Source organism: Melanotaenia boesemani, chromosome 4 (assembly GCF_017639745.1).
Source record: "Melanotaenia boesemani isolate fMelBoe1 chromosome 4, fMelBoe1.pri, whole genome shotgun sequence".
NCBI classification, from domain to species: domain Eukaryota; kingdom Metazoa; phylum Chordata; class Actinopteri; order Atheriniformes; family Melanotaeniidae; genus Melanotaenia; species Melanotaenia boesemani.
In genome coordinates this window covers 5,853,883-5,925,971 of record NC_055685.1, presented here as the reverse complement: position 1 = coordinate 5,925,971, position 72,089 = coordinate 5,853,883, and the positions used below count along the sequence as shown (strand labels likewise).

At 38.5% G+C, this 72,089-nt stretch overlaps 1 long non-coding RNA gene across 1 annotated transcript; it reads left to right on the top strand.

Annotated features, from left to right (window-relative positions):
* The first annotated feature begins 31,192 nt into the window (after positions 1–31,192).
* LOC121639037 lies at positions 31,193–55,752 on the top strand. Its single transcript, XR_006010121.1, has 3 exons — positions 31,193–31,206; positions 33,625–33,629; positions 55,680–55,752. It is a non-coding gene; the product is annotated as an uncharacterized LOC121639037 (long non-coding RNA).
* Positions 55,753–72,089: the final 16,337 nt, after the last annotated feature.

The following is a 72,089-nucleotide window of genomic DNA, read 5'->3' as shown; positions in this document are numbered from 1 at the left end:
GAGCCAATGTCAAGGAGGTGAAAGTGATAGTCACACCCTTACAATGTGTGCATGTGCGCATTTCCTGGATTACTGGAGTGTTACTGTGGCCAGTGACAACACGCTCTACTGAACCCTGTCACCAAGAGAGGGAAAACTCACCGAGGGAGACAAACTCAAGAGAAAGATGAGGGACATTGACAGAGAGTCGACAAAAGAAAGCACAAAAGAGAAAGAGAGCTCCACAGGGAACAAATGAAAGATGGGACAAAAAAGGATAAAAGTTGAGGGGAGGAGAAAAAAGGCAGCAGAGGCTCCACAGTAGCCTTTGTCTGCATTTCTGTGTGTGTGAGGACGTTTTTTATGTTTATCAAGGGAAAAAGAGCTCACATATCCATGCACAGAAGTACTGCTTACACACAACACGTTGTCATTCATTCATAGCGCGCAGAGACCACTAGAACCGCTGTGTTCTGCTGCTGCTACGGGCCAATAAGCAGACCTCTGGGCTACCAGGTAGCCGGCTCAGTGTTTCCACAGTTTCTCCAAGAATGCTGACAATAAATTAGAACAATAAATACAATTCTTAAACCACCACAAACACAACTACCAGCCAGCACCAAATAATGAACTTGTGAATCTGAATATAGTCAGTAGTTAGTAGATTTAACCAAACTTTATATATGAAATCAAACCAAAAGCCCCTAAACCCAGTTCTATTTTACTACTGTAAATAGAAACTAGAATCAATTTATTTCTCTTTTGATCACCAGCATAGCATTTTATTTACAAGTGAATAAAATGGTGTCAGATCTAGAGGAAATCTAAAAGGAATACTGAAGTCTGAACAGACTTGTTTAAAAATGACCCAGAAGGTTCAAATAATTCACTGCTAAAACTCTCACGGCATGCAGCACAAACAGATTTCCCACATAGTTTCTAATAACAGGACTATTATAAGGTAAGATCACTTGTAAGAGGGTTACAGTATTTAAAGAAAAAAGTACAGACATGGACAAAAACTAGAGTGAACTCCTTGTGCTCTACTTTCAGTTATAATCTCATTATTGGGATGGTTCTACTCAGGAACCGGTTGTAAATTTTCCAAAGCACTGGAATCGAGCACCACTGGGTTTATCAAAGCTCTCTATCAGTGACGACAGGTGCTGGCCAGCTCACTGACTACAAACACACAGACATGTTAGCGTGTGAGGTGATCCAGGTCATGGCTACATTTCATTGACAAACATGACAAAGCACCGTGTTTTCTCTGTGTGCATCAGGTCAAGTGCAGATCATGTATAGAGGGCAGAAGAGAAAGTAGAAATAAACATGTTTAAAGCCTGGTACAAAAAACCATTTCAAGATTAAAAGGTCAAGTTTACCTTCATGACATCTGTGATGGGGGAGAATTTTTTTTCTAACTCATCCATTTGGATGTTATTTAATCTTGAAATTTGGCATAATTAGGGGCGTGTCCTTTTGATTGACAGGTATCCAATATCCTCGGCAAAAATGGAGAGTGTAGCACAACTGCGGATTTTAGCCGGTAGCTGGTTAACTACCATTAGCTCCAGGTTAGCTCGTTTAGCTCTTAGCTACAGGCAGCTCGGAGTTTGATGGGTGTCAATCATCCACCCCCACCTTCACAGTCCCCCTCTCAGCTCCATCTCTTTGCCCATTTTTGGATTTTGTGGGAATGATGACATGCGTGACGCTGCCAAGATGGTGATGGTGGGAACCACACAATAAGCTTCAGTTCAGCTCTTCAGAAACCTACTGGTGACATCACAGAGACTCCATCCATCTTTTATATACAGTCTATGAGTGGTCATTTAGCAGATGTGGGATTCGAACTTCATTGTGTTTACGGTGGGTCTGGTCCCAGTTTAATGTGATCATGTTTTTTACGGCGGGTCCGGTCCCAGTTTAACATCACCATGTTATCTATGGCGGGTCTGGTCCCATTTTAACCTCATCATGGTGTTTACAGCAGGTCTAGTCCTAATTAAACGTGAGGCCTGTACTAAGAAGCTGGATTTTCTCTTATCTGGGTAACTTCAGGGTTAACTCTGGGCTTTTTGTACTAACCTGGTCCAAAGCAGGTCATGTTTCGGATAAGAGATCAACGAGTATAAAAGCGCCACCTCCTGACCAATCAGATCTCATGAAAAATGGCCTGCCCATTTTTAGAAGATCCCATTGACGTTGGTGCACGGATAGTGAGAAAAGCGCTTAGGAGAGAAAGAGTCTTTAGGAACAGATCCAACCCGTTGGACTTTCCTAATGACATACTGTACCAAAGGTACAGATTTTCAACAAATGACATGAGTACAGAACCATTGAGTTATGGAATGTACAACTATCCGTGCATTCATGGTGGAGGAATTGATATTCCGACAAATAGCGTGCTCACATGGGAGCGGATCCTTTAAAGAACTGGGAAATATAACATAAATAAAGCATTCCCAGAAATGTTTGTGCTGTAATACAGTGATCTGAGTGCTGTCAGTTTATATTGTCCCATCAATTAATATTGGATAATCTGACGAACATACACATTAATCAAGTCGTCAATTTTCTGCCAGCATTCCTTCCTGGCTTTTGCTGCAGCAACAGTGTTGTTTTTAGCTTGAATTATATTTTTAAATTCTTTGTATTTGTGAAGAATAATAGTCTGCTCCTCCGTGGTAAAATACACTGCTCTGCAGGGTTTGTCCATGTTTGCGATTGGTCAGAACCTCCAAACACCACCCCTTTTGTGTGAACGCGCACAAATCTTAATTGTAAAACCCTGGGTTAAGTTACCAAGTTGATAACCAGCTTCGTAGTACAACTTATCCAGATCCTGAATGTCTGGGTAAGTCAACCCATGTAACATAGAGAAATCTGGGGAATGCTAATCACGCTTCGTAGTACAGGCCTCAGGTCCCAGTTTAATGTGATCATGTTGTTTACAGTGGGTCTGCTCCCAGTTTAACAACATCATGTTGTTTACAGCGGGTCTTGTCCAGTTTAATGTGAATATGTTTTCTTACAACTTATCCAGATCCTGAATGTCTGGGTAAGTCAACCCAGGTAACGGAAAGAAATTTGGGGTATGTTAATCCTGCTTCGTAGTGCAGGTCTCAGTTCCCAGTTTAACGTGATTACGTTTCTTACGGCGGGTCTTGTCCCAGTTTAACATGATCATGTTGTTTACGGTGGGTCTTGTCCCATTTTAACGTGATTATGTTTTTTACAGCGGGTCTGGTCCCAGTTTAACGTCATCTGTGCTTTACAGTTGGTCTAGTCCCAATTTATTGTCATCTGTTGTATTCAATGGGTCTGGTCCCAGTTTAACTTGATTGTGTTGTTTATGGTGGGTCTGGTCGTAGTTTAACATTATTGTGTTGATTACGACGAGTCTGGTCCCAATGGTAGTATTCACTACTGGGGAGAGTGGTTATTTCCCTTCATGAGTTAAGATCTCAGACCCATTTGAGCACACATTTGCTAAAATGTGGAGCAATCCAGTGAGAGAGGCGACAGAATCTTTTTCATTTCTGGGCTTCATACACAGACCATGAGGCCCATTTCTAACATATGACTGTTAGAAAACCTTTGGAACTTGAATTTTGCATAATATGGGACCTTTAAGGTGAATGATGGTGGATGTGGTGGATTCAGCCAGAATTGTGCTGTCTTTAGGAACATTGAATGACAGTTTGTTTGTTTATTTTGTTCAAACCCAAAATCAACATTCTATATATTGTACGACCACACTCTGCTTTGCTCTCCCATGTTTTCTTGTTCATTTGATCAGCTGAGCTCCACAGAAACACTGTGCTGTGTTAAATGATGTCATTGGCATGAAAACGAGTGATCATGTGAGATTACGATTACATTTTCTACTGGTGTCAAAAACAATACCAGTATCACTGTAAACGATATGATATTGCCCACCCCTAGCGAACTGCTCCTTCAAGAGGCAAGGTTTAGAGCTTCAGAGAGCAGTCGCTGTGCCGCTTCCTGCAGAGAACCAAGGGCTAGTGTCATTCACCACACTCATCATGCAAAGTCTGCTAGAAAAGCTAATGTTTTCCTCCAAATACTCCAAACTCTGTAAAACTGACCCATTTCCAGTTTGGAAGGAAAGGCCAGCTCCTCTGTTGGTCAACATGAATTCATAGCCGTCCTTAAAAGACCTTTAATCATTCTTCTGCTCATTGCTTCCTTGTTTGCAGTTCACATTATTATACATATCTCCACTGCCTTTAAAACTTATATTAATGTTCAAATATAAATTTGAAATGAAGATGGAGCCAGAAATCTTTTCAGCCCCTGCGTGATTGGTTGATTGATGGGCAGATTGATGATGTTTACAAGTGATCAGCTTGATTTGCTCCACACACTCTCCAACAGTCCTGGTATTTTTCTGAGCATTTGTAATAAAGTGTCTTGTGATATTTGTGATATTTTTTCCAAGATCCAGAGCATCTTGTTTTCTTTGTTCTGATCTTTAGGGCAAATCCCAATATTTCCTTCTCTTTCCCACTTTTTTCTTTACATCGTGTCACTTCCTTTTAATTCTTCCAAACCCACTAATATATTTTTAAAAATAACTTATTAGTAATACGCTGAGGTAAATATTTTAATAATTTTCATTTCTGCCCTTTTTACATCCACCTTCTTATTACCTGCACTATGTACTGTCTCATCTGGAGACAGCATGATTCTTTAGGCCATATTGATCCCTCACTTCCTGGGGACTTTCTGATTTCTTTCTCCCAGTTAGGTTCCCTTTTGATCTGTATACCAGTTGTGTTTGCAAGAAACCCTGGACCATATGAATTTTACTGCAAGAGTCTGGAGTCACCTCCTAAACTGCTGTTATAACGACATCAAAGCACCTCTTAAGTGGTCCACTCACCAGTGGGTTAATATCCTCTGGAAAGCAGACTCGTAGTTTATCGGCTGGAATTTAAGACTCTGACAATCCTGAAGGCAAGGGTAAAGAATAAAATATTTAAGTGTTTAAATGTTTTTGACAGATGTAAGCGTGAGTTTGAGGTTTTCTGTGTTCCAGTTCCTGATCAGTCTCTTAAAGATACAGATGGTCTGTGGCCACATGGGACAGATCCTGAGGGTGGTAGGTTCAGCCAGCTTTTCCTCTTAATGTTAAAATTCAAGGCTTAATAATAATCTCACATTTACAAGCATTTGTTTGAAGTTTAGTTCATGCACATAAAAACCAAAAGAAAAAGAGGAAAAAAGAACATTGCAATTATAACATTTTGCAGACTTCCCCTGTTATTGTGATAGGAGACAGCAGTCAACCACCAAGGCCAGATCCCTGTCTTACAACTTCACAGCAACTGAGGAGGATCCACCACATTTTCATGGGTTCCTCTTTTTACAATGTTTCACTGAAAAGACAGAAAAAGAAAATGGCGATCTTGATGATGGACAGAAAAAGAAATACAAACAGCTCCTGTGAAAACAGGACGGTGATAACAAACCGTTACAGTCACAGATAAAGACACAACACTGGAGTCATTTTTCTGAGTCTGACTCATTTTTATATGCCGGGGGAAAAACACGGAGAAACTCAGGTAAGAGATGATGAAGGAAACTGAGCATCCATTAATAAGCTGCCACATAGGAAACGATATACTGATTTGATATTTATATTTAAAACAACAGGCAAATTTTATCATTTCATTCTGTATGTGTGTCCTGTCCTAAATGCCTGGGACAGTTTATAGCTTTAACATGTACCATAACATTGTTTTTTTTCTGAAAGGTAGGGACTGATTCAGTTTTACTGCCTTCATTTGTAATACATAGAGTAAAGCTGTCCTCATTTGGTCCAAAGAAACTGAAACCTAGGTGAAGTTAAGATGAGACTAGCAAGCACCACCATCTAACGTTGGAGAGACATGTTTCATATACAATCTAAGTGTTGTACATCACTGAACTTGAAGCCTTAGAAAGCCTTTGGCTTATTTTTGGAACATAAGTGACAGCGGTCCTGCAATGACAAACAAATGGCAAATATGAAAGGAAAAGAAATCTATACATTCACACAAAGTCTTTATAAGACTGGCAAAGGTCAGAATTCCCCCATTATCGCCATTTTCCTCCTACATGGAGCTCTGACTACGTGCTGTCTGCATAGTCTGCCGTCTGCTGGCTCCTGAACTCCTCACATTTATCATGGCACAAATATCAGCCAAAGACCCTTCATAAGTTCATTCTGAGGCTGGAAGAGCCGTCTGTGTGAGTCATATTACAAACCAGTCCAGGAATACCTCCACTTGGGCTCTGAAATCGCTGTAGACTTTTGTCATGACTGTGCTCCTAGTATCTCAGAAAAAGATGCATTTCTGCTTCTGTACTTGAGCATCACACAGTTGAAGCAGTGTTTTGATAAATTTGTCACCTTTTCCTGTTCTTTTATCATTCATAATTTCCTCAAGGACCCTAAAATCAATTTCTTTATAATTTGTATCCTTCCGCTCTTTATTTGTTTTTCCTCATGTCTTCGTTTTGTTGGACACGTTCCTGTAGCTTCACTCACGTCATGCAACCTATTTATTTATTTATTTTTATCTTTGCCCAATCTACTCGGTGATCTTTCACCAAACCATTTAATCTTCTTTGCAGTACCCTTTCTTTAAGACTTTATTCTCCTCTCTCTACATCCCTTAGCCTCTGCTCCTTCCTGTAATTCTTTTGTGTCTGCCTTTCATGTTCAGTTTTTTCCATTATTCTCTTCTTTTATCTTCCACCCTTTCACCTCTTTTTCAGTTCCCTCACACTCATTGTCTTTACTTTCCTTGACTTTTCTTTCAACATTTGTCTTTACAATATTTTTGTTTTAAAAACAAGAACAACAACAACAACAAAAAACACTAAGACAAATCTGCACGAGGAGACCACTTTCTGTAAGTGCTACCTCCTGCTGTTGAGTTTCAAATATAGAAATGATCTGCAATCGCTATGCATGACCCAGTGCTTTAAATAGTTTCTTGATTTTAATAATTTGTTATGAAACTGAATATAGACATCAATGATGCTGTAATAAGAAAACTGTCAAATTAGTTTGAACTACTGATGTATGCCTACCCTCTTTCAGAAACCTTTTGCAAAGGCTTTCCACAGGGCTTTGAAGGGGCCCATGGTGTCCCATCTTTTCTGGCTTATCTTCAGTATTAAAACAGTGTACAATGATCTTAAACATCACATAAAGCTGTGTTTCTCTAATTCTTTCCCAAAAGACTTTTCTCAGCAACTTTCAGAGCCACTATGGAAGTTCCTTTGCAAGTATAGTCAAGTTCCTCAGGCTGTGCACCCTAGTCATAGTAACTTTATCCACTGTGACCATTTTAAAGTAGAAGTTTTTGCACAGAGAAGAGCAACTCCTGACTATTGCATAACTGTGCAGCTATTCAACATGCACTGTGGGAAATTGATGAAAGAGAAACTAGCCAAAGCTGAGGGACGGCAGTGGTTGGGGCTGCTTTTCTGCTTCCCTGGCTGAAAGAGTAGCCACTACTTGTTGTCACCAGGTCTGGATCATGCAGCATTATACAGTGCTATCCAGAATCCACCTGAGCTAGACCAAGTGTTAGAACCAGTGTTGACTTATATCCACTTATCTCAGTCTATTGGAGGTCAGATCCAAGTAAGCAAACTATAAGCAAAAATCAGGCAGCAGCCATTAGCCACAGTTTCCACAGACAGGGAAGAGCAGCAAACAACCGGCCTGAACGCCATGATCCCCCAGCCTAACAGGGAGAGCTCCATCTAACGTCGTTAAGCCTGAACCAGCTTCTCAGTCTGTGCTGAGGAGTTTAGAGGCAACCATGGGAGTTAACAGCACTTTTTCTTGATACAATGCTTCACTGGATACCCAAATGTGTGTATTTACTGTTTCTGCAACAGCTCAGAAACATGGAGTCACTAAAACAAACAACAACCATTTACATTTAAACCCAGAACTGTTGTACAAACAGAAACAACTGGCAGCTTAGCCTCATGGAACAATGGAGAAGTGTTAGCAACATTACCTCAATAGAACTTGAAAGCAGATGTTTTTAAGATAACATATGATAGATGATTTTATTTCTCCCACATACAGAAAATTCCAGAATTCTAGCCTCAGCTGGTATTTTTCCACATTTCCCACATCTGCACATGCATATTAAGGGAGACTTAGAAGAGAGAAGAATGTTGACAATTGTTCTGAAATAATTACAACCTATTAGGAGTACTGATGGGTGAAAAGTTGATCGATAGGTACCCTAGATTAGCAGTTTCATTGAGTGGAAATGATCATGCCAGACCCACTTTAAATGGCTGCTGTTTGATGAAAGTCTCCAGGTTATGTAGGTTAAAAAGCCTCCATTCTAGTTAAGATCATTTTGGTTTTACATATAGCACTAATTCACATGAATTATTCCAAGGGCAGAGAAAAATCAAACCAGTCTGACTTCAAGCCATTTTAAATAAACTGAATTCCGTTTGCTACAATGACACTTATATGACCCTGCCACTCCTGCAGAACTAAACATCATTTGTTTCATTAGCAGCGGCACACCAACAACATGGACTCCTGTAACTCACATTTCCCCCCTCTGAGCTCCCACCCTTGATTAACAGCTGCTAAACCATCATCCAGGCTCATAGGCAGGGTGTTTAAAAAATGCTCCACCCAACTAGGTGAGATGTTCACCAGGCTGTTTCAGCACCTGAATAAGATAGGGAAATCGCCTCTAACAACGGCTAATCCAGCATCATCTCCGTCCCGGCTCTTCTCTGAGCTCTCTCCAGCTAGTATAAGTCAGTATGATATTGACACGTCTTCTTCTCGCTTGCTCTGTCCCTTTCTGTCTTTCTCTTCCACTTTTCTTCCAGTATTTTTCTCTTGATGATGAATGGTGCACATGTAAAATGAGCAGTGGGTTGATGAGTTGAGTTGTATGAGTTAAATAATTTGTATCTGAGTGCCAACTCACTGACCAAAATTGGCAGTGACTTCAAGTAGCATCATGATGACTGGCAGTTCCTGCAGACCACTTTCCATCAGGATACCTGGCTGGTCGTGGACTGTTTTGGCTGCAGTGTTCAAGAAGGTGTTTTGCCAGTAGGACATTTTTCTTGCTCATCAGTATAATCATTTCGGATTTCTTTCTGCTCCAGACCACATTTGCACAATTTCTGCAATGCACTACTTTCTTTCAACATGGGGGCACAGATAGTAATGGTGTTCCAGGACATGCTCATCTTTATATGTGTTTACACAAATGAGTGGGTTTGCAGTTATGCCTTGATGTCACGGATCTCAAGACACTTCTTGCATGCCCCCAGCTTCCTAACTGCAGTCGCATTGTCTGCTAGCTTTAAGGCTTTAAACTGCTTGCAGAAGAACATCTTTCTGTGTTTTCCATCACCTCAGACTATGCAGCCTGTCTGGTCATTTTTCAGCTTGGTGACTTTGGTTCTGGCGTACTTTGGTTCAGGCATTATTTCTTTCCTGCTCACATCATCCCCCAGTGCTCAAGCAGTTCATATATGCTCTCTTGCTCTTTGCAGAAATTCAGTAGGCTATTAAGTCTTGATCTCGAAGCGCCATCTCAGCAGACTAAACAAGCTCCACTATTCTCTGTGGCTGATGACTTTTCACAGCCACCATTTTCTGTAAATCCTCTGTAATTTGGCTTTGGTGGGTAATTTGGTGTTGGAGGCTTGGTTCCCATAGCTATTCTCTAGGACATATTGTAAGGAGTGAGTCGAAGTTCTCTGGTGATTGTCTGTCCAACAGCTAAATTTCCTTTACCTCTTTTGAGCCGGTTTGCTCACCTTGCCTCTTCAATGCCTCCCAATCCTCCTTTCATCTATGGAAATCCTGTTTAAGGCCAGTAAACATTAACAAGGCTGTCGGCTTCAATATGATTGCTGGCAGAGAATAATCTAGGTCAGTTGTTGTTGATGTTGGTCTGTTAGCTCTCCTTCTGTTGCTCATAGCGCAGTTGACAGTTCAACGGCTCCGATGTTAGTCCAGAGTGTCTTCTGAATTAGTCTCTTTACCTCCTTTAGCCTTGACTCACACTAACTTGCAGTTTTGCTCAGGTCAGCTTTCTGTTGCTTGGGTACAGCTACGTAATCTGCATCCAGCTCTGTCTCTTGATCTGCAGTGAGTACAACTTCCAATTCATCATTCATTTCCATGACTCTGTTGGTTGCCTTTGTGAGCCTTTAAAACTGTCCCTAAGGTCATCCTCAGACATGTCTTTGTGTGTCTGAAGAATGCGTCTTGCCAGACATGAAAATGTTCTTTTGGTTCCTCTCCATTTGAAGGTGCATAAACGACTTCAGGTCAGGCTGCTCTGCCATTCTGTCAAGTTTTTATTATTATTATTATTATTATTATTATTATTATTATTATTATTATTATTATTATGCAAGTTTCCCCAACTTGAAAGGGAGAATGAGATCTATTTAGAGCTCTGAACTAAACTTCAAGTGACCAGGCAGTAAAAAATTATGTCTTTTTTCTCTGTCTTTTTACTCTTTATTTAGACTTCAGCGGGTAGAATAGATTGTGGAATAAGCATTTCTTTGCGATCTTTCAGTCAATTATCAGGTGAAAAAAAAAATAGAAAAAAAACAACACAAACTACTGTTAACATAATAAGATAAATAGTATAAATGTATAAATCTGATAAGTGAATATTTATACATAGCACCTTTAACATGTATTAATTTATGTTAGCATAACTGTTCACCCAACTATCAATCCGAGGAGCAAACAATTTCTCTACACACATTAACAGGATGCTCGACTGCCATTATGAGTCCAGCAAAGAAAGTTCTGCACACAGTGATGGAAAGCAATCATCACCATCGTTGCCAAAATCACCATCAAAACTATTATTGCCATCATCATCAATCTTACCATCATCACAATCATCACCACTATCACCAACATCACCATCATCGCCAACATCACCATCATTGCCAATATCACCATCATCACCATCATTGCCATCATCGCCAGTATCACCATCATCACCAGTTTCACCATCTTCACCATCATCGCCAGTATCACCATCATCACCAATATCACCATCATTACTATCATTGCCATTATTGCCAGTATCACCATCATTACCATCACCGCCAATATCACCATCATCACCAGTATCACCATCTTCACCATCATCGCCAATATCACCATTAACGCCAAAATCACCATCATTACCAATATCACCATCATCACCATCATCGCCAATATCCCCATCATCGCCAATATAACCATCATCGCCAATATAACTATCATCGCCATCATCACCATTATCGCCATCATCACCATCATCGCCAGTATAACCATCATCGCCATCATCACCATCATTGTCAATATCATCATCAGCTTAGCTGTGTCTCAAAGGTCTGATACAGACACCCAAAAGAAAATGTAACTAAAGAAATGCAACTATACAAGTAATGAACAAGAAATTAAATAAGAGCATGGTATTCATTAAAAATAATTAATATCCTATTAAACCCCCTCCCCAATTTCAGGAACACTTGACCTCCTACCTCTGGTTGGCTAACAGTAAAACTGGGATCAGCTTAGCCCCGTTGATACAGGCCATGGGTATTTAAAGATCAAGATAGAGAAAGAGAAAGCTAATCTAAAGAGATAGATGGAGAAAGATACAGCTAGATAGAGACAGGGTTCTTTTTTGGTTACCATGGCTTGGCCTTTTATTAATGACCCTCCTGAGGGCACATGCTTAATCCAAAGCGCATTCAGGCAACCAGCCTCACGGGTTTTCAGGGGGAGGACCCCCACCAGTTGCAGTGGCCTCTGACGTTGTCTTGGTAGCTACAGTTCAACATATTTACAGCTCAACACGTTTAGAACAAACACATTTCTTCAAAGGCTACCTCCCACTTTGAGATATGTTCTGGTACTTTATTTTCACCTGCTGCAGGTACGCTTTTGACAGATTGATTCTGTTGAGATGTAACAGTGCATACACGCACATGCACACACGCACTCACACACGCACACACACACACACACACACATACACGCACACACGTTAATCACAAAGATGATGCATATTGATTATTGGGTTATTAATAAATTGAGCAGATCCAGTACATACAGAGACAGTTCAGTCTGGTTTATGTAAACAGATTTATAACACAAGAAGAGACCAGAAATAAACCAGGACAGTGAAAATACATTAAACAATTGACAGCAGTGACATGCGATCAGGAGAGGTGTCATAATGAAAAATAAAAAAAAAAGAAAAAAAGTACATAAATATGAATATTTTCCACTGATCTGTGTTAAAAATGCATTTTCACTATGACTACTCACAAAAATCGCCAAATTTGAGGATTTCCTGATTCCCTGGAGAGGCAGTGGTGAGCTGTGCCTCTCCTCTGACTGCGTGATCCAATACAAACTAGGTTGCATGACGCATTTCTGTTCCTCAGCATATCGCCAATATGAACTTTACAGAAATATTTTTATACACCATTTTGTCTGTGTAATGTCTTTAATGTATTTGTGAGAGAATTATTCCAACTTATTTTACAATAAAGTGCACAGAAAAGTCAGCAGGTAAGACAGGCAGTACTTTGCCTCACCTCAAGGGGGCATAGTTGCATGCTGTTGGATGAATAGTGAAATAAGATGCTCTTTTAAGTTCTTACAATAGTAAATCTGACTCCAGAGGAGTCAGTGAATTACCAGCCATGAACCACATCACATGTCACTCATCTCCATCAGCATTATTTGTTCAGTTGGTGAGAAAATGACAGCTCTTGTCTTGCTCTTTTTTTCTGCCAGCTCCTCTTTTCCACCATCCACTCGTCAGGGCTTCCTACTTTCCTCAGAACCTCGCACATAGCCAGGCTATGTAAGTCTCGCTTGAATTAGGCTCTAGTAGATGCAGCTGAAATGTGTTAGTGGAACGGCTTGAGCCTTAATTCAGAGACGGTGTTAGTTTATGCGAGGCTTTTCCGACACAGCCTGGCTTTCTTTAGCTATGTTGATGGGATACCCCCCTGGACTTTTAATTGTTTGTTGTCTTAAATATGTTTGGTGGTCATAGAAATGGTTTCTCTGGGCTGGTAGCTGAGATTCTGGACTTTTTGCGGCTGCCACACATGTTTATGGTTACATTTACAGACCTGACGCTACACCTTTAAAACCAGATGTTAACCACTTAACTCCTGGCACCGGAGGATGCAGGCGCAAGAGGTGGAGAAGCGAAGAGAAGGAAGAAGCTTCACAGCTTTAAATTCATCCTGCTGACTTTTTACCTTTTAGTTAGTAAATCCTGAACATTTCATCCTTCTTTGTCATAAAGATTTAATTTTATAAATATTAAGAAAAATTTAAATGTTGCTGTTTAAAGAGAAAACTGCTGCTATATCTGTTCATGTGTTTAGTGCAGGGGTCTGCAACCTTTCCAATCCAAAGAGCCATTTGTCCCTCAGCCAGCTAAACATGCCTTTAGAGATGCAGATGAAAAAAGACAACTTATAATTTCTGATAAATATCTAGTATAGGACATTTGTTGTCATTTTTATTTCTATTTTAAGTTTTTTATTAAATAAAAACATAAAACTTTTGCAGTAGAGAGAGGCATTCTTCTATGGGTTGTAGATATCAGTAAAAAAAAAAAAAAGGCCACAGTTGTCAACCTAATGACAAGAAAAAAAATAGTAGTGGTACTTCTAGTGTCATCATGTGGAAATTTGATGCAATTATTCCATTAAAAAATGGAAAAATTGATAAAAAACAAATGCATTTGTTATTATATCGATATTTAAAAAAGTTAGTTCTTTCGCATGTTTAGCTATGTACTAAGAGCCATTGTGGAAGGTCCAGAGAGCCTCTTACAGCTCTGGGGCCGCAGGTTGAACACCCCTGATTTAGTGTTAGTAAACTGAAACTGACTTCATTTTCTTCATATAGCAGGAGACCTTATTTCTAAGGTCACTCATTATATAAAGGAAACCCCCAAATACATAACCACAGTGGGTTGAGTGCAGATCATTTATGCAACACCTTAAAAGCTGGAAATGTAATAAAAATGTTTGAATGGCTGCAGGATTAAAGAAAAAAAAAAGAAACATCAGCATGATGCTGAATGGTTTGCAGCTACAACAAACAGCTCTGTGTTCCCTCTGTGTCAGCTGTGTGTCTTATTATCTAAAAGTGCTGTACTGCTGAGTCTTATCCACATTAATGGCACTGGCCAGCGCTTCTGTAAGGCTGTGATTCAGTTTTCAGCATAGATCACCTACCACCCACCGGACAGCTATAGTGTCCAGGGAAGGAAGATCGGAGAGCTCTTGGACATGTGGAAGGACCGGCTGGGGCCTTTTTGTTCCCCTGCTCACTCACAGCTTACGGCTGTGGTAGAGATTCAGGAGAATTGCCCTTCCTCGTTGAAAAAGCGTCATGAGCCATCTGCGCTCCCTGAAGACATACTCCATCCGTGAGTGCACTCTGATGACATAAAATGCACTACTGCTGCATGTCTTCAGTTTTAGACTTTATGGCGTAACTGGTAACTCATTAACTACAAAACATCGTAATTCTTGTAAAAATCTTTATTTCTCTCTCTGCTTTTGATGAGATATTAATAGGAGAGGATGGGGCTGTGGTGAGTTCCTACATTAAAACAATTAAAACATGTTTATGTACTCCAGATGTTCATTTTGCTGTTCTATATCATAGCAGCATTTTCATCCTGTTAATTTTCACTAATTGAAACCTAAGGTATAAGCTTATTGGAATCATGTCTGCCTCATAAATATGCCTCAGTTATCGCCCATTTCAGCCCAATATGCTTCTTGTTAAGGATGAGGGTAGATTGCAGGAACATTACAGAAATGGAGAAATGATGATGAAAGAAAGAAAAAAAGTTTTAATAACAAAAAAATCTGAACTTTGGTCAAGTCCAGAAAATAAGCAGTGGCAATGCAGAGTGGCTGGAGTTCTCCACAGTGCAGAGGATCTGGTGGATGAATCCAAGAAAGGAAAAACCATCCAATCTGACTTAAGCTGGACAAAGAGGGACCAAAACAAGCAGGATCACTGTAAAGTCATGACAGGAAAAACTCAGCTGGTTGTTAGATGGCCGTACAATACTGCTGGTAAGCAGACTAACTGGTACTGAATGAAAAGCAGTCCCAGGATTTTATAGTGGAGCCAAATCAGGAACAGTTGTGTTCAATAATCAGCCACACAGGGGAGCTAGAAGGAAGGAGGCGGGGCAAAACAAACAAACAAACAAAAAAATCCTAACACCTTCTTATTTGGTCATTTTGTGTAAATTTTTCGTCCAGTACTTCATCCAAAGACTTTCTGCCCTGCAAGACATGATATTGTGATATACAGTTTGAATTACACTGCACATGTCTTGATTTCACAGTTTCCATATTCAGTTTTTTTTCTAAATAAGTAACAATACAGTGTAGGCTATAACAAAATACTATTTCACTATATACATAGTAGGGTTGGGACTTTAACTTTAATTACAATTAATTAATTACAAAAGTTTTAACGCATTAAAATAAAATTAATCTCAGTTATCGTTAAACACCGCGGAACGTTCGTCAGTGCACGGTTTCCGGTACACCGATTAAATTGAGACACACATCACAGCTTGGCTCCTTAGGCGCTATATTTAGCGAGTTTTCAGACCCATCTAGTGACTCTATTTCAGAGAAGCAACTAGCAACAAATCTAGAGACTTTTTCTGGTGTTATTGGAGAATTGTGGTAACTGAGGAGAAAGCATGTTTACTTCTTCTCAATGAGCCGCTTCCGCCCCTTCCCCATCCACAGGTCATTAGCCACACCAGGGCCACAAGAACCCAGAAGCACATGCCCACCCCTTAACCCCATCTATCCACCCCATAACCCCACACTCACAGCCTCCCCCTGGGCCATACCCACACACAAGCCCACATCACACTTAACCCTCCCACCATGCCTTGAGAGAGACACTCCCGATGGACCAGAGAATAGCGAGCCCCAAATCTGCCCCCCACCCCCACCCGCAGCCATAAAACACGGTATATACAATACTCAAGTCCAATTTTTTTCTATTTACCATTCATGTTTCAAATAAAGACAAACTTTATCTTCAATCTCATTACAGTTTACAATAACTTAAACAGGCACTAATGTCGATGTGTAATGATCAAACGGCAGTCCTTAAAACGTATTAAAATGAGCTGCAGAGAGCAACGCTATAAAAATTGTGGTGCACCAAGATTTTTGTCTGGTACCCAAATTAAAAAGTTCGGTTCACCACTGCAACCAGTGCTAAAAGTTAGTCTGCAGCCCTGCCACCTGTCACTCAACCACCGCAAACACTCTCTCATGTCTTACTGAATGACAAGTTACTTTGACTTCAATTAACTTGGGGCTCTGTAAAAAGAGAAACGGGGTTTTGTTTAGATGTGTGTGCTTTGTGTGCTTTAGAATGTATCTGCTGTTGGAAACTACGGTCTAATTCCCCTGATTCACGGCTTTCTTCTGAATCCTGCAGCTCCTGTTAACTTAAGACTTGAGCTTGAACTCCTGCTGGAAGATTTGAGTAGAGGGTGCTGAGTTGGAGTATTGTGTTTTACAAGCTGTCACAGGAAACTGGGGCTTTGAATGTCTGACAAGATGTCAAAATATATATCACTGACGATATGCAGAGTTATGTACCCCACAATGAGACAGCACATGTGCAGGGGTGGACCTTAGGAGAACCATGGTCCTAGTTAAACCCCAAGTGTTAATTACAGAGATTAAAAAGTGGTGAATATATCAGTTCAGATAAATCATTAGAAATGTGAGCATTTAAAGGAGATGTGGTCACATTTTTATTCAAATCTAAAGACAATTATGTCCCAAGCCACGCTGATGGAGCGCCTGTCCCTGATGTGACTCCACACAATCGAGTTTCTTCTGACATTTTCTTTCATTTTTTGTATCAACTGAGGAAAAGTCATTAGATTTTATATGGAATGAATGATAATGGGTCAAAATGGGCAAAATGTGGTTAACAGATTTGTAAGAAGATAGTGTGTGTGCCTCCTGGTTGCACAGGAGGGGATCCCAAGGCCAAATTTTACAAATCCCTGGAAAGTCTTCACTCAGGCTGGTGTTTTCAGTATTAAAGATTGATGTGAGTAACATCACTAGAATTACAGACATAATTTTCTTCTTGTGACTTCTGTTGCTGCATAATTTTTTTTAGATTTCCTAATAATAGAAACATAGCTGATTTGCAACACAGGCTAAAAATGTTTCACCCGACTGAAACCCCAGCATGTCTGACTGAAGCAGTTCCAGCTGTCAGACGGACAAGTTTCGCTCTCATCATTAACATTAAAACTATCCATCAAACATCTACAGTAGTTCCATCAATCTGTGTTACCGGCCCGGTTATTGACGTGAAAGTGACACTTTCCTCCACGTATTCATGCATGGTCGTTCTCGCCAGTGTTAAACACATTTCTGCTCAGTTTCCTGAGAAGGTGCTGTTTCTGCTGGACTGGCTGCCAGTAACTGGTCATAGAAAAACAAAAACAATAAATGTAGTTGCCTTAAAGTTTAACAACCAAATGTGAAAGTACCCACTGGGCTACATTACCGGTTAAGCCCTGTCCACATGCTGACCTTCTTTCATTAATGAGAAAAAAAAACAAAAAAAACAAGGAACATATGTGAACACAACTGTCACTGAGTACTGATAACAGCATGTAGCTAGAAATAGTTAAAACTGAATAGTGAAGTAAAAATATGATGTATATTACATCTTTGTATGTTAGCCAGCTGAGATTCTGCAGAAAAGGAAGATGCCTGACTACCCTGCTGATCTGTAACATGCTGTGAGACAGGATTTTGTATCGTGATAATAATTTGCAGTAAACTTTCAGTCAGAAAGACTAATGTAGAAGTAGCGACACTGCCTCGAACATGACTGCAGGTTGGCAGTGACATTGTGACACACTGCAGTGCAAAGAAATGGCTCATTCATGTAGAACCAGTTTATGTTCTCAACTATGATAATTGCAGTTAAATTGTTACCTTACAAATTGGTCTGTAGAAAAGCTCAGTTACACAGACGAACAGGCCGATTCTCATGCAGACATACCTGTGCACACACACACACAAACACACACACATTGAGTTTGATGAAGCACATCATGAGTGAGACCTGCCAATGAACCAGAAAGGTGAAGCGAGGCACTCTGTCACAACCAGTGTGTCTGAACATGCATTTATGTGTGTTATGTGTGTGGATTTCTGGATGTGTGTGTGTGTGTTGTGGCTGAAGGGTTCCCAGTAGATGATCTGAGATCTGGGGAAGCTGAGAAATGTCTCACCTGCCTCATGTCCTTTCCAAAACACCCATGTACAGTATTCACATGAGCAAGCACACATCTCACACATGTGCTGTTCAAAGCTATGAAGAGGACTTCTTTGCATTTCCTGGAGATTCATCCAACCCTGACCCTGAGCACGGAAACATGTCTCACATTCACCTTTAAAGTCCTCATCACACAATTTACTGGACTCACTGTATGTGGACTCGTCTTTGGCCCAAAAGAGGCAGACAGGTCCTGACAATATGAGCATGTAAAAATTTGCCTAGAGCACGAGTCATACATGTAGACACACACACACACACACACACACACACACACACACACACACACACACAAAACATCTGGAGTGTTTCTGCCTCACTGCTTGTATTGCATCCTGGTATGATTGACAGCTCTCTCAATCTGTTTCTATTTGTTTTCTTTTTTTAAATGATTTCCTCATGAGGCAGCTCTGTTTTCAGGTTTGTGTGCTAATGTAGCATCATGTAGAAAAGGGATCTCCCTACTTCATGTTTCTTTATACATCAAAATTAGCTGGTACTGATGAAAGGCCTGCCACACTCAGGGCACATTTAAACTGGTTCTGTTTGACCCAGCAAACTGGTCCAGTTGAAAACCCGGGTTCTCGTGGTTCTGACTAAAGAACAAACTCTGGTTTAAGTGAAAACTGGGGGTCTCCTGGTTCAGACCAATAAAGCGAACTCTGGTCCAAATGAAAACCGGGGGTCTTGTGGTTTGTGTCTCATCCACTGTGAAAGCAAATGGGGCATCCAGTGAAGCAGAGACAAGAAGTGATGTAGACCAACGAGGTGGATTTCTGGCTTCCCATCCTGCTGCTCATACTGGACACATTCTGGTGAAAACCAGATCAGGTTTGAACACCAAAGTAAAACCAGAAACCAGACTGCAGAAATTTATTTTTGGTCCATGTTTACTGGAGGTGAAGGAGACATTTTTCAGTCCTGGCCAATCAATGAGCTGGATTTTCTTCTTCTTTTATCTTGATCAGTGGTTGTTTTGGGAAATGTCACCTGTAATTTTTGTAACTGTGTTGTCCAGGTGGTCTGGTCCGCTTCAGTGGGTACATGTTTAGAATTCATGCCTCATTGAACCGAGTCCCTGGGACTATCCTGGTGTGAATGCAACCTTACTGTGACCATGGAGAAATGTGTCTCTGCCATTTTAAACATATTTAAATAAAGGATAAACATTTATTCTCCTTAAGTTGTTGCAACCTGCTAATCGCTTGATAATATACGGGATATGAGCATTGATGCTCTGGCATTGATCCTTTGGTTAAACTATGCGATTGTGTTCATGTAAAACACACAAGCTGTGATGTATGTCACATGGTTTTACTAGCATATCAAATGTCATGATGGCGATGATGACAATGGTGTTAGTGATGTTAATATTTTACTGGTTTAGTGCAGGCTCTCAATCACTATGTACTTTCAATTTTAAGAGTATTTAATTTTGTCTTAATTTGCACAATTAAATCAAAATGGTGTAATTTTCCTTCAAGGGGTAAAAAGTGTACGTATCAATGAAAATGTACCAAAATCTAATCGCATCTTATTGAAAGATGGTCTGAATGAAAATGTTCACTTTTTTTTTTTTGCCCTCACATGTATTTGAACACAGCTGAAACTTCGATTTGTTCAAATCGTTTATTTTACATCACTTCTCACAATTAATCCTCAGCCTTGGTCATCACTGTCCTGCAGGTTTTAGTTGTTTTCTGCTCCAACATACTAATTCAAATTAATGACAGCTTATCGAGTTCTGAACCAGTAATTAGTCAGAAACATGTAAAACCTGCAGGGCTGTGGGCCAGAGATGAAGAGCCCTGCTGTAGGCGGTCAGCTGTTCAACCAAACTGTAAATTCCAGGTATAGAAAATGTGCTGACAGTTCTTTTTTGTTTTTTTTTTAATGCTTGCTTATTTTTATTATTAATACAAGTTAGCATTGCTTCTAATGCAGAAGTAGTTGCAGAGTTAAAGCAAATACCAGAACAAATGAAAAAATTACAAGCTTGTTTCTATGAAAATTAGTCTTGTTGGCCTATTGCAGTATAATCATCACACAAGAGAAATGAGCTCGGAGACAGGAGAAGGATATAACAGACTTTATTCAGACACTGAACATCAGGAGGAATGGTCTTACGACTGGCAAGGAGTAGACAGATGATCCTGGATCCACAGAGCAGAGCAGGGAAGGAAAGGACGAGTAGTACATGTATGTTAGAACAAGATCTGACAGGGAGTGAGCTTGGAGCTGAAGTATTTGTAACCAGGTGAGGTGATAGAATACAGGTGCGGCTGGTTAGGAGTCCGGAGAGTTACTGGCTGGAACAGGTGTGGACGATCAGCAATCCGGAGATTGATTGCTGTGGTGCCTGGCTGAACAGAGTGTGGGCGTGACAGAGCTCAACAGCCCAATGTGAACTGTTACGGTTATCCACAACAATCATTATTCCATGTGATGTTTGTTTACAGGGAATAGTTTTATAAATGCAGCCATTTTTCTGTCATACAATCAAAAACCAATGAGTTTATCAGGAGGACAAAACAACACAGTTTTAGTTTAAGAGTACTTCCGAAAATCAAGAAGCTGATACAATCCCTTCAGAGAACAACTTCCCCCTTATTTCAGCTGCTCGGTATGTTAGAAATTTCAGAATCTAAAAATCAGATTAGCATGTAGCTGCACGCTTCAGTAAGGAAAAAATGTTGTTTTGTTTTTACTTAATCAGCATTTACTTCTTAAAATATTAATTTATCATTAAGAAGACACAAGATTATTCCAGGAGGTGTAAATGTCAGCCAGCAGTACAGATGTTTGATTTCGTAAATATGTTTGAAAATTCTTAAATATCAGTATTTCATAGTCAAAATCTGAAATTATGTGTACAAGCTTCGATCTGAATTGTTGTGTTTCTTTCTGTAGCTCAAATATCTACAAAGCCATATGAAAGCTTTAAACTTCGGTAAGCTGAGTTTGGTAAAAATATATCAGGCATTTTTGTTTTGCTTTCCAGATTCCTCTGATTGAAGCTGAAGCGCCACCCCCACTGTGGTGAAATAGAAGACGACTGCTGCCACCGGCCAGTTGCAGTGGATTTCAGACACAAACACATAAGTATGCTTCCACAGATACACGTGCATGTGTACAGAGTGACTGCAGCAGTTTATTCATGTTAACCATTAGTCTTTAAGTAGGAAGGGTGACTGGTGACCTGTCCAGGTGGACCCTGCCTCCTACCTGCTAAATGCTGGGTTAGGCTCCAGCTTCCCCTCACTGGGACGAATTAGTGTAGATGATGGATGGATGGATGGATGGATGGATGGATGGATGGATGGATGGACGGACGGACGGGCGGATGGATGGATGGATGAAAGACGGAAGGGTTGTGATGTCAGACCATCAGAATTATGTGCATGACACATGATATAATAATCCCTCATTAAATGGAAAAAGCACATTACTGTGGTAGACTACTTTAGACCACATATAAACCAAAGGTTAGTCAGCTATCAACCTGTGACGATGTTTCCAGGAGACCTGCAAACAAAATGGTTATTTACTAGGGCTGTCAAACGATTCAAATTTTTAATCAGATTAATCACAGCTTATTAATTAATTAATTAACCACCATTCGCAACTATGCCTGAAAATTGCTACAAATATTTAGTGACTGACCGTCCCTTGGGTAAACATCAGATGTCCAAGGGTCAGTAAATGCAGCATGTAATGTACTTCTATATGTAGTTCTGCATCATCTCTACTATGTTCTAGATCAGAATTTATACATCGTCATCTAATCATCATCTATCTATCATCACCAGCCGTCTCTATGGTGATGGGACCTGGCCCCCCATAAGAACTTTTCTAGACCCACCCCTTTACAGCTGAAGTATAAACCCTGTCTACCACCAGCCAGCTACTGTGTTAGAGTAGGTCCTGCTAAAAACTATACTTTATGTGACGATGTGAATCATGAACTGTTAGTTTCCTCCTTCTCATCTGAACCATAAACACATGCAGCAAGAAGAACAGCTAATCAGCTGATCACAGACAGCCCTCATGATTCATGGAACAACATGAGAGGAGGAGAAGGAGCAGACACAGAGCAGACTAGAGAGACACTAGGCCAGCCACACTTCTGCACAATGCAGGAATAAAAAAAATGGTGTGGAACCCTCTCAGCATGACAAGTGTGGAGGTTAAAACACCATCATCCTGCACAGGGGCGATGCCCACATGTTGTTCCATCAATATTCTTTTTACTCTCGAATCCATCCATAGAGCTAGCTGGATCATCTGTCCATCTGGCCTCTAGACGCCTCAGCGTCCCGCCATCATAACGGAGAAATGACGGATTTAATGGGGCCTGTTATGCCGTGCTGTGTTAACTGTGTTACGCAATTAATTACATGAATTAGTTACCGCCGTTAACGCGTCGTTTTTGACGGCGCTGTTATTTTAACCCTAACTTTAAAAAGGACACCATGGTGTAGATGACTTGTACCAGGGAGGGGTCTTTTCCGGGAATAATGTTGATAAAAACAAATGTCAAACTTGTTAGCAAATTATACAGCTAAGATTTTCCTTTGCTGTGCATAAAAACTGTCTCAGGTGGTGAAGAAAAAGTCAATCACAGAGCCAAATAGTTTAATAATTAAGAGGACAGAGTTGATCATAAGCTGACACTCAGTCTGTCATCATGAGTAGTTTGAGTGGCTTAATGTCAGTGTCTTTGTCTGGAACAGTGATGCAGCACCTGTAATGAGAACAGCAAACGGTACTGGTTGGTCTGGATCACTGCCTCCGGCATAGCATTTAGTGTCTGGGATTCCTCAAAATGCAAACTAGTGAAGGGTTTCATAATAAATTGATGACAGGCTGCCGTTGCAGCAGAGGCTTTATGGAGATTTAGAACAGATTCAGTTCATGTAGCAGAATATGCACCTCCAGCCTTCAGTCAGTGGCTCTAAATGTTAGCATGCTTTATCTCATCTGCTATGTTATATGTTCTTTGAAGTTTCCCAGCTTCAATTAGATAATAATTCTACTTTTATCTTCCATTCACAATTAAGTGGTCATAAATGTATACACCTCTGTTAATAATTACCCATAAAAGGCTCCATTAGTAAATGTACTTATATAAATGTGTTATATGATGTTAATAACATCTTGTGAAAATATCTAATTAAGTTTAAATGTTGGATTTTCTTGTTAGTATCTTAATCAGTCTTCCATTTAGAAATCCTTCCCTTCCTCTCTTGCATGCTAATTTGGATTTTCTTATGTTTTACTCGGCACGGCTCTTCTATGTAACTCCACTAAGAACTCCTTCACTAAGAAGCAAGCAGACCATCTCTTAAACTATTATTTAAAAGCCATTATCATCTGTTATCTCTCCCTGACCTTTTACTCAGTACACGTGGTTTCAGAAAGTTCATAGCAATCGATCAATCAGTTCATCCTCTCATCTGCCAGCATGCTCCTTTTCAGCCAAAACAGTTTTACAGAAAATCTTTTTCCTTTTCAAAAGACACTTTTAGACTGTCTGCAACATCCTTTTTAATAAAGTTCTAGAGTGTAAGTTCAGTGCTGTCTCAGATGGGTTAGGGAATCTCACTCTTACCATTGGGCCATCAGGTTTTATGTTTTTATTGTGGTGTTTATTTTTTATTTGAACCTGTTTTAGTCTTTTTAATTGTGTTTGTTTTCTTTCCATGTTTTTATTTTGTTTGGCTGTGTCTTCTGACATCAGCATGTAAAGCACTTTGGTCAGCCTTGCTGATTCTAAAAATAAATTTTGGGACATCATTGGCCTGCAGAGATGTTTTGGTGGATTCTGGGCGAGCTGCTGGGATGGGCCCCGGCTTCCTCGCCACCCTGAACTGAACTAAGTGGTATAGAAAACATATGAAGTAATGAATCTCTCAATAACAAAAAAGACAATAACGTCTGCGGCGTGCACAGAACAGGCATGATGGCTGAGGCTTCTGCATTAGAAGCTAGCGTGTAGAAGTACTTCAGCTTCTACAGCCGGCTGTTTGCTCGGAAAATCCAGTACTTTTGAGGAATTGTGAATTCACAAATAACCCCTGATGCAGATTAAAGAAGCAAACTCTGGTCCTGCTACAAACGTAGCTCTCAATTCACTTCAAGTAAAGCAAATGCAGGAAGCAGACCAAGGCTGCTGATGCAGCTCCATGTTTTACTCTGATGGAAACACAAGTCATCCTGCATTAAGCAAAGTAAGAACCATATTTCTTCTTCGTTGGTTTTTACCATAAATAAAAAACCTTGTTACACGTTTCCACATGGAAAGTAGTCGTAGTGAAGTATTCACACCGAAAAACTGGTAAATAGTAAATGGTCTGTACTTATACAGCGCTTTTACCCAAAGCACTTTACATCATACATCACATTCACCCATTCACACACTGATGGCAGAAGCTGCCATGCAAGGCGCTATCCACAACCCATCAGGAGGAATTTGGGGTTCGGTGTCTTGCTCAGGGACATCTCGACAAGCTGAGGATTGAACCGGCAACCCTCAGGCTACAAGATGACCACTCTACCCACTGAGCCATGCCATGCCGAAAAAAGATGCATCAATAATTATTTTATAATCACATTGTGGCATCAAATTAAATAGTGATGAGTCTAAAGATTCCCAGCCCTAAACATCACCCTTGTCTGGACTTAAACATGGTCTTTGTCTCTGTAAATACACGTCCTGTTAGTCCAGAGAACAGTAATTATATTTATTGTATTTATAAAATATATGTCAATTTTTATTAGCCCCTTAATTTCTACTTGATGAATCAGCAGCTCCCACTTTATGTCTTGTGCCAGCCTCCAGAGCCGTTGCATAAAACATGGCAGCCTTTTATGTGGTAAACTAGCAAGTAAAGAGGGCATTTCACAGATTAAAAAAAATCTGAAAAAACAACATATAGGGTTTGTGTTTGTCAACATGCTAAAGCAACTGCGTTAAGACTAAAAGAAACATCAGACTTTTGGTTAAAAGTTGTTTCTAGCTCATGGTTTCAGTAATGGAAGAACACAGGACCAATCTTCATAAAGTGAAAGGATTAAATGGAAATGAGGCTACAGCTCATAAAGTCAGTGACATCGCTGATGATGTGTTGAAATCGTCCACATTTGCTCCTGTTCTAAGTCTTATCTGTAAACGGACCCTTGATGCTGTCAATGTCACTGAGAGGACAGTCTTCTCATGCAAATACTGATGAAAGGACGACGTCCAAAGTCTTGTCAGAGGATAAAAGAAATGTTTTCACAGTTTAAAGTCCTAACTAATCCATTATCACTCTTCTGGTCTGGCCGTGGGATTTGTTATCCTACGGCTTCCAAACGGCTTTCATGGCTGATGCTATGTACACTCCAGACTTTGGGGAGTTCCTTCTGAAAGCAGTTTCAGTGGATGATATCAGTTATCCTGGCAGATGCAGTTGTGCTTTGGTATAAGCTCGTTTCATCATTTGCTCCCTGCGAGAAGCGTCGCCACTGATCGGTGATATTATGGATGTTGCTGGAGCTCAGAGCGAGGCCTCGTCCTGTCCTGGGTGTTGGGGTCTTCAGCCTTCATTGGATGGTTTGTTGTGGACTTGGACATGAGGAGTCATGGCAGTCTGTCATGAAGCCTGAGGATTGACAGAGGAACTTCCCAGTTTCTCTTTCTCACTGGTTTGTATGAAAAGCTATGAAAGCATGTGATCCACTTCCAGCCAGTCTGAGCTGTAACTCTGAAGCAAGCTATCAGCAGTGAGGTAGCACAGTATATTAATGCTGTGATATACTTAGTATTTATTTCTAAAGATGCCCCTTTGGCAGGTGTTAAGAGATCTATGAAATAAACATTTTAGATTGAACACAAAATGTATATTTATTAGTCTCACATTAATAATTCACTTTCACTTAAGCTAAAATAAATACTTTTTTCTTACTTATTCTTACATTTCTTCTAATTTATTTTTATACGACTGGATATTCCACTGTCATGCCTTTTCAGAACTTTCCTGACATCGTCTCTTACACATCTAGACATCTGAAAAGAAGATGCAATTTGTCTTTTTCCCATCATATTATCATCTGAGTGCCATCATCCATCAGCCACTGCTGGGCAATTAGTGTGACTATTAACCTATACAACAGGGACTGATTGATCTGTTGTCACTCAGACTGAAAAACTGACATTTCTCAACATGCCACTCCGTTGCTCCATTTATTTCCTATCAAAATGATTAAACAAGCATATTGGATTATTAACCTATTCAGTTTCTATTGATAAATTCATTTGGAAATGTCTCACTTTGAACAATCTCTGATGACTTTAGGCTGTTCATTTTCAGCTATGGTACATTTTGTGATTCTTAATATATTGTGTTGATGCACTCATTAATTTTACTTTTTGTTGTCACGCATAATTGGTTTGAGCCTCACTAATACATCAGTTCTCCAGTAAATTTGCATATTAAGAAAACAAAATGAAATTTGTGTGGCGGCTGCTCATTTCTACAGCAGAAACAGTTGAACAATTACGTTGAACTTCCAGCACTATCCATGCTTATAACATTCATGTGAAATGTTTCTGAGCCTACCTGCTACAGCTGATCTGTAGTGTAGCGGCTTTCACAGCGAGGAGAAGGGAAGAGGACCCATGCAGGAGCAGACAGCCTGCATGGGCGTGGAAGACTTTCTGCTTTATATCAGCCTCACAAGGAAACCGGAAAGGACTCAAAGGGTTAAACCGACTCGGTCCTGACGTGGGTCCTCATTTACTGTTAAATAAATAAATGTAGAAATCCACATGCAGTCATGCATAATTCATTTAGAACTGCCATCTTAAATCTATATATTCACTCAAAGCAGTGGTGTCCAATTCTGGTTTTGGGAGGCCGTGACCCTGCGGGTTTTAGAAGTTTCTTCTCCAAAACACCTGATTCAAACCAAATGACCCTGCTGATCAGCATGTTTTCAGCTTCTGCCCAAGCATGGTGACCCATTAATCTGATTCAGATGCTGCAGCAGGAAACATCCAAAACCTGCTGGCCGGCAGCCCTCCAGGACCGTCTCTGGATCCCCAACTTAAGACGTCCAACTTTTCATTAGAAGGCTTGATCAGTGGTTTGAAGAGTCTAAAATAAATAATTAGGGCTTGGTATTTTCCTTTTTCACCATTTTTGATCAACAAAATTAAGTTTACCAGTTTTTTACTCGTGGAGGCGGAGTTTATGCCAGTTGAGTAACAGCTTTCCCAGTTTGCCCTAACTATGCTTTTATTCAGCAGTAACACATTTTTAAAAACTGCATTCAACCATGTAAATCACTCAAACTATTTTTCATCACATTACATAAGAGACAGATGTGGCTAAAACAACCTGCTGCATCCTGTGTGTTGATGCCTTCAGCATCGGCAGCAGGAGGGATCTCATCTACACACGGCTCTCATCTGTTTACACTGAGATGATTTCAATCCAAAGCCCGTGACCAGTTGTTCAAAAACTCAACAACTTTTTAAAATGTTACACTTTGTTTCTTGTGGTTTAATGAAAGAAAGGTGAAGGAAATATACGGAAGCTGAGAGTTATACGTTATCGGCTATTATTCTTGTTGTAATCGTTGTCTCGAGATAACAAGGACCATTTTCTTGTAATAACTGGATAATTTATCTCGTTATACGATAAAACAAAGGTTGTTTTCTCGAGATGATGAGAGGATTCAGGCGGGCTCAGATGTAAGTGTGTGACACCTGATTTCATTGGTCAAAACAGACCCCATGACAGCTGGTGGGAGGGGCTACAGTCAGGCCTAGATGTAACCCTGTGGGTGAGTGATGGTAGAACCTAAAAGAGTACAGAACGCTCTGTACTGGGATGCCACTTAGATCCACCAGTTGAGGTGTTGGGAGAGAAGAAGATAATGCCCCCCCACCCCCCATGGTTTCATATCAAATGGTTTCATACTATTAAATCACTGTAATATCTTGATTAGCTTATTAGGACTGTGTGATGTATCTATATGTTTTTATATAGCTCCTAAATGTTTATAATTATAATAATTTGTCATTATTGTAAGTTTACAGATAAAGTTCACACATATCAAAATAACAGAGTTCCATATCCATAAACCTTGATGCCGAGCCTGTAAAACCTTCTCACATGTGTAGTTTTGAAGTTATATAATCTAAACATTTTCACTGAAAAAAGTCACATTACATTTATTTTAAAGGAAGTATTTTTTCATTTCACTTAAATTATTCCTGTTAAAGTCACATTTTTATCTTGAATGCGTATTTACTTGGATTATTTAACAGATTCTACAAAGGAAAGTTATTTTTAAAAAAAGTAATAAAGAAAAAAGAAGAAGAGGCTGACCACAGTCTCAGTGGAGCCGCTCATTCTAAATATGCTTCTACCGTAATCTGTGCTAGTAGGTAGAAGGTGTGGCCCAAGTGGCTAATATTTACGTCCATGTACGATAAATGGAATATTGAATGCCACTTTTATTGGCTGGCTTGAAATGTGTTTTGAAGCAGCGTGATGAATGGTCGGCATTAGACAGCTTTTTTAAAAGGCCTCACTTAAAACCAGCAGCTCCGAGAGAGAAAAGTGAGTCCTGTAGAGTGTGTGATGGAGAAAGTGTTTTATCCAACATCACAGCTTTTCCCTCCTTTGCTTTGTCATTAGTTGTTTTATTGGTTTAGATCCAACAAGATCTGATGATGACAGATTTAAATGCTTTAATTCAAAGATACAACAGTTCTGTGGAAAAATCTTTATTTTATCTTTATTTTAAAAAAAAGTACGTAAAACACAAAACAAGAAACACAAAGTCCTGATAAAAATAAATGGTGGCATGTCCGAACGGGAGCAGGTAGAAGTCCAGGACTTACCTAGACCTGCTCGCTCGGACCACATTCAGACAAACACTGTAAACAAGCAGCCGGCTCTCATAGTAATCCCATTACAGCGCTGATGTTAGTGTCATCAAATTATACTTCTTAGTAAATTATCAATCAGGTGGATTATGAGAAACAGAACCAGTCAAACGTTTAGACACTGTCTCATTAAATCTAATGGGACAACGTCTCATTACATTTAAGATAAAACAAATAAATAAAAAAGAGCAATTTTTTCTCTGAAAGCCAAAACAGGGGCAGTGTTTGTTCTTCTCTGCTGGTTCAAAACAAAATGAATGTTTCTGCAAAGCTGTCAAAGAGGACATTAGAGATTAGATGTTCCAGATAATTTCTTTGCTTTTTAAATAATAATAATAATAATAATAAATATTTTAATAATAATAATGATAGTTATAGTAATATTAATAATATCTCTAAATACACATCTGCCTGCAGCAGGTGAGTTTCTATGTGGTAAATACACTTAAAGAACAGAGGAAAAGTGGTGCTAAAAAGATGCTTGGGGTAAAATAATTATGAAGAGGACCTGGACTCCGTGGAAGTGTTAGGGAGTTGTTCGTGTTTTCCTCTGCAGCGTGTACCGAGCACGTCGGTTAATATGAGGAGCAGCTTTATGCTCTGGTCAGAAGCGACTTTGGTTGGCGCCGCTCTGTCGTGCTCCACCAAACTATGCACTTACCAAAAGCCCACTGGTAAAGAGGCTCATATCTCCCCAACTTCCCCCCTTAATTGGTTGATCAATTATTAACACACTAATAAACTTGCTGAATAAGTAATGGCGTTAAGGCTTATGCGGAGTTTCAAGCCCACAGCTCAGACATTTGGGCAAATATTTGTTGTTGACGTCTGTGAGACCATGTTGTTTATTGTATAAAACTTAGAGGTAAATTCATTCTTCACCTTGTCATTTATTTAGGAGAAGAGTTAAGTTCCATTCTGGTTGGTTTGCTTAACAACAATAAGAAAAGCAGATGAAGAGGTTCTGCTTTACGGTTTTAAAGTGATTTTTCAATGAGTCTTTTCCTCTTCTAACAACCTTGCTGACAGACAAAAATCACATTCTTCCCTCGTGACTTCAGCCTCACCTTAAAAAAAAAATAAATAAATAAAAACTGCTGTTAGATTTTATCATGCAGGAAACTGAGCTGTACAAACCAAATCCTTAAACCTGAAAACATGCTGTAAACGCTGTGTTTAAAGCAGGAAACATTTAATAAACCAGCATTTTACTCACTCAGAAATGATGAAAGTTGCTGAAGCTGAGACATTTTACTTCTTCACTAAGAATATTGGCTTATAGATCGTACCAGCGTAGCATCACGTCTGCTGTCTGTGGGACGCCATGAGACCAGTTGTCCCATTCTGTGAGGCCTCGGTGTGCAGGTCAGCATTGTCCTGCAGAAAGGTGCTCATTCTTGCTCTAAGGCATGCTGCCAGTAATGACAGTGCCTTTCCATGTCTGCATTTCTGCATCACAAGTCAGTTATTTGCAGTAAAAACCTTTAACTAAAGCGTATCACAGATGATGTCTAGAAGCTTTTTCCAGAGTTTTCAGTACAAACCTGAGTGGACCAGTGTCACTAAAAGGTTCCAGGAAGGTTTTGATAATATTAAAAAAATACTGTAATATTTATTCTCTGTTCACACCCAGTCGTGTTACTGGCCCTTTACCAATCAACCAGCATGCAGTGGGCTCCTGCAGCTGTTTCCCTTCAGGAGCGTCTACTTTTCCAGGTTTTTCTTGCCCCATCCACTAAATTCAAGATAAGCCAACTTCACTTTAAACATTAGATTTATTTTCCATCCTCTCATGATAAAAAATGTGGACTTATGAGGTTTTAATTTCAATTTTACAGTCTTCCAAATTGGAATTAAATTATAAAGTTATATACATATGTGATATATTCAGAGAAACCCTAACTAACCCATATGAACCTAGCAGAGCTCTTAGATCCAAAGACTCTGGTCAACTAGTCCAGAACAGAGTCCAGACTAAACATGGAGAAGCAGCATTTAGCTGTTATGCTGCAAACAAGTGGAACAAACTGCCAGTGGAGATTAAAATTTCACCAAATGTAGACATTTTTAAATCCAGGTTAAAAACATTTCTTTTCTCATGTACATATGCATGAAATCTACATATTTCATCTTGCTTTTAATCATTTTAATGTAATTTATGATTTTATTGTGATTATTGCTATGTGCTGCTACCTTTCACTATTTCTAAATATCTGTAATGCGTTTGTTTTATGTAAAGCACTTTAAATTGTCCTGTACATGAAATGTGCTGTACAAATAAACCGCCTTGCCTTATAACTGGAATTACACTGATGAAGGACATAATACCAAAAAAGTGTCAGAATCCATCGAACACTATTTTTCTTTTGTTTTTTAATTAAGATAAACGCCTGTATTGTATTTGTGAGTGACTTTATTTAGTGTCACTTGTATTTGTGCAGTAGAAAATCCTCTCCAGCAAAAGCTGCCTAATAATAATAATAATAATAATTAATAATAAATGACCGACTTGCTGCTGGCAACTCTCATATCATTGTATTTTTATCATTCTTCTAAACAGCAGGAAAATGGCTGCATGTGCTCGACGTGTCTTTATTTCTGAAAAGATTGCGGAGTTGAGTGGAGTCCATCGGCCTGGGCCTCATCAGGTGAGGCAGATGGAGCCCTTCCTCATCCTCACAAGTCTTCCATCCAACTCCAATCACTCCCTCTTTTCTTCATCTCATCTTTTCTTTCCTCCACATCTTTCCTGCTCTCCTGTACTATTTATTTCCCTTCCTCTCATTCTTTTCTATAATTCTTTACTTAATTCTAATCTTCTCAGAAGAGCCTGTGTTGCTTTTATTTGGATGTTTTAACACTCTTCTTATGTTTCCCTCTGTCTCATATTTTTAAGCTTCGCGTCCTTTTTATCATATGTATACTACAGTTGTTTGTGAATGATTGATAGCATCGCTTCTTTCTCTTTAGCTTCTTTCAGACATTAACCTCGTTCCATTTTTCTGTTGAAGCCCCCCTCTCTGACTTTCACTCAACAGCATCTAACAGGTCTGGGATCAAACATGCAGCCTCTTTTGCATGAATCCTTAGATCCACAAGCCACTTTCCTAAGCCAAAGCTCTTTCATGTTGGGAGACATTACGCTGTTAGGCCACACTGAAACATGACTAAAAACACACTTAGAAGGTTTATGATGCTCCATGTTAAACTTTTTTACAGCTCACAGTTAAATAAACTGTCATGGCAGTTTTTGTCTTTGTTAACTTCAGGGTTCAGACAGGTCGTAGTTTGGAGTTTTTGTGTCTTTATTTTTCAGTTCTGTCCCGCTAATGAATTCCACTTCTCTGTCTCGCAGCAAAGCCCAGCTTTGACTTATTTTATAACAGATACAAACAACTGTAACGCTGGTGTGATGCAGATGCAGCTGATCATACAGGCCGCAGTAAACAGCCAACATCACGCCGTCGTTGCAGGACATTTAACTTCCTGTTTGGACAAAGAAAGACTTAAAATTTTAACTGTACATGTACATGCACACAGGAAAAATTAAATCTAATTGTGTCGGCGATGTGAGCAAAGTGTGGATGCTGCTGGGGGGCATCAGAGTGGTGAGAGCAAGGTGTAGCCCCCCAGCGTCAGAGTGTGGTGTTAGCAGTGGTCCTAGGGGACCCTTCGTCCAGGGTTCATCTTCCACATTCTTTTTTTTTTTTTTTTTTTTGGAAGAGACACCTTCTGAACATATTTGGACACTTGCTAAAAACAGAGCTCTGACAGCCAGACTTCTACCCTGTGTTACTCCTGATGGAGCAGGTAAATTAGACGAAGTGAAGCCCACTCAGTCAGCCCTGCTTCTACCTGTTCAGCGCTTTTGGCCTCGTAAGAAAAGTTGAATTTAGCCTAAACTGAGCAAACTTTACAGAAAGGATGGAGGCAGCTCTATGGAGGAGAGGATAAAAAGTCAGAAAGTTTGTCTCCATAAGAGGATGTCTTTTCGTTTCTTACTTTGCTCTTTCCATCAGCTTGGCCAATTTATGTTTTCAGTGACATGCAGTTTGGGAAATGTGTTTACTTTTAAGCCATATATGATAAGCATGATGCGATAAAACGACGTGTATCGTTACATCGTAAGTCTTGCTATGTGCCTCCTTCAGCAAGCGTGATCATGTTCTCATAACTGAGCTATAATTTTATGATGTTCTCCTCGGAGCTTTGCCATCAGTAATGAGCTTCATCTCACAAACACCAAACAACAAAGTGTTTGTGATTACCACCTTATTACCCGACTTCACACAAATCGCCCCATGTAAACTATCTCATGACAAATTCAAATTAAAAACAACCTCCTTTAATATGTCTTGGCCGAGCAGGATTGGTTAAGGAGTGCCATTCAATTCTGAAAGTTTTCACATTGATAATTAGTCAGGAGCTAACGTATTGTTTTATGGCCTTGCCTGTGCATGGAGGCAGGGTGGGATGTTTTTAATGCGCGCACTGAGAGAATTTACTGACTGTAATGAAGCAATGCAATCTAAAAAGCAATGTGGATGACAGAGAGACTCCACACAGACGTTCACTCACACACATTATCAGGTAAGAGTCCAGAGGATTTTAAGAGAAGACTTATCGAAGCCTGTACGTGGGATGGTCGCCTTGGGGAGGCAATCCTGGAGTGAGTGGGTGTTTTTATTCATGTTTCTTTTCATTTGTTGAAACTTTGCTAGAATGTATTAACAAAGTACATAAAAGCTATATAAAACTATTATTCTTGGGTATGTAAAAGCTCAGCTTTGTTTTTTACATTTTATATTTTGTTTTAGATATTGCTGCAGCAGATAATTTTAAATACTTTCTAGACTAAAATAAATTACATTGCTCCAGCCACCCCAACCCAAAGCAAAATTAGAGGATTCTTTTAACAATGATTACAGCATTGATTAAAAAATAAACAAAACAAACAAAAAAAAAAAAAAACACAATATTCTACATAATAAAACTATTATATAACTACCAAATATGAGAGTTTATTTAGCACCCTGCAGGTGCACCTTTCATTTGTGATGCAGGATTTTCAATAATTACATCCAAAAGGAAAAGAAAATACAGCTTAGCAGTTCTTTATTAATCACTGTGTTTTTTATTTTTATCTCCGAGTCTAAACAGCACAAGAGAATTTTTACTTCAATTTAATGTGAAGAAAATAATTAAATCCATTAAAAATAACAAAGTAAAAAAAAAAGGAAGTAGAATTGAGTAAGTAGTATATGTGCTCAGTTTTTGCTAATAAATATTGAAATAAGTCCTGCCTCCTAATTTAAGGAACATCTCTGGAGCCGTGCCAACTCGTTAGTGATTTGCTAGCAGAAATGCAGACAGGAGGCAGTTTTCCTTGTTTTTCTACAGTATAACAGGATACGCTATGAATTCATAATGACAAGCTTGTTCTCCACTCGGCATGATGAAAGACTTTCTATGTAATTAAAAGGCACTTTGAGTTATTTTCTTTTTATATAAAATAAATCCATGCATGCAAAAAACCTACAAAAATCAACTATTTCCCTCAGACATGTTTGTTTTTATGCTTTAATTGTAAAATAATTTTTAACAATAAAATAGCACAGTTTAAAATTTTTAATATTTGATTCCACTGGATTTTTCTTTTTAAGTAAGAGAATAATAGTAATATTAATATTACAATCTTCTAACTGCAAAAAATAAATAAATAAATAAATTTAAAAAAAAAGAAGAAAGAAGAACTTATTCTGTTTCTCAGGGGTGTTGCTTGACACAGAGGCCCCATCACTCACATCACATGTTTTATTATAAAGACCTGCCATGTTAATGAAATGAGCAGCGTTATGTTCCACTACCATTACTCATTCAAATCAGCTGAAACACCTGGTGCAGGTGTGGATCTTCTCTGAACATTGTTCACTGTTTAAAAGTCATAAAAAGGGCTTCACAGAACATCCAGAATTATTGTAAATGAATAATTCAGAGCAAACTTGAGCTTTTATTTTGAAGAAACAGCATTATTTAATTCCCATATTAGTCTAAGACAGCTGTCTTCTGTTCTTGATACTGTTATATGTTTTTCCTCACCACTGGATGGTTAGCTCCTGAGACCTGCTTTACTGGCATGTGCTCCCTAAAACAGGTCTGGCGACGGCTATGCTGGATCTGGAAAATACCGAAAACAGTACACTTAAAGAAAACATGATCAAACAGGCAGGCCAAGGTTGCGTGAATACCCAGTTTCACACATAATCCTGTCAGAATCAGCCAATGATTGCTAAAGATCTAATAATAATAATAATAATAGTAGTAATAATTCTAATGATAACAATAAATAATAATAAGAATAATAATAGCAATAATAAATAATAACAAACATAATAATATTAATAATAGTAAAAATACTCTGGTTTAGAAAGAAAAGGTAAGAATGTTGAGGTGTTTCAGGATTCAGCTGAATCATATCTGACTGGGTGCGCTAATAAATGCCAAAGCACCCGGTTTCTCTTTCCTTCTGACAATCCCTGGCTCATTAGCAGCAAGCCCTTGATAATCAACATGAAATAAATAAAATAAAAACTCAGTTGAAGGGATAAGGACGGGCGAGGCTAACAGATGAAAACTTGCGCCGTCTGCCATCAAACCTGCTGGACCTGCAAACCCTTTGACTTCTCCATAATTGTAATTAAAACCAGCATGTCATATTCCTCAAGTGGCGGTGACCCTTGTGTGTTATTGAACAGCCCAGAAACAAAGCACTGATCAGCTTAATCGGATGGTTATTAATGAGACGCTGAAAGCTGGTGAAGGATCTAAAGAGGAGGAAGATGAGGAATGAGGAAGATCATGTCTCACTATTTTATCTCATTCTGATCAGGTTGTTTTTATTTAGTAAAAGTATGACCGGATGACACAGATAGTAGCATACTGAGTAGTATGCAGAAGTAAACGTAGCTGTAGAGCAGGTTTGACAATAAATAAACACAACTCACTGCTTCATTCATAGATCCTCCAAAGCAGCCGGGATGATACGCTGACTGCAATGCGTCTGAGAAGCTTCTAATGCCGCAACAAAGAGCCAGACAGTTATAAACTCACAAAGGCTGAAAAAAAAAAGAGAAAACGGCTCCAAAGTTTGCAGGTGAAATGTTTGTGAAATGAACTTGGCGAGGTTGATTTGGAGGTTATAGAGAATGTTGTTGCTACACCAGAAAAAGCAGAATATGTTCAAAGTTTATTATTCTAACTATATAAATTCAATATATTACCAATAATTATATAAAAAGAGAAAATGTCATGTTTTTAAAATATTATCTTTAGATGATAATATCTTGTGATATACAACCAACCCATCAGACTTCCTTCATACAGCATGTTTCAGACCCTTTCAAAACTCAAAGTGAGTTACGTCACTAAATGACAGAGAAAGAAAAAATGTCTCTCGCTGGTTCTCAATAATACACAGAAATAGTCTGATTCAGGTCCACAGTGGAAAACTGAACCGTCACTGTGGAACAACTAGAAATTAGGTCGATGAAATGAAAATAACAAATACATTAAAACAGAACATATAAATGACAATGAAAATAAATAAAATGAAATACAACAGACACATTAAATAAAATGCAACAAAGCCTAAAATACAAATAAAACAGAAAAAAAAAACATAGTAAAATACTTTAACTAGTACCAGCCAGGTTAAAGATATGTTTATGGTTTGGTTTTAAAACATTAATATTTCCAGCTCTGGTCTTCAGGAAGGTGCTCCACGCAGGTGGATCATAGGAAGAGAAAAATTTGTCCTCATGGATTTACTCCTAACTTTGGGAATTCTTAAACATCCTGAACACCTGAGGGCTCGGAATGGAAAAGCAGTTCAGATGAAGCCTCGGCTCGGTTCTGATGGTAAAAACCAGTCTGAGTTCATGTCAAACATGTTGCTGAAACTAAGATCTGGACTCAAAACAACACCTGGAGAGTTTACAGCTTGAGATGAGTTGAGTGTGAGTGACTGGACCAAGAACCTGAACCTAGGATTGGTTCTGGTTTAGCTGCCATCCCTGCTGTAAAATGAGATGTAGAGCCTAAGAGGGCATGTGATGTGCAGGTTGCAGTTATCGTGAATTATAAAAGTTTGCTCCATGTTTAACAAACCCTGCAGTCATTTATTAGTAACTGAATACTCCAAATTAAAATTCTGGGGGCTGAATTATTTCCTGTCGGTTATTATTACGCAACCAAACCTTAGTTTTGTGTTAAAACACATCAGTTAACTTTTTGCCCCATTTGGTTTTCTTGATATAACTTTATCTATATGTGAAGTAAATGCAGAGAAAGGCCAATGACTCAGTATTAATCTCCGTCTGGAGACTGGATTTTATCGTGTTTGTTCATGAAAACATAAATAACACCACCGCTTATATGACTGGATCAAGTATATGTCTTATGCGCACACTAAGACCACCTTTCACACAACTCCAGACGCACATACCAGTTGCTGTATAACAGGATTAGAGCACTTCTGAAAGGGAAAGAGAAAACACGGAGAGGCAACCACACGCGAAGCAGAAACATCCATTAGCAATGGACCCACACTCGCTCTCGCTCACCCTCTTTTCACTCCAGCTCATAACAATCCCTCTCTGGGCCCCTCTGCATGCTTATTAGTGCATATTCTCCCTCTCTCTCTGCCTCTTTGTGATGTTTCAGATACATCAGACTCTCTGCTCTTTACCAAGATGCCAGGCATATCTGAAACTTGGATCTTCTGTGCTTTTGTTTGCAGTTATGTCATATTTTGCTGATTAATGGATTTATTTGCAATACCTCCCTGCTACCTACAAACAATTGTGCAGGCTGACAGCAGCACATTGCAGGTATCTTAGCGATAACTTTACTACTTAATCAGTCAAGTTATTTTTTAATTCAGTAATCTAACAACAAGTTGGACGCTGCCATGCAACATGACTCTTAGACCAAAAAATGAACAAACAAACTAAAAATTTCAGGTAATAAATTAAAAAAACTTATCACTGCAGGATCTTAAAAGAAAAAAAAACACAATTTGATGAGCTGCATTATATATAGACTCTTTTCTAGAGTCTTGCTCCTGCTCTATTACAAAACTTTATAAAGAAAAAAGAAAACTCAAGCAGGTCTACCAGGGCTGGTCCCAGAGGTGGACATCTGGTGCCCTTTAGGAGAAGGACCAAAAGCTGTTTTTTCATATTATGCCTGACAACCCTGCTGCTATTCGCCAGATTCCCATCCTTACATCATGGTTGTTGGACAGTTAAAGTTCTCGCAAATAACTTAATTGGTTCCTCTGATTGTTCTTGCATCTTTTGTTGTATTTTTGTAATGTTTTGTGTATTTTTAATTTTTTGAGCCCTCATGTGGCGAGTAGGATAAGAGAAATGTGCAATACATGATTATCTGGGCATTGTGCAACGTCACTCATGCACATTATCATGTAGCACACTTAGCACTTGAACATCGTGTGATGTAATTTAGCACTCTGAACATATCAACCTAGATATTCTTAATTTGTTTGTATCACCTTTCTATTATTCTTATTAATGTGCACTTAAATCTCCTTCCGATTTTATTCTTATTGTTATTTTATAGTGTTGGTTTGCCAAGGGACCAAGAATGGAAATTAGCTTTGCTATAATCCTGCAAGACACACGGGAGGCGACCAACAACAGTGACAGGTGAAACTCATCGCAGCCTTCATGAAACCTAACACAACAAACAGCAGAAACATCTCTGAGATTGCTTTTCTCCAGGAAATTTGATTGGTTATGATATTGGTGAGGATTTTAACATTTTCAAACCAGTCTGTGACGTGACAAAGTATGACAGATGGAGAGTCAGAAGATTTTGCACAAATTGACAGAAATCGTGTTGTTTACTGTATAAAAGAGAGACAACCCTGGGTTCGTCCGAGTTTAAGAAATGGGAAACAGCATCGTGAATGTCATCATTTGATGGACCTCAAGGCTTATCCAGATAAATCTGGACAAATACACTTTGGCGCCACGTGGCTGCCTTTTTATTTACATCTCGATCATCTTTGTGTGAAGTACCCTATCGTAAAGTGTGGTAAAGTCAGACACAGCTAAAATTATGTGTTCAAAGTGTTTGCAGACTGCGCTGTCTAGCCTTCTGTCATTGGTCCATCAATGAAGGCCCTCGCTGGTTGGTTGTAGTGCATGCGACAGCGACAAAAATTTAACATTTTTTTATTTTCATGTGACTTGTCGCAAGCCTCGTGTGCACGTCTACGTAAACGAGCAAAACATTTAACATACATGAATGTCGCATGTCGCTTGGCTGGAGAAATTCAGCGATTTTCGCCTCATCGCACAGGTTCCATAAGAAATGATGGAGAAGGAGCGATGCTGCCTCCCATGTGTTGAGCCCATTACATGTACATTGATATGCACTGCCCCTAAAAAAAAAAAAAAAAAACCCAAAGAAGAGACTGAAAATAAGAAAGAAATGCTTTTATTTAATTATTTGGTTAATTTAAGTATTCCACATGAAAAGAATTGATTACATGCAACACTTCAACACAAGTTTAAGACCAAGGAATAATATCCGTTTAAGAGTTAAAATAAGTGAATCTACCTGTTTTTCAACGCTTCCAAAAACCAAAATTTGAAATGTATTTTTGGGGGAAGCAGGAAGCTAAACATCTTCCTGTCAACACATCATTTCTCAACAAATCCCTGTTTTTGTGGATCAATTTTTCACATTTTTTAGGGTAATTTTGTTAACATATAATATAAACAAAATTAGATGTCGGCAGTGTCAGCATATGATTGTTTTTGAGGTGGTGAGAGGAGATTGGCACGCACTGGCTGCCATATTTCCAGTCTGCTCCAGGACACATGTGGCTACATGTGCAGCTTACCACTGCCATCGGCTCTAGGACAGATGTGGCTACACAAGGGGTCAATAAGCACCAGAACGCTAAGCCAGGGATTCGCATTCAATGACCCAATGCTGTCATAGATTTATAGATGGAAAATAAAGATCAGAGAGATGAAAAGGAAAGGCTCAGTGCATCATAGGACTTCTGTCTAAGCCTATAGCAGCATGATTAATGGATGGCTAGACCATTATAACTATAAGATTTATTTTAAAGGAAGGTTTAAATCCTAATCTAAAAGGTAAAGAGGGTGTCTGCTTCTTGAAGCCAAACTGGGAGCCTGTTCCATTGAGATGGGTATGGTAGCTGAAGGTTCTGCCTCCATTCTACTTTTAGAATCTCTAGGAACCACCAGCAAACCCACAGTCTGAGAGGGAAGCTCTCATGGGTAAATCTGGAACTCTGAGATCTTTAAAGGGAATGTCAGCTAGTAGCAACAATAAACCTAGTTTGATAAACACTGGTTTCAGCTGTAAAAACTTGGTTTTATGAATAATCCACTAAATAGTTTATAATCATTTTAAACAATTAATTCCACTCGTAAGCTGTCATTGTTGTTTTACGTTCTGTACGAATGAGGCAATGATGTATTAGGGGCTTAGCAGTCTCTGCGCTAAATGGTAATATACTGGCTAAATGTTTTCTGTTCAGCTTTTAAAATGTAGAACCAAGCTCACTGGCAAGGAAAACAATGGTGAAGAAATCCGTGAAAACACACTTAATGATGAGGACAATCGAATGGATGTTGATGACAAAATCTACCAAAATATCTATATGTTTGGAAACTGATGGCCAATGATACACTGAGATTTTTGTTGCTAAGATCTCAGCTTTCTGTCAGCAGCAACTCAGAGTACGTTTCAGAATCAAATGTTTTTCTTTACAGGTCACATTGGTGCCTTACACATTATATAATATTGTAAAATGAACATAGTAAATCACATAAACAATTTGATTGCGTTTAACTGCGTTTACAGATATCAAACTTTTCATAACGCCACATGAAAACTTCGGTGGCAGACTAACTGAGAAACGAGACTAACGGATTCCCTCTTAATTTTCCAGCCACTTACCTGAAAAAAACAAAAAAACGTACTTATACATATGATCCATAGTTATAAATCTGATTTCTAGTTATAAATATGATCTGTAGTTATAAATATGATTTGTAGTTATAAATATGATCTGTAGTTATAAATATGATCTGTAGTTATATATATGATCGTACTTATAAATATGAGCCGTAGTTATTATGATTCGTAGTTATTAATGTGACCGTACTTATAAATATGATCTGTAGTTATAAATTTCATAAATATGACTGTACTTATTAAAATGATTTGTAGTTATAAATATGAGCCGTAGTATTAAATATGATTTGTAGTTATGAAATTGATTTGTAGTTATAATTATGACCCATACTCATAAATATCATCCGCAGTGATACATATGATCTGTAGTTCTAATTATTATCCTGGTTATAAATTTAACCCATCGTTATAAATGCGATCTGTAGTTATAAATATGATTTGTTGTTATAAATATGACCCATATTTATAAATATGATCCGTAGTTATAAATATGATCTGTAGTTATAAATATGATTTGTTGTTATAAATATGACCCATATTTATAAATATGATCCGTAGTTATAAATATGATTTGTAGTTATAAATATGACCCATATTTATAAATATGATCCGTAGTTATAAATATGATTTGTAGTTATAAATATGATCCGTAGTTATAAGTATGATTTGTGGTTATAAATACGAGCTGTAGTTATAAATATGATATGTAGTTATATGATATGTAGTTATAATTTTTATCCGTAGTTATAAATGATTTGTAGTTATAAATATGACCTGTATTTATAAATATGATCCGTAGTTATATTATTTTTAGTTATAAATATCACCCGTAGTTATAAATATCACCCGTAGTTATAAATATGAATTGTAGTTAATAATATGCCCTGTACTTATAAATATGATCCGTAGTTATAAGTATGATTTGTAGTTATAAATATGATCCGTAGTTATAAGTATGATTTGCAGTTATAAATATGATCCGTAGTTATAAGTATGATTTGTAGTTATAAATATGATCCGTAGTTATAAGTATGATTTGCAGTTATAAAAATTATTTGTAGTTATAAATATGATCTGTAGTTATAAGTATGATTTGCAGTTATAAATATGATCCATAGTTATAAGTATGATTTGTAGTTATAAATATGATCCGTAGTTATAAGTATGATTTGTAGTTATAAATATGATCCGTAGTTATAAGTATGATTTGCAGTTATAAAAATTATTTGTAGTTATAAATATGATCTGTAGTTATAAGTATGATTTGCAGTTATAAAAATTATTTGTAGTTATAAATATGATCTGTAGTTATAAGTATGATTTGCAGTTATAAAAATTATTTGTAGTTATAAATATGATCTGTAGTTATAAGTATGATTTGCAGTTATAAAAATTATTTGTAGTTATAAATATGATCCGTAGTTATAAGTATGATTTGCAGTTACAAAAATTATTTGTAGTTATAAATATGATCTGTAGTTATAAGTATGATTTGCAGTTAGAAATACCAGCTGTAGTTATAAATATGAATTGTAGTTTATAATATGCCCTGTACTTATAAATATGATCCGTAGTAATAAGTATGATTTGTAGTTATAAATACGAGCTGTAGTTATAAATATGGTTTGTAGTTATAAAAATGATCCGTAGTTATAAATATGATTTGCAGTTATAAAAATTATTTGTAGTTATAAATATGATCCGTAGTTATAAGTATGATTTGTTGTCATAAATACGAGCTGTAGTTATAAATATGATTTGCAGTTATAAATATGATACATATTTATAAATATGATAAATATGAGCCGTATTTATAAATATAATTTGCAGTTATAAGGATGATTTGTAGTTATAAATACGAGCTGTAGTTATAAATATGATTTGCAGTTATAAAAAAATTATTTGTAATTATAAATGTGTTCTGTAGTTTTAAATATGACCCATCTTGATAAATATGATCCATAGTTATAAATGCGAGTTGTAGTTATAAATATGCACTTTAATTATAAATATGATTTGTAGTTATAAAAATGGCCCATAGTTTTAAATATGACCCATAGTTATGAATAAGAACTGTGGTTATAAATGTGATTCGTAGTTATCAATATGATCTGTAGTTAGAAATATGATCTGTAGTTAGAAATATGATCTGTAGTTAGAAATGTGATCTGTAGTCAGACATTTATTTTCGCTGTAATGCTGCATCTGATGGGCTGTCACCTGTTTGAGTTGTAGGATCAGTTGTAGTTAAAGAAAAACTGGAAACTTTTAGATTACATGACTAAATGATGCAGTGGTTTGTCAAGTTCCTCCTTGTCTAGGGTCGGTCTGATAGTTCGGGGTATATTTGATGTCTGATGGTTTCAGGCAGACAGCAGGACATCCAGGAATATCCAAGGTTCCTTTTAACGTCAATTCAAAAATAAACACTCTCTTTCTGTTTCAGTTTAATAAGCTTTATTGACATGACTGTAGATTTACAATATTGCTAAAACCATTAGAATTATACAAATAACGTACAAGAATAATAGTCAGAAAAATATGTAAAAAGATTAACATTATATACATTACTAAAAACTGAAACATACTGAAACTGAAAAATACATTTTGAGTAGATTTTTAGTTCAGGTGCTGCATGTACATTGAAGAAGATAAATAAGACAAAAAAAGCAGATAGCATGCTCTCTCTCTCTCAGTCACTTTGTCTCTCTCTCTCTCTCTCTCTCTCTCAGTTTCTTTCACTCTCCCTCTCTCTCTCTCTCTCGGGGTCACTATTCTTCCACTCAGGATGTCATTTGCTGCTCCATTTAAAAATTAGGACCCATCACCTAAATTAATCAAAATTTTGTTCGGCTTTAAACACAAAACCCTTTCCAGATGGTTCCGGTATTTCCCCTTTTAATTAAGAATGAAACTTCTTATCGGCCGCCAGGGTTGAAAGATCACAACGAATTTATTTGTCAAACACTGAAAGAAGTTTTAAAAGTTCTTAGAGAGCAGACGCATTAACATAGCGCTTTGTGATAAATAAGGAACAAGACTCTGTCGTCTAATCCCAAATTACGTTGAAGCGGTCTCTGTGGAGGCTTTACTCTCAAGTTGGAGACAAATAAAACAAAGAAGAAAAAACGAATTGTTATATTCACTTTTACTGGAACTTCTTATAAGAGGATAACGCCTTCTTTTTCGTAAATTTAAACTCTTTGTTGGCTTTATTTTATTTTACCTCATACTTAATTACTGAAATCCATAAAACCAAAGGAAACTGGCGCACACAGTCCCATGCATCAAACCTGCTGGTTCCTAATGCCACTGCCAGACTGAGTGCTGGGAAAGATCTGTTTCTTACGTGGGAAAACAGACCAGAACACAGAGGTTCAGGCTTCTAGTGGAGCAGAAATGTTAAGTCAGAAGCATGAAGTGCCAAAGAAAATATTACACAAATTCCAGGATTTGACATTCAACTGTGGGTAATTACAGGAAACCAGAAACACACATTTTAGTCGTTTTTGATACCAGGCTCATTTCTGCATGTGTGCTGTTTAAAGTCTAAGAATAAAATAAAATGTTGTTAAAATAGTTGTACAGAGAGTTAATCCCTGAGTGATGTTAAATTAATTTCAAACTGGACTAGAGAAAAAAAAAAAACATGTTTTACACAGCTTTTATTTCACCTGCATGGGTACAGGAATCATTTAATTTGTTTATATATTTTTTAAAGTAAATCAATAAAATCAAAACAAAACCTAAATCTGATTTATATTTCTACTAGGTTTTTTTAAAATAAAGTTTGAGGTTAAGAAATGGACCAATAATTATTTTACCTTATCTTATTTTGGTATATTCCAGGAGAAGTTAAATAAAATAATTTAAAACATTTCATTTTAGCCAGTTATCCCACCTAATTATTGCTTGGTTTGATTACAGTTTGACTCACATATGACAGCTTTTCATTTCTCATATTTAGGCCAAACAAAAACGCTTCACTTCAACATCTAAACTTTGTTTCTGCTTCGAATCCAAACTACATGTTGAGGGTTAGAAAAAGCTTCTGGTTAGCTTACATTATACTTACATCTTGAATTAGTAAGAACTCATATCATCTTTAAATTGAAAAAACTTTAACAAATCAACGACAGAGCCAACTTCTCAGCTAGATGACCTCATTTATAAGACTTATTAGTTTAAGAAAACTGTGTGGGAGCTGGAGAAAGATCCACTTTCATTAAACTCCCCCTCCTCTGATTTCTGCCAAGCCATCAGTGTTGCATCACTGCTTCACCGCACCATTTGTAGAACTGGAGTTTCCGGGAGATATGTGTCCTGGATCATGTCCTCATCTGCTTACAAGAAGACGGGAAGATTTTACTCTGCACCTCAGTTTGCAGCGTGGAAGAATGGAGTAGAAAGTTTCAGTGGATGATGAACGTGTGCCTTGAGATGAAGGGGGTTGTGGAGAGGAAACAATGAAAGCAAGTGGGAAAAGATGTGCATGAAAGGAAAAAAAGGAGAGCTGTTGAGAGGAAGGAGGTGGATAGAGGGTTCAGTAATGAGGGAAAAACAGATGGATGAAAGAAAAAGCCAGAATAAAAAGAGAGCGAATAGGAAGTCGACTCCCAAGCTGCTACATATGAGCTATTTTCACTCTTCATGTTTAAAAAATTCCTTGTTCAGTTTTACTCAAGAATCACTTGAAGAAATCACTCAAAGAAATCTATGTTGAAGCAGAATCTCTGAATGTAAAAAAAATGAGAAAACTAGAGAATAAAGTGCAAAAAACGTGATAATTTCCAGCCAGAAAAACTGCAGTGAAATAGATGATAAACTCATCTCCATTAAAGCCAACAACTAAATGAGCGAGAGAAATATGAATGGAGCCAGCAGACCTCACTGGAATAGCAAGCTGACGCCATAAAAAGAAACACTGTATGACATGTTTAATCATCATTACTTCTTTTATTAGATTCTTTTCTATACATTTAATACAAATGTCTGATTTTAATTCTGGCTCATTGTTTGTAAAATGATGAAAGAATAAAGACTGGAGGGATTTTTCATCAGAATAATTTAGAAAATGCTTTGACATTTTGAAATTTGGAATGATCCCGTTAACTTTCTGCTCCATCGTTCAGAGCTGATCTCTCAGAGACGTTTATGAATCTTATTAAAACTTAGTGATAATAAACCTGCCGGGTTCATCTTTACCGCTTAGTTTGGGAAAGAGTTTAGCGGCTGTTACTGTGTCATTAACCGTTACAGATTCGTTTGTCCGAAGGAAAAAGAAATTACCTCTGATTCTCTGCATGAACATTAAAGGGTTAATTAGAAGTCCATTCTGAGATTTTGCTCTAATTTCATTTATGAGACAAATACCACGTAAATACCAAATACGTTGTTTTTTTTTTTTTCATCTTTTTTTTTTCGTTCGTGTGTGTTTATTTAAAATTTCAGTCATTTATTTAAAATTGAACTAACTAATTTTTTGATTAAAAATTTTAATAAAACAGCTTAATGTTGTAGATTTTATTTTTTTAACTGTATTTTTTTGTTTATTTCTTTTTTTGGAGATTTTTCTATTTTCTTGCAGTCAGTTTAAAATTCTCTCGGAAATATACGCCTCCTATCTTCTCTTCACATTTAGAAAGAGAAGAGTATTTTTTTTTTTTATTTCAAAAGATGAATGGCTTGATAATTATTTCCTAAAATAATGACGGTCCCTATTACAGAGATGTATCCTCCGCCATGGTCATCCCACCCTCTTTTCACTATAAGAATACATAATGAATAGGATTAAGGGGTGTCTCTCTCACTCTCTTACCAGCTCTTTGTCTCTCACAGACTCTTTAGATATCTCTCTCTGTTTCACTGCCCCTCTCTCTCCATTTTTTCCTCTCCACCCATTTTCCTCTCTAAAAGAAATCTTTCAGGCATGTCCAATTGGCTCTGGCCACTACATGCACGTCTCCCGAGAGAATAAACCTTAAAAATCTCGCTCTTTCTCAAACACACAAATAAAGACACGTGCGCTATCACACACGCATACACACACAACTCTAAATGAAGCTTTGGAGCAGGCCACCGAGAGGACATAAGACTTTTCATCAAAGGCGTCCCATACTGTCCCTTTACCCTATTTCATGACTGCGAGCATGCATGTGTGCATGTGCATCTGTGTGTGAGCGACAGAGACGATCCCCATAGTAATATTACCGGTCCACGCCTGGTTATGTATGACATACGTCACATTTAGAGGACCCACGGTGCCTGCACCAACAGACAAAGTAAATTGGTTAGATTTATATTACTGCCCTTGTAAAACTTTCTCTAGTTGCTGTCTACCTTTTTATCACGACTATTAAATTCACCAGTTTTTTACTTTTTGTTGCAAGGCCGTTCACTCTTTTCTTTTTTCTTCACACAAAATCACAAATATTCTACAGTTGCTGTAAAACATCATGCTTTCTTTTTTTATTTCAGCCTGTACATGGTGAAAAGAGAAGATTTACTTTAAATGTATTTATTGTATTTCTAAGCTTCAATGTTTTTGTTTAAGACTGTTCAAACTTGGTTGTTGGAGGGTGTTTTCAGAAGTGAGAAATACGCTGTAACTTTCTCCAGTTTCCTTTCACACCAGCTGTATCACCAGCCTGCATCAGGCCAATAAATTTAGGGATAAATCAGCCACAAAAATATTGTTTATGTTGAAATTCATTGGATAATTTCCTAAATAAATGAAAGAAACATCGCCAGAGCAATAACGAGTTTTATTACATTTGTTTTAATGCACATGTTGAGGTCACGGTCAGTCCTGATGTCCCTGTCCTGCTTCATTACATGGTGTATTAAACATGTCCAATCCCTGCTCAGCCTGTGCTGGAAAGGGATGGAAACCTTTGTGCTTTCAGTGGGATGAAAATGCACATGAAGCTCTTAACGTGAAAGAACACAAACTGAGTCAGCTGTTTTTTACAGAAGGCCATGAGATGTGCTCTAACACACATGTTTAAATGATTTCTCCATGTCAGGTGGTTAAGAATTATTTTAAGCGGTGGTGCCAGCTTAAGTAGGAGGATGGTCTGGTTACGTTGACATAACTCTAAAACATCATCTCAGTTGCTAAATACTGCAACTCAACACAGAAAAAGTCTGAGTCAAATCGATGCATGTAGATGATTAAAGTTTGTAGCTTAGCTGGGCTGGTCAGTGAGATGAAAAAATCAGGCATTCGGAAGTCTGACATCAGACGTGAATGTTTGCCCGTCAGAGTTTGGACATACAGTCTGCATGGAAATAATTTTTTCTCTTTCACTTGATAAAGTATGATGTAGCAGGGAAAACGATGACTTCTATGACTTACAAACATTTTTACAAGACAAAGTGATTTGTTTTTTCTTTATCCAGTCTCTCAAACAAACTAGATTTTTCCTCAAAGAATGAAAGTGATGGGCAGCGAGGTCACCCGCAGACATGCCTCAAAACCGTCTACTGAAAGTGTGTGCGTGTGTTTGTGCTGTCTTACTGCCAGAAGACCAGACGGAAGTACTGCATTCCAGGTTTCAGGAGTATTTCAGCAAATACACTTTAGCTACATTCCACCATTGTTGATAGTTTTATAGTAAAGGCCACGTCCTAGAAGATCCAAACTCTCCCTTTAAATGAAGAACAACCAGCAGCAAAGTCAGTGCAGGACATAAAAGCATCAAATGACGAATCTGAAAGGCCCCAGAAAAGTTGCAACAAAGTTTAAAAATCCTAATCATCCTATAGTTTCTATTACAAGACAAAATATATTGTTTTGTAGAAGCATCATGTAAAGAAGAGATGATGTCAACCATCTGACATCACACAGTGTTCACGGCCAGGCCAGATGTCCCTGTCCTGCTTCATTACGTGGTGTATTAAACATGCCCAAGCACTGCTCAGCCTGTGCTGGAAAGGGATGGAAAACCTCTGTACTTTGAGTGGAATGAAAATGCACATAGGTATATATATATATATATATATATATATATATATATATATATATATATATATATATATATATATACATTAGCTGGGCACGTTAGTCACATTATTGTGCGTTAATTCTTTTTGTTTTCCAAAAGACAATGACAAACATATATATATATATATATATATATGTATATATATTTTTTTTTCCTAAATGTGGTTTTATCCTGGTGGATATGAGTTCTGAGGCAAAGGTAAGACATTTTATGACCATGTTTTACAAACGTGAAGCATAAATCGGGTCTTCTTCTGCCTCTAGTTCGGTGAATCTTGGTCATAGCGAGATTAAACTTCCAGCTGTGGAATCTGTGAGATGTGAGCTTTCAGTAGAGGTGTTGTTTGTTTGTGTTCCTGTCATGGGGTGGACACGAGGAGACATCATATGTGTTTACATATTGTTTTGGACGTTGTGTACCTGGTCTTTTAATTGTTTGTTGTCCTGTGTTTAGTGGTCATAGAAATGGTTTTGTTGAGCTGGTAGCTGAGATTCTGGACTTTCTGTGGATACCACATGTTTATATTTACATCTACAGACCTGACGTTACACCCGTAAAACCGGATAATAACTCCTAACTCCCGGTAGCGGAGGGTGCAGGCACAAGTGGTGAAGCTAAACAGTCAAGCTAAGAATGCAAAGTTAGAGAATTTATAGGCCAGAAATCTGCATAATGAAGCGGTAAAGGTGCATGGATGGAAGTTTTTGGGCATATTGTGAATATTTCTCTCTCCTCACCATCTAGAAGCTGTGAGATTCTCATCCTGCTTTCTGTCTGTTCATCTGATGCTGATACCTGTTGTGTTTAGTGCAGGGGTCTGCAGCCTTTTTTATAAATCTACTATAGGACATTTGTTATTTTTAAAGAACCACATCTTAATTTCTATTTTTTTGTCTTAAAATAAGAAAAACATGAAATTTTAGCAAAAAAAGAAGATAGACAGATGATCTCCGATGAGATGTAGTTTTTAGTGGAAAATTGTGTAAAAAAAAAACAAAAAAAAAAAACAACAGCATTTGATATTATATCTATATTTAAAGACATTTAACTCAGTAAAAAAATTCTATAACCACCAAACACAGTTAGGACAACAAACAATTAAAAGACCAGATACACAACGTCCAAGGTTTCCCCACATGGCTGGGCAACTGATCGCTGTGGGTGGGCCCCATTTATCAAGTAAAGTTTGAATTCATAAGAAACCAAATACTAGATTAATAATTCTAACACATATCAAGCAGATTAGGCATAGAATAGCATTATTTTCCTCTATTCAAAAAAAAAACTTTTGTAACACTTAGACTAAAACTGGATCCAGCTGATCTCAGCTGTGACCGATAGATACAACAGAAACTTTAACATTTCGATCATGATTCGCAGAGTCAGTCTAGTAATCTTAACCAATAACCAGACGTCATAATTAAATAACAGACTCAACCAGACTCAACCAGACTGGTCCTGATTCATTTTGTGCATCTTACTTCAACTCCGTAAAACATCAAGGAACGTCTGCAACAGATAAAAACCCAACAGACTAAAATACTGTCTGTAAAATATAACTGTGACTTAGTGAGCATGGCTCAGTCACACTGAGTTTCATCCAGCTGCAGATGAGGCCTGCAGGAGGAGGAGGGACACACACCTGTGGTTACTATGGTTACTACCTTATTAGGTCTTATCACATTGCTGGAATCATCCGAGCTGCAGGAAGTGGGGGATTCTTGCAGCGTGACACCTGATACACTCCTTTCTTCGTGTCATTGAGACATTTTCTTATGTCCGTTGTCAAAGGTATCAGTCCACTACTACTTCATTAAAGCTAGCCAAAGACTTCACGCCACATATGGTGATAACTTACAGAACATAACAAGGCCTTTCAGTCATCGCGAGATCTGGAGAATGTATATGCACACATTTTCATTATGCAGACACACAACGTTCAAATATCTTGATAGATGAGTTTTTTCAGAGCTTAAAGAACACAAACAGGTATGGATTCTAATTATGATGATTTAATGCCACTATATAAATAAAAAAAAAAAAAAGTATACAAATAAGTATGAAAAGGATAGTTCCTGGACGGGCGGGCCTTGCCCCTGGGGCCTGCCCCTAGCCCCGGGCCTGCCGATGCACACGTCGGCGCTCATGTTAATGTCAATTCATGAAGAGTGTGGGGGGAAACATGTAAGGGCCAAGGATATTTTCTATTTCTTTTTCTACTGTTTTAAAATGAAATCCAATAAGTACATTTTCACCGACTTTCCTAGAGCTTCAGTTTACAATATTGATGTTCATAATTAGCATGTTTTCTCATTTACAGTAAGCCTTCCAAACTTCCAAAACAATGTTGTTGGAGCATCGGAAGCGTGTTGTTTGGACTGTAAACCTGGTGAACCATTGCTCTGTAAATGATGCGAGGGAAGTATGTTAATTAGAAACTGCTCATCACAGATAACAGGCTGTATCTGAAGGATGTTGAATCACATTCATTCTGCCCAAAACAAGGTTACTGAAGCAACGATGGTACAGCCAGGTTGATTCTGTGTTCAGCCAAAGCAAGGCCACATCTAGAGCCTCAACTGCGACATAGAATTTTCCCTCTCTCTCTCTCGCGCTCTCTCTCTTTCCCTGTCTCTCACACATACACACAAGCAAGCAGGAGAGTAATTGTTCCTGGAGTTGTCGTGGTTACTGTGGTTTCCATGTCTTAAAAGCAGAAAAAGAGGGGGAGGAGCATCGTCCCACGAGGCTCACATGAATTTGAAAACACTTATACTGTGAGTGTGCTGGATGTATGTCTGAAGGAGGGGGAGATAAAACTCATGCAAGCAGGAGAAGAAACAGATGGAAAGTAGAGGAGGAGGAAGGGTGAAGTAAAGAAAAGGGACAGACAAAAAGGTCTCGTAGGGTTTGCAATTGGACGATCACTCCAGCAGCATTTGGTCGCGCACACACTCACTTGGAGTGAGGGGCAATTGCTGCAGACACTTGTCTTTTTCCCTCTCATCCCTTTTCCTCTCCAGAGGAATAAAAAGAGACAGACAAGTGAGAGAGAGGAATGATGAGAGGAAGAAAGGAAAGTTAAAAGCACTTCAGTCATCTTTCTCTGTCCCTTATTGTCTCTCGCTCTCTGGCTCTCCTTCTGAGTGACCTTAAGTTGTGAAGAATGTGAACACAGAAGAATAAACATTCTGAAAACCAGCAAAAACATCAACTTCCAAAAAACAAAAGAAAAGAAGAAAGAAACAGGGTCGCTGTGAAACCCTGAAGCTTCAGCAAAACTCTCCGACATTGCTTTGGTGCTCATCTGTTACTTTATTTATTTCATCTTAGAAATAATCAAGATATTATCCCTGTCTGACTGTAATATGCACACCTGTTGGCCCCTCCCCCACAAGTGCTTGATTTTCCTTTACAGTTTCTTACATGTTTGTTTTTCTTTAGGTGAAGTAGCTGTGATATTACACATGTTCAAACATACTTCTGAAAGGTAGGAGGGGGTGGAGAGTGGTAAGTTGTAATATGGCGTTCACACACTTAGATTTACACATCAGTACATATATGGCTGAGGAAAAAACACAGGACGTTTTTATTTTAAACATAAATATCTGTAAATACACGCTAACACGTCTGCATCGTGTCACCTGAACACGGCCCTATACATGAGGACAGGATAAGAAAACCATGATTATCTCATCATTTCTGGATTGTTGTAACTAAGCGACGTTGTGTACATGTGGATGAACAAAGGGTTCCATGTTCTCTTGTGGGACCCGGATGCTCCATGATGCCACATGCAGACAGGTGAATTCGCTCGCTGGACAACATTGATGGAAAATGTTCTAAATCCTGTGTGAACAGACCCTCATTAACACATTCAGGGTCAACAGTCATTGCAGTCTCTCTCTCTCTCTCTCTCTCTCTCTCTCTCTCTTGCCTACAACTGTGAAGAAAATGTGAGAGCTGCAGAGAGACCACTGGTGTCTGGAATATGTGCCACATTTCAGTAAAGACAGAAAATTGCATTCTCTGTTTTCCAGCTGTGTCCAAGTTTGTCCATTTTAGGCAGGGGCATAGCTAGAAAAGGGGCAGGGTGGCACTGGCCACCTCTAAAATCTGTTTATACACCCCAGCTGCCACCTCATTGATTGACTTTCCAGACCTGTGTGGATCACCAGTATCAGTTTCTTATTATTGATCATTTAAAAATAGAGATTAAGTACCTGTGCAAGTACAATTACTAATGTTATGTACGACTGATGTTAGCATGAAGCTATGCAGCGTGCTAATCTAGTTCTATGCTAGCACTTGATTAGTTTTAAGATAATGTAGGGAGACCAGGTCATATTTAGTTTTCAATGAGTGTGTTCAGGGGCTACACATAGTTGCTCACTAGTGCATGTCAGTGTAGTACTGGCCAACCACTCTAACATAACCTTTGACTTGATATTCAGGACCTGCCACATAACATTGCTTTACCAGCTTTGAATGGAAATATTGGGCTATCAACCGGTTTATGATGCATTATACACAACAGACAGACCAGTGTTTAATTCACACCATTAAATACTTATATTCAGACTCTAAGTTTTCTATTGGATAATCTTTACACCCCTTTCTATTATCTATGACACTTAAGGAAAAAATGGTGACACTGCCTTGATCTTGTTTAGGACGTTAATGGAGCTCTGGAAAACTCAGTCCCATGTGCAAATCACTTTCCGGTAGGTATATTTCCTTATCATGTGTTAAATGTGCCTGAATTACCAATTAAGCAGCAAGGAAAATATTCAGTAGAAAATGTAAAAAAAAAAAAAAAGATATATAATGATATTGCAGTACACAACAAGCATCATTAACTAAATCTTTCATGTTTCATTTGACATGTTGTTTACATGCAACAAATTAGTTTTAACAGTGATATTATTAACAGAGGATGTGTTATTCTACAACATAGAAGTTTTAGTTTCCTTGTCTAAGATAGGATGTAGAATGTGTGCTTGATCATGCTCACATATGAGTGCACGCACATATCAGTCAGTGTATGTGAAAGCTGAGTAGTAGCTCAGATTATAAAATTCCCTGGAGGGTTAATCTAGCCCCTGTTTTAATGAAAAGAAGGCAGAATGAACCTTATCCATCTGCAAATGTCAAGAACATAGCTTAAAAATGAATCTAATCATAAATAACTAAGAAAGTTTAATGAATGAATCGGTTTAATAGATATTTAAAAAATAGCTCCTCTATGTTCAGCAGAACAGAAAAGTTTGCAGTACTGGATTCTGGTCAACCTCTTAAAGGATGCGATTTGTTGAAATGTTACTATCCGACACGGCAACCAACAACCTGCACAGGTAAAGAAAGAAAGACTGATTAAAGGGTCCTGTTTGGACTTTTCGAAGCTTTCTACAGTGTAATAGTGTTGAATGCTCATCAGACAAGTGAGCTGCATCGTTTTTTATCACTTAAACACATGTTTGAATTTTCCAGTGTGTCTCTACATTCAGTTTCCATGGCGTTCAGGAATTGGTCATCTTCTCCAGATTGTGTACATTCACGAGAAGAAAGGAATGCCCACCTTCACTGCTCAGTGTAAGGCCAAGACACTGCAGTGGACACCGCAACGTTTTCAGTGTCAATATGTCACACAAGAAATGCTTCTTCGGATGGAAAGCTGAATTTGATAGAAAGCAGTCGATGGAGTTTGCTTCTGGGAGCCACAGAGTTGCACCAACGACCAGCACTTCACCGAAGACTGCTGCGTGGATAAGGGCCAGTACAACGAGGATCTGCTACCAGGCTTTGGCTGAAAGGGTCTGTTACTACAATCAAGAACTCCCTCCTGGACTCCCTGCTGCCTGATTCCCTTTCGGATTTTCCTGCTCTCTGTCTACCTGGATAACGACCCCTGTTTGGACCTACCACCCATCTCTGCCTAGCCCTGTTGAGTATTCTTTAAGTGTTAGCTTTGGAAACCACTCTGCTTATTACCTAAGCCTTTCTGGACTCTGTGCTCCACAGCGTTTTCAGGACCCTGCCATCACCTCCACTATAGAGCGGCTTCCTCGCCTCCCCTGAGCTCAATAAAACCCTTTTAAAACCTCAGCCGCTGTGTGTGTGGCAGAATTCCTGGGTCTTCCTACGTTAACAATTGCAAAGTTGTCTGTTCTGTTTTGATAGTTAATGTGTGAGCAACGGTCAAACTAAAGGAATTAACCCACACTTTACCTGATCTCTACCAGCACCTGTAATGATGACCAAAAAGTTAGCAGAACTACTACTGCAACAACACATCATCAGTAGGGTAAAACTAACCTGTCTCACGACGGTCTAATCCCAGCTCATGTTCCCTCTTGAGCTGGGGGGAAGCTCTGCAGTGTGAAACATATTTCATCTTCAACACAAAGCTGAGTCTTATTTCTCATTAATTAGACATGTGGTTTTCACCAGATTTTGTCACTTTACTGTAAATATGTCGTTTGTGGTCCAGCAATTTGTTTTCCGCACTGTTACTGTAAATGTAATATTTTATTATTATCTTCAGAGAACTTCTAGGATTCCTAGCGGCCAGGACACAAAAACATTCACCAAAGTGGCAGCCAGACTGAACCTTCACACTGTGTGTTGCTTCATGGCATTCTGGGAGTAAGACGTCAGCAGGCACCCAGCGCTCAGCCCGGCCATCATTCACATCCGCAGCAACACAGTTGTCTCTGGGAACGTTCAAAGCCCATGTATGCAGCAAGGGTGTGATTATAGCATGGTACAGAACTGGTTTATTACTTTTTCAGCAACCTATAAACAGCTATAGATACAGGTGTGTTTATCAGGAAGCCAGGCTGCTGCTGGGACTGCCAGTGTTGGTACAGAGACAAAGCAGCAGGAATCATGAGAACAGTTCTCAGTCAAGCATCCACATCAGGAATAAGACCAGCAAAAAGGTCGTGTTGAGTTGGAGGAAGAAGAAGATGGTGACGACTAGGGATGGAGAGATTCACTGATTTGAATCGGTGGTCCGACAGATGTTTGCAATGCAAATGTACCGGTAGCTTCAGTGTGCACATGCGCAATTTATCATTCTTAGCATGTCCACATCAGTAAAACCTGTGGTTACATCCATCATTACACAGTTTACCTCCTCTGTTCCCACTCGTATTTTTGAGGAATTTTGATCGCATCATCGCTATCTTTTGGCATTTTGTTATTAAACAGACGGGAGGCGGGTGGAGCAGCCGCCATTAGTAAACAGCAAACATGGAGGGAAGCGAGGCAACAGATGACGAGGACATATTCAGCATGAGTTTAATAAGCCATTTCAGAGTTTGAGACGTTTCCTTCACTTCGGTGAAGCTACAACATTTTCTACTAAAGTTCATGCTCCAAAAAACCAACATTATCCTTCATGTCATTGTTCACAATAACTTAAATAACCACCATGTCGATGTGGAAAGAACAAAAGGCAATCCTTAAAATGAGCTGCTGAGAGCTATTGATTGATTGATTGATTGATTATGCAGGACAGGATTAAAAGCAATCGGGCCTGACTCAGCAAAACTGATTTTCAGCAGGTTCCTGCAGAAACATAGACACTTCTTTAAAGACAGAACTACCACAGTCTTCCAGTGGGAGAAAGCAGCGGCTGGAGGACACTGTAAGGGTCACATCTGCCACAAGGGCAAGATGGTGGACCCAAGGAGCAGAAAGAGCTCTAGAACTGAGAACAAAAAGGTTTATTTGAAGACCAAAAGTGTCTTGTGAGCTGGTAGAAACAGCGAGCGGGCAGACAGCTGATCCTCGGTCTGAGTTGTGCAGGCGTGGCTCTGGACCTGGAAGCTTAAACAGGGTTCTCTGGAAGACAATGCAGATTTAAAACCAGGAAACATGAACATGAGTTCAACACTCTGGCGTCGAGTGAAAGAATACTCTGCTGGTGGATAAGTAGATGAATGGCAGCTGCGCCATAGAAACCTTTATGAAGAAACAACCATGCCCACAAAAACACATAAGGGAAAGGAGGAAAGTAACAAAAAAGGTGGACACTAGAGTCCAGAGTCCATGACAACATCAGTGGTCCCAGTGGTAACTGGGCCCCACGTGGAGGTTGTGACTGGTTTTAAATACATTAAAAGTGAAAATTTGAAAAGTATGCTGAAAAGTTGTGTTATGGTAGCTGCCAGAAACATAGTTGTTCCACAGACAAGAGATCGTTCTTCCATCTCCCAAAAAAACACAGAAGCCCAGACAGTGTGATAACGAGCTAGCGGCTATCGAGCGTGTTAATGCTGACGACCCTGGAGTCCTTCGTAATATTACTCAGTATGAATAAACATTTATTACGATATTAGTATTTAAATCTTGTGTTTGTTGTTGTGCCTGGTTACAGGAGCAACAAACGTCTGGTGGTGGTTTTTGTGAAGTTCTAATGTGATGGTGGACAGACATCAGGACATTCGTTCAGTACTACGGCCGCCAACTTTGCCTCATAACTTTTTCTAGTCTTGGCACTGAGGGGATCCATATAACTGGATGATATTATGGATCATTTTCTATCAGAAACTGATGAAGAAAACCCAATGGGTTCAGCTTCTACGACTGGTTTACATAAAACACACACACACACACACAACAGGCGGTTACCCTTGCAGGTTACACTGAGACAAATCTAAACTATAGATAGTATCTATAGAGTTAATGAAGATCTTCCAAAAACCACAATAAATGTCAAAACTAACTGTAGAAAGGTTTTCAGTGAGATTTAGTGGCTGTAGTTTGTTGTCTACTTTGGGACGCCATGTTTGCGTGTGCTGTGGTCTTTGTCATCAGGGAAATGAGCTGGTTGTGCCTGCCTTCATACATCTGTGCATCTAGAGTAAATATCTACTGAGATGACCCCCCCATCAGCACTTCCATGCCAACGTGTCCTGTCAGTAAATCTGACCCTTTCTTAGCAGGTGACTGGCTTTAATCCAGAACAACTCTGTTGCAAAAATCCATCATCTTCAAATAGTGTCATTTTCTTTTTCTTTGTGTCTCTTTTGAGTATTTTTCCCTCCCAGCATGTACTAGGCTGTGTGTGTAAGGGTGTGTCTGTAATGGCTGTCTGATGGCTGGCGTCAGTGTTGACCATATCTTTCCCTGGTGACATTGCATCATTGTGCACATGATGTATATTTACACACACACACACACATACAAGCGCTCAGATGCACACATGAACTTGTCTAGATGGTGTAAAGTTGTATCTTTGTGTCATTAATGTGCATGTTGCAGTAAAATAATTAAAGCTAATGCTAATGTTTCTCTTTTAAATAAAGCTACTAAAATGTAGCTTAAAAAACGGAAATATTGCTGTGATTCCATATATGCAAATGTAATCAGAAATCCATCTCAGGTACTTGTAAAACAGACTTAAGTGCCCGTCCTTACCTAATTCATGTTCAACTCTCTCTCTCTCACTCTTCCTCTTTATCGCTAGCCGTCCTACCACCCTCTCCACCAGCCTCCTGTCTCTCTCTGGAGAGCATTCAAGGCCTCCACTCTGGATTTGGAGCAGACATACTGTCTTTTGCTGAAACAGACTGAGTACTAATTAGCCAGAGAGAAGTTTAGAGACAGCGCAGAGAACAAAGTGAAAGAAGTAGCGAGAAAAAGGTTGACAGAGAGAGAGAGCGTGTGCAAGTGCGTCAGGAATGTTTGGAAGACTAAAAGTACTTTAAACCCATAATGGACTAATATCCACATAGGCGCCATTTTAAGCCTACACCTCATACCAGTGCTACACACACATACTGAACCACTCACACATTTTGAGTTCAAAGTTTACTTTCAGACAACTGCAAACCCTAAACTTGATATTTCAGAGTAAATGAATTTTCCTATTTGTTTAGTGAATTTTGCCCATGCTGAACATAATTAGAGAGAAAACCGTTTGAATCTGTTGAGATTTAAGTGTCCAAGGACTGCTGTTACCTTCCAGGGATGCTTACAATATCTTCACCACTCAGCATCATCTCTTGATGTTGAAAATTATGATCAAATTTTTGTCATACGTCTTAAGTTTCCTCAAAACCTAACAAGCTTTAGATTCTGCATTTTTAAATAGAAAATACTGCTTTTAGGATATTCAGTGCCTGATTTGAACATTTCTAATATTTAACACTGTTACTGCACACCGTCCAGACTTTTGGATGAATAGATGAACTTTAAGCTGCTTTTGCACATTGCTGGAGTCCTGAAACGTTTTCAGATGTGCAAGATTGGTGTCATATGAGAGGTCCAGGCTTCCTCTCAGGCTGAGACCTAGTATCAATGTGTCAGCAAATATCCAGCAGGGTTTGCAGTCACTGCGCGAGTCCTGGTGAGACATCTGTCACAGACTAACTGAACAGCTATAAAAAGTCAAATGTGAGGATAAATCAGAAACAGACTTTTTACACATATGGTGGAGGGCATGCAGATACTGGTCTTTACTCGTGTGTTATTACAGGAGAGGATTACATCACCATAAGCTGTTTACCACACAGTTTTACTACTGGCGAGGAGCAACATTCAGGCTCTAGTGAAGTAAAAAACTCTGCTACACTCATTAAATGCAAGTAGGACGAAGTAAACGCAGGTGAGGTGTGTTAGAGGTGTTAAATGAGGTTTTAGTGGAGAAGATTCTTCAAGAGATTCTTGAAGGTGAAGGACGCTCCTGCTCTGAATGCATTTAGTAGCTTCTTCCAAAATTATGGAACACAAATGGAGGAAGTTTGGATTAAAATGGAATGGGATGCTTTCTCACGCATGTTTTTATTTTAAACTGAAACCTTAATGCAGAACTTCTGTTATTATTTATAAGTTGGTTCTTTTTATTTTTATTGAACTGTTCCACGATGAAGGTCACAAACTGTATTAATCATTAACTACACAGCAAACATTCAACAACAATGAAAATAAATATTTATTGTTATTGTAATGATTTTATTTCTCATCTTTTTCTTCTTCTTCTTGCTTCCTTGTTACAGCATAGCACATCATAGACTTCTGTCAATTTAACACACTACAGGTACTCACATACCTGTTTGCCTTGTTGTCCCTGACCTCCCAGTCTATGTACTCACTTCTGCATATATATATATATATATGTGTATATAAAATTATTGTTGACATGCTGAGGGGGAGATCTGTGGAGGTGAATTGATAATAACTCTGATGTTGGCTCGAGCTTGAGGATGATGTTTGCTATGGAAATAGCTTTCTTCCTGGAGAAAACAAATAACCATAAACAAACAGTTGCAGGTTTAGAAGAAAATGAGGTTGTGCAGATGTGACTGTGTGGTTTTACAGGCTAAAATATAAAAGACAAGAAGTGTTTGTTACAGCAGGCGCAAAGCAATGCACCAGTCAGTCAACACTGGAAAGGTTGAACTTCTGTTCGTGTTTTGAAGAGCTCTTCATTCTGATTTAACACTGCTAACACAGGTCTGTTAAACCCAGACAACTGATATCAGACATGAACTTGACTCATACTTCTGCACTTGCCCCTTGGCATTATGCATCTTGTAATTTCATATGCAGTGATTATTACAGCGGGGAATGCTGGGAATAGCTTTGATTGGAGCCTGCAGAGTTAATGAATCGTCCTGCAGCCACACAACAGTCTCTGGGCGAGAATGAATTAGACTGACACCTCAATAAGTGGAGTTCAACGACACACATGCACGCAGACAACACTCATTCCAGCACACGAACAGTCGTCGTCAGACACACAAACACAATCAATTTACACATTTGGCCTGGTATTGATCAGGCTCTTTGCTGCTACCTTCCTCTGCCATGGCCTTTCAATTAAACCGGGAAAGAGACACTGTAAATGGAGGACTGAAATATAGATGAGACAATAAACCAAATGACTACCTTTTTTTTCTTTTATAGCATTTGTTTCTATGTTGACTTAATTAGAGGTCAGAGTGTGATTTGTTTTTCTGTATTATGGGACTTATTTGATGAAGATCTGATGTTATTTGCTGTAATTGTGAACTTTATGAAAAGAATTTCTGTCATTTCTTGTTCAAATAAAGAGACATTGAACAATAAAAGCACAGCGTTAAAAAAAACTACAGTAAATAACTGAACTCCTGCTTAGTAAAACACAATCTCAGTTTCTATAGGAAACCAGACCAATTTCTTAGTATAGTTTCTGAACCAAGAAGCTTTTTTTTTTTCTTTCTATTTTATGTTTTACCACGAGCTCTTCTCCAACATGGTTCTGCGTATTTCATCATGGTTCAGAAGTCCTTTAAAATAATTCATGCTGACCCCTTTTCCTCACAAAATCAAAGAAAACATTGTTAGAAGTTTGTGTGTTCACTTAAATTTAAAGACTGAAATGTTTAATTCATGTAAATAGTCAAACCTTATGACAGCAAAAACTTGATTATTTATAGTTGAGGCTGCACATTAGAAAAAAAACAACAACAAACAAACAAACAAACTATCCAATTCCCCACAAATGTAAATAAAAAAGATAAAATAAAATAAAATAAAAGTTTTAATTGCTGTTTGTGTTTCAAATGTTTATAAATGGACATTTCCTCTCAGTTTTTACACATTTTTGCTCTAATGAAATATTCTCTTTACAATTCCTAGTAGCAGGCTATATGGTCATATGTATATATATATATATATATATATATATATATATATATATATATGTGTGTGTGTGTGTGTGGATTTGGATGGATATGGATTTAAGCAATTTTTCAGTTTTTTTCATAGAATAATTCCATAGAATTTCCACAAGTACCTGTAACATGTTTTATCTTTTTTTTTTTTTGGTCATTAGGTTAGAGACATTATTTTTTTTACATCATTTTCCACAACTCTACGTCCCTGAAGAAAGTCTGTCTTCTTTTTGCTAAAGTTTTATGTTTTTCTTCATTTTAAAACTTAGAAACAGTTAAGTCTTGGTTTTTTTTGTTTCCAAACTTCTTTTGGCTGGTTTGTTGTTCTTATTTTCCTCTGGTAGCAGGAGGCATGGTTCCATGTTGTTTCTATCCACTCCAGGTCCCTTAGAGCAAAGGAAGGCGGTTTCCTGAAGCTACTCTGATCCTTTGTCCCGCCCACGGGACTCCTCTCCGCTGTCAGCTGCCACTTCACCAGCAGTGTTGCAGCTTCTTTTCCAGACCAGTAACAATGATGTTGCTCATTCTGGGATATAGCTCAGGGTCAGCCACAGTTTTCCGTTAAAGTAATCCTCCTGTTATTCTTAGTACTTTGTATCTAAAGAGCTTTGACTTCCTCTGTTATTTCCAAAATGGATTTCTATTTTAGGTTTTTCCCCCAAGATATCCTTCGCTACAAAGTTGAGAGACTTCCTAATGCATTTTTTTTCTTTTTTCCCCCACTAAGCAGTGCTCGTTTGACTTCCTTTTATTATTGTTTACCAAAAGATGAGCTTTTTAAGTTGTCTTATTAATGGATTTGTCGCCATCCCAGCCGATTTAAAAGCAGTACCAGTTAAGTTCAAACCATGAGTTGTTCAAACCAGTGGACAGGAGTACAACAGAAGCCCAGTCCAGATTACAACCAGGATCCATTTCTGTGTGATGCTGTGCTTCCCCACTGTCTAGAAAACTAGTTTAAATATCAGGCATCTCTCTGGTTCCTGTGTCTGTAGCGCCTTTATAAAAAATGTGATATTATTGGCTGAAAGCAGTAAAAACGTAATTCTTGTCTTTTATCATTCCTTTCTAAAAATATTTAAATCAATATTAAAAATAAAAAATAAAATATAAAAATGGCCCAGTCCAACAAAACAAGAGAAAACAAACTCAAGACAGGCCATGTGCACAAAGAGACTGAACAAAACAAACACTCTGTATAAAGAAGTTTTGGAACTTAGAACAATAGAGGCAGAAATAATTCAATATAAAAGAGTCATTATCACTATAAGGTGCCTTTTGAGACTCTTACAAAAAAGCAGAAATTTTCAGCGAACTTCATATTTATTGTATAAAGTACATGTTAGGATATTAGAAATGGGTGTTGTTGTAATTTTTCAAATAAATTGAAACTAACAAGTCATCAGCTATAGATTCAATTATCTAACCTGGAGGGCCCTGCCTCAGGCTGGTGTTCAGTAGCAAAGCACTGACCCTGTTTCTGGCTCTGACTGTTTTATTTTATTTTTTTTTTGCTTCTCTCCATTTCTTTCTTTTTGTTCTCTTCTCTCTCTCACTCTAAGCTCATTGACACCCTTCTTCCCAGACTTTTCTCTTTTCCTTTTTTTCCCCTTTCTCTCTTTTTTACTTTCTTCTTCTCTCTGTGTCTACATCACAACGTTCTCCATATCTTCTTGCCATCTCAGCCACTTTCGATCTCATTCCTTGATGAACACAATTCAAAATGTCCCCTTATACTTTTTAAGTGACGGCACATGTACATTAGACCTGCCATTTCAAACTAGGCCTGCTGATACCAAATCAACAAAAAAAGTTTATGTTGTCCTCTCTTATATGTGTATAACACATATTCTACTAAAATTAGTAGAATAAGGCCTAAACTGTGTGCATCTTACTTTATTTAATCATGTCCACCCTGTCATGACAGGCTTGCTGACAATGACAGAGTGGACATTTTTAGCTAATATTAGCATTTTATGGGCACATGGTAGACATTTATTTAGCTGCATGATTCAGTTAGCAAGTTAACTGTACAGTTTAAGAAATATATTTCAAATTTCTAAAAGTTTTTTATTTATTGATATTTCACCATGACAGAGTTGACATGTTAAGCTTGACAACACCCAGTTATACAAAAAATGTGATGAAAAATACAAAATATAAGTGTAAATACTTACTTTACAACTATCCACTGTATCAGCCACCACTGTCACTAAACACATGAGATGGTTTCTTAAAGGGTTAAAGGTTATCTGGTAATGACATCACTAACTTCAGGGACACAAACAAAATGTTTAATAGAATTGTGAAAATAAAACATATTTCATAAAAAAAAGAAGTTTTATTAAGAAAGTAGCAGACAATGAAGACATGTAAAAGGAATTTTGATTTAGTAGATTTAGTTGATTTTGTATTACTTGAAAAACACACCAGTTTAAAAAGTAGCAAGTGGGACATGCCAAAATCCTGTACATGCAATAAAAGAAACTGCATAAAATGAAGTTTTAATGTGTGACTTTGATGAGGACCCCAAAAAGACCTTATAGTGATATTGACTCAAAAAATATAACAAAAGAAATACGTGGATTTACAAAAAAAAAAAAAAAAAAAAGATGATAAAGTATAAAACTAATATCAAGGAAACATGGAATATGTTAAAAAGAATAAGTAGCATTTTACCAATGAAGATACGACAATTAGTGAAAGCAAATAGATAATCCACAATCCAGAGAGTGGGAGTACTGAGAATTATGGAGAAAGAAATCATTGTTCAATGTTCTTAGGAGTTGTAGATATTAAGGAAAGAAAGACTCACATTAATGATTGAGTTCAGCCGCAATTTTCACAAACAACATATCTCAGTCTATAATTCCTTAACACAAACACATAGAAAGCAAACTCGTCTACTAGCAAACAGTGTCTTTAATTAGCTAAAGATTTGTTAAAGTTGCTTTAGAAGGAAAAAACATTGAAGGAAGTAACAGAAGGTGACCCAGAGTTTTGAAAAATCATCCTAATCCAAGTATTCCACAAGCACAAAAACCTTAGCTTTAATAGTAAGATACCCAACCTACCAGTTAGAAGAAACACTCCTCCAGTTGTTAACTAGCTAGCTAATTAGCTTCTACAGGCTATAGTCGGATAAAAAAAAAAATCAAAGATATTTAGGAACTTTTGTAACTTGAGGAAACTTAACCCCCTTTTCCCAGATTCTGCAGGATATGTCCATTTTGGGGCTTTGTTTTGTTCTTCCACCTTCCCTTAGATGATCACTACATGCTTGGTTGTACACATTAGAGCGGACAGTCAGTAGAATCACTACACCAGCACTGTTCTGTTCATGTAATTTATAATAATAATAGACATTTTATATTGTCAACTATCATCACTCACATGTAAAAAGTCAGACACAGCTAGAATGACCTGATCCTCCATGTTGGAAGTGTTTGCAGACTGCGCTGTCTAGCCTGCTCTCATTGGTCCATAAAACCGTCACTAGTTGGTTGTAGTGCCATGCAACAGCGACAAAAACTGAAAATTGTATAGTGGATTTAAAGTCTTGTAAATAAAATAAAATTAATTAAACTGTCTCTTTTAGCTTACCAGAATTACTAGAAATATAAAAATAAAATCTCTAAACAAATTTATCACTAGACTGTTACCCCTTTAGTACTTTTCATTTCAACAGTAATTATTCACCTCAAAACACAAGGCAAACAAATAAAGTAACCACAGGAAATATTTCCTTCTAAAACATCACTGAACTCCATACTGTCACATACCTGCATCGTTAATGGGCAGAGAAATTCTCGTGTGGACAACCGCACATGCTCGCTCTGAAAACATGGCAGATATAAATGTTTGCTAGCTAAACTAAGACTTTTCACCAGCAATAAAACACACAAAAAACGAGTCCTTAGCCTCGTAAAAATATGGTGAAATTACTATGAGACACAATATAAAATCAAAATAAAGCCAGCTTCACTTTGATACACTTTTCAGTGAGTTTGTAATAATTTTCTTCATGGACATTCACATGCACAATACCTCATGAAAATCCTCAGTTGATTTGAGGATTACCCATAACCCTTCGCTACCACTACAGCAGCAGGGGGCATTGTTTTCCCCATTTAGAAGGATTTAACCTGAACCTATTTAGCTATGTTACACATATTAACTGCACATTGCTCAAGTGCATGTCTTGTATGAGTAAATGTGAGGGCAAATGCACTTAAAAACTCAGATGAAGTGTATAAAACTGTACTTACTTTTTTTCTGTTAATTTTGCAAGTGAGGTTGTGACATTGTTTAAATAAGTATTGTATAATCAACTTATTAGCATACAGCACATTCTCTGCGTGAGATTGAACATGTAATGATTAACTTTGAAATAACTCCTGCTAAATGAAATATTAAATATCATTGTGGTCTGTCAAAATAGCATACATACGATTTTGATAAAGTGGTCTAAACTGACAGACAAGGCTCTGGTATGCTAATCTGACCACATAGGCCAAACCGAGAGACCAGCAGCAGCTACTTTAAACCCAATGAGTAAATCTCATGCTCAGTAACAGTGCTTGAAAGCTGCCACCTTCTTGGTATCTCTGTTTTTTGCCGTTTGCCACCCGGACACTTTAGGGAAACAGACCAGTCCGTCCCATTAATATGTCCGGGCAGGACGTGCAACTTTTATGTTCCAGCCACACTTTACAGCTGTGTTCCTGTTATTTCATTAAAATGAAAAATAATCAATTCTGAACAGTTATAAACTGTAACTGAATCAGAAGAGAGACATCTCGACCAGGGACCCCCTCAGGAACAGGAACCAGAAGAGCCGGGCAGGACCTTGGAGCGGGCATCGGACGCAGAAGAGCCGGAGCAGACCTGGGAGCCGGCGTCGGACGCTGAAGAACCAGAGCAGACCTGGGAGCCGGCGTGGGGCGCTGAAGAACTGGAGCAGACCAGGGAGCTCGTGGCGACACCAGAGACATGGGCCTTGGAGCCGGTGGCGACACTGGAGATGTGGATTGTGAAGACAGGAGCTCAATCTCTGTCATAGCAATGCTGTGCTCCACCCAAGCCTCTTCCAGCAGCTCAGCAATACCCGGAGAAGACAGAAGCATTGGTTTTGTACAAAGCAGTGTGATAAAGTCTACGGCCACACACACAATCTCTCCCAGGGTCCAGTGTTCTCTGCAAGAGTGTCAATAAAGGCCTTGACTACCTTATGCACTGCCAAGAAGTCCTCAGACGAAAGGAGAACCACCGAGTCCTGCTCCTGATTACCGTCTGCTGGGTCCATGGTTGGTCAGATCCTTCTGTTACGTGTGTAGGCGGAGGTGAGGACTCAAAGGCAGGCAGTAGAGGCAGGAGGCAGGTCAGTGCAGGTAAAACGGTTTACTCAGGAGCAGGGAAACACGCAATACAGAGGAATGAACCACATAAGGCTCTGACAAGGGCAAACTGAAAACCATGGGGTATATATACACAGAGGAACAAATTGAGAACAGGTGAAATGAATCTAAATCAAACCAGGTGATCTAACGAGCCAGGAACAGAAAACACAGAGCACATGAGGGGAAACTACAAACTGAGCTAAACATGACAAAGCCAGAAACCCAAACCATGATCAAAACCTAACACAAACCAACACACCAAAACCCAGGAACCATGACAAAGCAAATTATCTCACCAAATTCCCAGATATTTGTAGGCTGTAGCCTGTTCAGTGATGGTTCCATCTGTTGTAGTGATGTCTATGGCAGATGGGGTAACTCTGCCTTTGTGATCAAACCACATAACTTCAGGCCGTTGTTTTTCTTCTAGCAGTTAAGAAAAAAATATGGTTGGTAGAGGCCTGCTGTATTTCATCTAACAATTATTAAGAGACAACGACGTCATCTGAAAAACAAGAGGTGAATAAAGGATTTAATAACAGATTGAGGAATGTCACTTATAAATATAGCAAAAAATGCTGGGCCAAGAATTGAACCCTGAGGGACACCTGATGGAAGAAAGATGGAGGTCTAGTTTTACTTGTTGCATCTTGATGTAGAGGTCGTTTGAGGACCATGTCAGTGACTGAGCAAGTTCAAGGAAAAAAGATGTATCACAGGTAATAAGTGAGAAAAGCACAAACATAGACCCCTAGCTTCCACATCTATTTTAGTGTATAGTGGTGATGATCTGGATAAATGCTGCATACACATGCACACCAAGCAGTTTCTCTCCTGAAACATTAATGCAACAGAAGTGACCTTTCTTTGAACTCTGCAGTAAAACATGTGTGAGCGTGTGTGTGTGTGTGTGTGTCAAGGATTGTACAAAGTGCCCTCCATTGCCAAGTCATGTCTCTTAAACCTCCCAAGCCAACCATAGGGAGACAAGACGTCTCACATCAATTATTGAACCATAGAGGAAAAAGTAAAGAGAGGGGGATGGAGACACGGGGGGAGGAAGGGATGCAGAAAAAGATGGGGAGAGATAAATGTAGGAAAACAAGAAAACCAGTGGGATGTATGAAAGAGAGGGCTGGATGGATGGAATTAGACAGGACAAAAACAGAGCAATGGAGATGGGTGGAGAGCAAGGTGTGACTCATAAGGAGAGTGTTTAATTTATGGTCTGTATGAGCAAAAAAAATGTGTGTTTAAATATTAACATCTGTATAAAATGTTTTCAACTTGACCTCATCACTCATGCACACTCAGATTGCAGAAAAGTAGACCCAAAGACCTGGTGGCAGACAAAGCAGAAATAACCATTTTAGTATTTGTAAACCTTTTATTATTATTAGTAGTAGTAGTAGTAGTAGTAGTAGTAGTAGTAGTTTTATGAGTATTAATAGTAGCAATTCAGCGACAGGGTGATTCAAAGCACTTTACAGAAAACAAGAAGCATAATTTAACATAAAAACAAAAGAAAAAGGGAAAAACATTGGATAAAAAACAGTATTAAAACATGATCAAGTTTAAAAATTCCAGCTTAAAATCTGGACTCTAAATAAAAACTAGTTCCATGCAGCAGAGAACAGGTGGGTCTTTAACCTGGATTTAAATAAACTGAGTGTTTCAGCTGATCTTAGGCTTTCTGGGAGTTTGTTCCAGACATGTGGAGCATAGAAGCTGAATGCAGCTTTTCCATGTCTGGTTTTGACTCTGGGAACTGATAAGAAACTGGAACCAGATGACCTGAGGGTTCTGGTAGGTTCAGACTGGGTCAAGAGGTCACTGATGTATTGTGGTCCTAAACCATTCAGAGCTTTACTGGGTGTGCAGAATTATTAGGCAAGTTGTATTTTTGAGGATTGATTTTATTATAGAACAACAACTATGTTCGCAATGAACACAAAAGACTCATAAATATCAAAGCTGAATATTTTCGGAAGTTGGAGTGGGGCTTTTTTAGTTTTAGTATCTTAGGAGGATATTTCTGTGTGTGCAGGTGACTATTACTGTGCATAATTATTAGGCAACTTAACAAAAACCAAATATATACCCATTTCACTTATTTATTTTCACCAGGGAAACCAATATAACAACTCAAAATTTACAAATATACATTTCTGGCATTCAAAAACAAAACAAAAACAAATCAGTGACCAATATAACCACCTTTCTTTGCCAGGACACTCAAAAGCCTGCCATCCATAGATTCTGTCAGTGTCTTGATCTGTTCACGATCAACATTGCGTGCAGCAGCAACCACAGCCTCCCAGACACTGTTCAGAGAGGTGTACTGTTTTCCCTCCCTGTAGATCTCACATTTGATGAGGGACCACAGGTTCTCTGTGGGGTTAAGATCAGGTGAACAAGGAGGCCATGTCATTATTTTTTCTTCTTTTAGATCTTTTCTGGCCAGCCGCGCAGTGGAGTACTTGGATGTGTGTGATGGAGCATTGTCCTGCATGAAAATCATGTTTTTCTTGAACAATGCTGACTTCTTCCTGTACCACTGCTTGAAGAAGGTGTCTTCCAGAAACTGGCAGTAGGACTGGGAGTTGAGCTTGACTCCATCCTCAACCTGAAAATGTCCCACAAGCTCATCTTTGATGATACCAGCCCATACCAGTATCCCACCTCCACCTTGCTGGCGTCTGAGTCGGAGTGGAGCTCTCTGCCCTGTACTGATCCAGCCACGGGCCCATCCATCTGGCCCACCAAGACTCACTCTCATTTCATCAGTCCATAAAACCTTAGAAAAATCAGTCCTATGATATTTCTTGGCCCAGTCTTGACGTTTTATCTTGTGTGTCTTGTTCAGTGGTGGTCGTTTTTCAGCCTTCCTTACCATGGCCATGTCCCTGAGTATTGCACACCTTGTGCTTCTTGGCACTCCAGTGATGTTGCAGCTCTGAAATATGGCAAAACTGGTGGCCAATGGCATCTTGGCAGCTTCACACATGATTTTCCTCAGTTCATGGGCAGTTATTTTGAGCCTTGTTTTTTCAACACGCTTCTTGCGACCCTGTTGACTATTTTGAATGAAACGCTTGCTTGTTCGATAATCACGCCTCAAAAGCTTGGCGATTTAAGAGTGCCGCATCCCTCTGCAAGACATCTCACTATTTTTGACTTTTCAGAGTCCGTCAAATCTCTCTTCTGACCCATTTTGCCAAAGGAATGGAAGTTGCCTAATAATTATGCACACCTGATATAGGGTGTTGATGTCATTAGACCACACCCCTTCTCATTACAGAGATGCACATCACCTGATATGCTTAATTGGTAGTAGGCTTTCAAGCCTGTACTGGTTGGAGTAGAACAACATGCATAAAGAGGCTGATGTGGTCAAAATACTCATTTGCCTAATAATTCTGTACACACTGTATAGACCAGCAGCAGAACTTTACAGTCTATTCTCTGCGAACAGGCAGCCAGTGTAAAGACCTCAGAGCTGGACTGATGTGGTCCACTTTCTTGGTGTTAGTGAGGACTCGAGCAGCAGAGTTCTGAATAAGCTGCAGGTGTCTGACTGAAGTTTTAGGTAGAACCTGTAAAAACACTGTTACAATAATCAAGGTGAGTAAAGATGAAAGCATGGACTAGTTTTTCCAGGTCCTGCTGACACATCAGATCTTTTACCCTTAATATATGCTTAAGCTGATAGTAGGCTGACTTTGTGATTATTCTTTCAAAAAGGTCTCAAAGACTCTGGAGCCAGATCTGTTGGAGGGCGTCTTCCCAAAACTTCTAAAAACAGCTGTAATCCAGCCTCTGCTAAAAAATCACAATCTAGACAAGACACACATGATCAACTACAGGCCGATCTCAGATCTTCTGTTTCTAAGTAAGATCATTAAAAAAGCCGTTTTTCATCCGCTAAATGACTTTATTTAACACAAAACAACTACGATGTCTTCTAGTCAGGTTTTAGACAGCACCACAGCACTGAGGTGCTCTGACCAAAGTCATTAATGACATATGTTTGAGTACAAATGATGGAAAAATGTCAGTCTTAATCTCACTGGACCTCAGTGCTGCATTTGATACAGCCAACCACAATATATTGCTTAAGCGACTGGAGAACTGGGTTGGCCTCTCTGGCACTGCACTGCACAGGTTTACATCTTATTTAGAAAACTTCATTTTATATGAAAGCAAAGAACTGTGTGTATTTTAACATCTTTGGTGAGCCTGGGCTGGTTTTTGAATGCTCGCTTTGGTTTCTCTGACTCCACATTATGCTCACATTCAGCTGCTTCTTTCTCTGTAAGGAAATATTCTGAAGTCGTGACCAGTTCTTTAAAAAAATGTGACAAAAAGGAATTACATTTATTAAGAGAAGAACCATCTTGACTTTAATATTAAGCCTTGACTTTAGAGGGAAAAGACCTTCAACAAATCCCTCATTGTTAAGTGAGAGGAGGAAAATAAGATGATTGTGGAAATAAAGCTAAAAAAAAGTGTGCAGCAAAAAAATTCCCTACTTACATGCTTCAAATTTTATTATTTATAGGATTTATGTAATGTGCAGTGTTTAGCTTTGTATGACATTTTTTTTCATGA